A 72,089-nucleotide genomic window follows, 5' to 3' on the forward strand; every position below is an offset into this window, starting at 1 on the left:
CCACACATCACTCCACATCAATCCACACATTCCATATCCTTCCACACATCACTCACATCAATCCATATCATTCCACATCAATCCACATCACTCCACATCTTTCCATACATCAATCCACATCAACCACATCAATCCACACATCATCAGATTTCTACAAATAAGATGGTCTCTTTTTGCTTTGAGCGATTATCAAATTTCCTTGATCTAGTCATCAGAATCTTTGTTCCATAATCAACCAGGTTAAAAGTATAGTTAATCTACTTTTCATATACTGACAGAAATTTCTAAGTCTCGGCCATTACTTAGCTCAATTAAAGGTAACTTTTTCTCGACTCAATTCGATTAAGTCTGAATTTTCGTTCTCTTTTGGATCCTCAATCCTTTCAAGAATTCCAGATTCCTTTTCCAAGGAATCTAGGAATAAGTCAGTCTCACAAGTATTTACATTCATCCAACTAAGCGTGTTTCTGGTCTTTTTCTGGGAAATCCCTTTTCTCATTCAGAGTGTACTTAAGATTCTATTTTTCGAGAATCTAGACATATACTTCATATTCTTATGAATATTTTAACATTCTTTTCTCAATTTACCCAAAATAAAATATGCTCAATATTCCTCTTTTTGAATAAAAGATATGCATACGATCTCTTGGGATGTACAAAATCAACTATACCCATAATTCCTCTTTTTGATTAAGAATTTATCTATGTTTTCTCTATGCACCCATATGAATATTTTCACATTCTTTTCTCTATTTTTTCAAAATAAAATATCATGGAAATCCCTCTTTTAGCATAAAATATTTATGCACACTTACTAATCCATTTTTATCTAAATGAACTATATTTATAATCATTTCCAGAATTCTCATAAATTGAATGAATCTAGAAAATTTGTGCATGACCTTCTTTATTTTTCTAGAAAATGAATAATGCTCAAAACTCTACTTTTAGCATAAAATTTACTATGCGTAAATTCATTTCCTAATGATAAAAATTCTGCCATAGCTTTCCCGCATTTTCTATGAAATGATAATGATCAAAATTACACTTTTAATATAAAAATCATTTATGCATAAATTTCATTCTCTAATGATAAAGATTTTACCATAACTTCCCCATATTTTCTATGAAATGTAACGCTTAAAATTCCACTTTTAGCATAAAAATTAATTATGCATAAAATTCATTTTCTAATGTTTAAAATTCTGCTATAGTTTCCTCGCATTTTCTATAAAATGATAATGCTCAAAATTACACTTTTAGAATAAAATTTCTTATGCATAAACCTTCATTTTCTAATGATAAAATTTTGCCATAGTTGTTCCGCATTTTCTATGAATTGAGAATGTTCAAAATTACACTTTTAACATAAAAATTAGTTTACGTGCATAAACCTAAACTTAAACACAAACATTAATTCATTATAAGAAAAGCATGGTTTTAAGAGGAAACCCATAAAATAAAATGCTTCCCAAGCATGAGGGAGGTTAGGAAGAAGATTAACATAAAAAAGAGAGCATAAACTTCATAGTTTAGGCTTACCCTTAGTTTGCTTGATTCTTTATCTTGCAAAAGTTATGTAGCCCTCAAGGAAGAGGCTTGGCCACCAAGGGAAGAGGTAATCTCCAAGAGAAGAAGAGGTTTAGTGAAGCTCCAAAGTTTCACAATGGAGGGCCAATGAAGAGAAATAAAGGAAATACACTAAAATGAGAAATTACATTAGCATGTTAATACACTAAGATGAAAATACAAAGGAATGGGAGTCTATTTATAGGTGAGGGAGGCCACTAACCAAGTCCAACTGGGATCTAGAGGCTTCCAGTTTGATCCGATTTGGACAAGTTTTAAACCAATTAGGCTCACTTTTCCGATCTAGTTTGAAGGAGGAGAGAGGAGAGATGAAATATCTCATTTTTTTGAATTAAAAATGTGGGGTAATGATGAGATTTTAGGCGCCTTCTTCATGAGCCCCACTCACCCTCCTGAGGTGTCAAAATTCCTATTTTTTTACTAATAAGTCTCATTTTTTAACTAATAAATCTCAGTACTAGTCAACTCTTCATCTTATGTGAGAATTTACTCATTTTTGGTGGATTTTCCTTTATTCTTGCATTTTTGTTATTCCAACACTTGGATTAATCCTATTGGCCCTTTAGAACACTCTTTGGACCTTGATCAAAAATTTCTAAAATTATGTACCCCTAGGCTAAGGTGTCCAATACACACAATCAATTAATTTCTAATGCACATTGGAAAAGTCTTTTTGAACTTCTGTTTTAGGGGAATTCATCTTAAGATAAAAGGGTAACTTTGTATCCAAAAATATCTCAAAATTGTATTACCTCTCTCTATAACATTTTCTCTCTATAGGCCAAAAACAAGGAAAAATAATATCTTTTTCCATTCTGAAGGGGGGATGATTACAAGAGACTGAAGGGGAGGTTCTTACATCTTTTCATCATCAAAAGTGGGAAGGAGGAATCTTACAACATAGGTGCAAGTCACAACTTGCTCTCACATAAAACAAGAGAGCCTTTGGGTAGACTAGATATTGAACATACCGATGCCAAGGTACAAGGAATTCATGTGGGCTCAATCAAAACTAGGGGCATTTTAAAGGTTAGCATTTCCATAAGAAATAAGAGAAGGTATATGTGATGCCTCTATGTGGGAATAAGAAACTACAAGGAATTCATGTGGGCTCAATCAAAACTAGGGGCATTTTAAAGGTTAACATTTCCATCAGAAATGGGAGAAGGTATATGTGATGCCTCTATAGGTACACACTACAAGTACACATTTTAAAGGTTAACATTTTCATTAGAAACAACCACATGGCCAAGAAGGTATATGTGATGCCTTTACAGGTGCACCCTACAATGGAAAAGAAGATATTGTTGATATGTGCAACAAATTGCACAATAAATTGGGCTAACACGATTGCCCAATTGAAGTCCCAATTAAAGGTGACACCATCATAGTACCAGTATGGAGTTAAACCAGCGTATGCTTCACAAGACAATTACTCCTCCTTAAATGAAGTCCCAATTGGGCTAACATGATTGCCCAATTGAAGTCCCAATTAAAGGTGACACCATCATAGTACCAGTATGGAGTTAAACTAGCGTATGCCTCACAAGACAATTACTCCTCCTTAATACTCGAGACTACCCAATTGAAGTAAAGAAAACTACATTTCCAATCCAGCCAAATGAGGAAACTACATTACTAATCCAACCAAATGAGGAACACATAGAGGCCATCCCTAGTTCAAAGCCCCTACTAAGCCCTACCAAACAACAATGGGTTATTGCAATGGAGAGCAAAGGTATGGGTACCAAATACCAAAGTATCCGATGAGAATTGCCAAGAGAAGCAAAGTCCCAACCTCAACATTGACAACTGAAATCCCAACCACCAAAGAAGCATTCAACATGTGAAATGTCATACTCATCTAAAGCCTTGGCAAGTGTAAGAAAATGCCGGCTTTCCATTAGGATACTGGGGGGGCTCAAGGGTATAATGAAGGAGTCACCACTACATGGAAACCGAAACAAATAAAGGGCCAAAACCTTGACCCGTCTAAATAGCCAGTAAACAAGACTACTAGGATGGAATAGTGGCCTCACCACCGACATATAGTGCAAGCAGAAAGCCACAAGAACCCTGACTATTCTAAATGGCTAGTATAGAAGCCTTCTAGGATGGAGGAATGGTGGCTTTGTTGGGTATTTTGGGGTTAGTCTAGAGTCTAGTCAAGTGTCCTTAGTGGTGTGAACACACTACATGTAAACGACCTCTTATTTAGGGTCAAAAGATAAGGCCTTGGTGCTTATAAAAGCATGTATTTGGGGTGGATTCATTATCGCAGTGAATATCATTTGGATTGTGCAAACTTTCTCTCTTGGCTTGGGTATCTCATCTCTCTCCCTCTTACTTTCTCTTTCTCTTCTACACACTCCACTGTGATGATGATATTTCATCCTCCATAGCTGTATGTGTGATCCATTGATATCTAATTGGCTTAAGGTGGCATGACCACCAACATAGTGTGCAAGAGCAGGACCTAAACAAGTATGAAGGCCAAAGCCACAAGAACCTTCATGCACCTAAAACTCTACTGAGATGAACAAGATATAACAAGTATTGGAGTAAAACATGTAGCATCCTTGAAGGCTTGCAACAAAGGAAAGAAAAAGTATAGAACCATAAGAACCCACTTCCAAAAAGGAGATGGGTACACAAGACCTAGCCATAGGGTCAATGAACATACCGATACATTCTCAAATGCTCTAATGTAGAACTCCAGAGCCTCCAACAACATCTTCCCTCAAGCTCAAGGGAGAAAATGCCCGGGCCTGAAGGAGGCGAGTCGAAAGCAGGAACCATTGTGTTATTCTAATTCACACATGTTAAATAAGTTCATGTTTTGAGTTTACCATAGGAACCACTGCATTCTAATTCACACATATTAAGTAAGTTCACGTTTTAAAGAAAAAGATCATCACTAAAAGTTGTCAGAGGAATACACAAACAAGGAATATCAACATTATATGCCAAGGATGGCAAAACCCAACAACATGTAATTTTCACGATTTGAGAATCTTTAGGATTTTCATACACATGAAAATATTAGAAACCATGTCAATATTAGAACTAACATGAAGCAACATAGTAATCAAGCTAACTAGTTAACTCTCCTAATCTTGACATAAGGTTAATTCTCATTATGTGAGAAGCACTTGATTTTCACACACGTGAAAATCAAACTAACACTCTAACTCGGTGGGGGGAACTAATGTGGGAACTGACTAACATTCACTAACTCTTCTAACCATGCAAAACCGTAGATGTAGATTATTGGATTTTCACACAGTATGTGAAAATATCTTGTATTTTCATGCTGTGAAAATTAAAATCTACATTTTTACGTATCAGCCATAGGTATCCTAATGTTGCCCCATGCATAAGGCCCAACCTTGTCATCTGGTGGTCAACTTTTGTGGTCATCTCTTATTGTCATGCACATGAAAATCCTAAGTATTTTTATGCACTGAAAATCTTGTGTTTTTACACACGATGTGAAAATCTCATTTTAAGCCAACCAGTTATAGATTGACATGTGGCTAGGGTTCCTTATTTCTAAAATTGTGACCACTTTAAGTCATTATCATTGTTCTTGTATTTCAAAATAGTGCATGCACCTTGCATTTAAGAACTTGCTTATCATCTCCATTGTGTGCTTGCCATCACCACTACTGTTGAGATCTTCATCCATCTCACTACTAGTAAGATTACCTTCCATCATGTGTAGATTTACACAAGATGAGGAGCGATTTGTGGCCATCATCCCAACATTGATTTTCTTGTTTACATCACATTTGGCCACACAATTGAGGGTAGGAGCTAGTCATTGCCTTTTCAACTTCTTGGTCTTCTCTTATTTGTTTTAAGAAGCCTTCGCTAGAAGTTTGGAAGGGCTTTGATGCCCTATGAAGGCTTCAAAGTTCGCATTGACTCACACACATGCTTTACCAACTCTTATGTTAGGGAGGGCTCTATCTATAATAAAAATAGCCGTGTTACTATTAACATGTATATAAGGTTCTGGTGCTCTATATGTAGCCATGTTACTATTAACTCTACTTTAACATGTATACAAGATTCTGGTGCTGTATATGTTTGGTCTTGATGTAATCTCAATGAATAAAACCACCAAAAAGAGGTCTCGTACCACTCACAACAGTTGTAGGAAAAAGTGCATTTTAGAAGCACATATAAGGACTTTTTTTTTTGGGGGGGAGGGGGGGGGGGTGTGTGTGTGTTTTTTTTTGGGGGGCGTGCTATGCCAACTTGTGTTCGTAGAATCAACGTAGGTAGTATAAAATTTCGGAGAAGATGCCGAGGGGCTACATGACGCAGGACTGTGCTCTGCTAAACCTTCCCGCAGACGCTCTGCTGGCCCTGCTTTCCTACCTGGGCCCGCAGGACCTCCTGCAATGCAGCACTTCGTGCCGTCTGCTTCGCGAGATCGCCTGCTCCGACTGCCTGTGGATGTCCCTTTGCAAACCCTGGGAGAAAGATGTGGACCTGCAGGCTTGGCGCGCCAAAGTCGAGTCTGCGCCTGCCCTCTTCCGCCTCCTCTTAGCCTTCGACCGCCTCGTTGGCCCTTGGACTGCAAAGGGTCAAGAGCCCCGCGGCAGCCTGCTCTACATCACATGGGTACGTTTCTTCACTTCAGCCAAGCAAAAATGGAAAGGACTCCCACACTTGAACTCGAATCTGCGCACATTTATGCACCAAAATTTCAATTGCAAAGTGTCCCTGTACAAATTTCATACTTTAGATTCACGCATCAATGGAAATCTCTAGCACTGCCCTTCAATCAAGGCTTCTATCCATACAGTTCTCTATTGGGGGTCGGCCTCAAGACCCATGTGCCCAAGGTGGAGATCGACTGTTCGCGTTAAAGCTTAGTATGAAGTGCATCCAAGGTTCACTTCATATCTGTCTTCATCTTGGTCTATCAATGTGAAGCCCGGGGAATGGTGGCAATGCTACTAACTGCTTCATCTGTTTAGTAGGGTGTTTGGGTGTTTTCGTGACATTCAAGAATAAGTCAAATGCTTCTTACATATCTAATGCCTGCAATCACATTGCCCTTCTTGGATGTAGCGACTCTGTTTCCATCCATGTTTTTCTTCGCCCACAATTTGGGCCTTCCATGGAGCCTTGTTGACGATCTCACAATCTTTCACTGCCCCTCTTGTAGGCCTATACAAGTGGGCATTAGTCTACGCAACAAAATTAAGGAATTTTAAATCCATTGTTAGATTTTTTAGATCTCTTCTCCACTAGGGCCTTAGAGACAATGACCTAGTGCAGTGAAATGCGGGCAAGTGTATTTGGGCACGTGAAAGAGGTGTCCTGGGTATAAATTGTGCTTTTATGGCTTGCTACTCAAGCACCAAGCATGTTTACAAAGTTTTTCCAAGAATGAAGAGAAGGCCATAGGTTCTCAATTCTGAATGTGTCTGTGCAGAGAAGCATTGTACTTTGTTGGAGTTTTGCATATAACAAGTGTTGAAACTTGAAGCAAGATTGGGCCATGGCATACTCACATGGGAAACATAAAAGCTCAAACAATGATTAAATCTAAGCTAAACAGGGATGTACGAGAGGGCTACATCTTTGCAATTATTGTAATTTACATTATAATGATGGTCCTTTAAATAGGAGAGACCCCCCTTACAAGGTGTGGGCATATGCTGCCACCACACATGCCACATTTCGAGATGAGGTGCCAAGTGTCCACTGAGGTGGCACCTTTGCTTACATAAGTCTTAAGGGGTTGTTTCCATGTACAAAGAACCCTTACACACTTAGCGGTTGTTCACACACAAGAACCGCTTTATTTAAGGCCTAGTTCACACATAGTTATACAAAACTCCTTTTACATTAATTTTCCCAACAAACCCTCCCTCAATAAGAAGGAGGTATAAGCCGAAGATAACCTATACAGGCCCAATGTGGAGCTCATGGAATGATGGCAACTACTGGATGTCAAGCCACTCGAGCAATCTCCTAGAGTAGTCTCGAACCGGATCCTCCTTTAGCACCAACCTTCGAATGTGCTGCAGGCTAGGATGAGACCATGAACAGAGCCCTCCCCGCATCGGAACTGCATAGAAGAGTGGCGAGGGATGGAGAGGTTGAAGTGAATGACTGACTTGCTCCATCAGAAGCGAGGGAAACATACGGAGTGATACGGGAATGTGTGTATAGGCATAAACATACTAGAGTGTAAGACCCAAACTACCAGAAAGCCGAGATGCCTAAGATTTCCCTAGAAGCACTACAAGATACAAGAGCAGTAATGGGACAGTGCAGCAAATGAAAAAGACTGCAACTTAACCGGATAGAAGAGAACAAGACTCTACTATAATTTGTGCTTCACAGGTCTATCTGCAACAAGAACACACACACACACACACACACACACACACACACACACACACACACACATAATTGCCAAATCAACAAGAAACCCCATGATTACTAGGAACTGCTTGATAACTGAATGCGGTAGACGAGATCTGACCAAAGTCAGATGGGCACAAGCAGGCCAACAAGATTGTCAAGGTAGGGGTTTGTAAAGGCATTGCCGAGAGTGCGTGTGTGTAGAGTCCAAGAATAGTGCCTAAAACAAGATGCCAAGGATATTGAGATTGCCGAACTGAACAGGTGTGCATGGTAGAGAGGTTGAGCCGCCTGAACAAAATATTTTGAGGACTTCATGAACAACCACTGCAAAATGGAGCATGGGACACTGTGGGTAGCTAGCTAAGGGACTGAACAGAGCAGTGATTTGATGCAGAAGGCAAACGGTGCTCTAGAGGGAAGAGATCCAGGCCAGCACGTGAAGGTGGCTTGAGCACTGGAGAGCAGGCCGGCAGGTGGAGGGCGAAGGCTCAAGACAGGAGCCCAGAGAGCAGGCAAAGGACCGCGGCACAGTGAGCTGCGCCACAGGAGGGTCGCGAGCAGGAGCAGAGACTGGCAGTCGTGTGAAGTGGTGGTGGGCAGGAGTTGACGCGCAGGGGAGGAAGCCCTGAATCTGGGAGCGGGAGGAGCACAGTGAGCTGCGCCACAGGAGGGTCGCGAGCAGGAGCAGAGACTGGCAGTCCTGCGAAGTGGTGGCGGGCAGGAGTTGGCGCGTTTGGGAGGAAGCCCTGAATCTGGGCTTCCGCAGGCAAGGGCCAAACAGCCAGGCACGGGTGGGGCACCACCAACCTGCTGCCCAACTCATTGCCCCCGTACAGAAAACACTGTTTTAGCAACGTCTCCCTCTCTTCTCTCTGTTCATCTTTGTGATTTGCACAATTCTTAAGACAGGCAGTTCTTCCACATGTTACATTGGTTTCAGAGCCTGGCAAAATTCCTAGAGGTGCTGAATCGGTGCAGATTTGGAAAGCACACAAAAAAAGGTGGCTGTTTTTGGTCCAGACAGAAAAACGCAGCCGAGTGGTTCTTCACATCAAGTATCCCGGTGGAGCTAGTGAGGGCAGCCATGGAATATAGAGCCTCTAGGTGGGTATCATGGGGCATGAAGCCCCCGGATTCTCAGCTTGGCCACCATGATAAAGGATGAGCGGAGGAACAAGGGGTTGCAGGTTTTCAAGAAGGGATCTAGCTCCCAGCCCGAGAAAGGAACATGTGCATGTTTCAACGCAAAACAAAGTATTAGAGATTGGAGCAATCCAAGGTTACAGCAGAAGGTTTTCAAGACAAGATCCAAGTGGCCGCAAGTTTTGGAAGCAGGATGTCAGAATGGAGTCCACATGTAGAAAAGGGGTGATGTCAATCATCCAAGATCAGTTGGATTCCCATCATCAAGCTTAGCAGGAGGGGATGTCACATGCATGGCATGTGGACATGCTTAATTCCCAATTTTGGCTAGGGCAGTTTCATGAGCCTATAAACAGTTCATCCGTTAATCATCCCGGTAATCATGTGTTCCAGGTTGTGGGATAGGTCATAGGCTTAGAGGCCATGTTGGCTAGGATCTATGTACATCTTGATGCATATATACAGAAAACACTGTTTTAGCAACATCTCTTTCTCTTCTCTCTGCTCATTTTTGCGCTTTGCACAATTCTTAAGACAAATAGTTCTTCTTCATGTTACAGTGCTCTAAAAAGAGCGTTAGCACTCTGCATCATCCATCTTCTAGAGTTTGTAGTCTTTGATTCAATTTTAGAAGCAGACGATGCCTTAGGAGGATTGGACTCTGCCACTGCATCACTTGTCCTTGCTTCTGCACTTGTGCTAGCACTTGCTGTCGATGCTTGTGATCATCACACGAGTTGGTGCCATCATCTCCTCATAGAGCATGGCATAAATGCCACGCTTATCTCAAGGAATTTTTGGTATTTCCTTGACTTTCTCGATGTTGATTTGGTGTGCATTCACTTGGCATAGCTATGGGGGATTGTCTCTATGCTCAATGAAACAGAGGTTGCAGGGCAATAAACCGACGGTTCAAATCGAGCAATAGAGAACAACTTCTTCTTCTTCGTAAGAAAGAGGACCCATGTGCGCTTGTTCTTGTCACATGGACTAGAGCTGCAATCTTGTGAGAGGACCCTAAGTGAGACATTTCTGTCATTTTGAAGACACGAAACTTTGTAAGTAATAACTACTAAGAAATTAGATTGATGATTTATGAATCGAGATTCAATAATTTATTTCCAATAGTGGTGGTCCAAAAGTTGACACTAATTTGATGATGGGTATGAATGCCACATTTCTCTCATCAAGACATAGCTAAAGCAAAATGTCTCTCATGAGAGCTATAGGCCTCCAAACGTGTTGCTTCCATTGCAATACACTTGTAGCTCATCCTCTAGCTTTCTCGAGTGGTCAAGTTCCCCTCTTGTCCACATGCTTATGTATTCTTGCCATCCCTTTATTTTTATATTGCTCCATTAATGTTGATTTATACCTCTTTGATATTTTGGACCCTAAACAATGAAATCAGAGACTTTATCTCATAATTATCGAACCTAAAAGAGTCACAACATACTTGAGAATCGTGAAATAAGCAATCAACACTAAACTCTATTCAATGTTGAAACTTGACGTGTGTACCTCTTAGTAGGCAAGGTGATGCATTAATTCAATACCTTTCCAATTCTATCGTTGAACTCATACAAGGGTTTGAGTGTGTTGCTATCATTGTGACACACCTACGAGTATGTAGGGTGGAGTGAGACATTGGATAGCAGCCGACGGGCAGAGTCAAATAGCGTAGGTAACTCGTCGCATTGCCACATGGCAGTGATGATTTGGTGGTGTTGATGTGGCAGTCGGGTACAGCTAGTCGACAGCACTACTAACCGACTAGGAGCATTGGTGCATATATATATGTGTAGCCAAATCATTATATTCATCTGCTTTCCTCAATGTTGGACTTCATAGAGAAGTGCTAGCTAGGAGTGTACAAGAGGTCACAGGGTTGTGATTTGAAGTCTTTATTCTCAGCCACATCTTGTACTTGAATTTCAGTTGTATTACTTCTTTCTTGTACATAATAAAGAGCAGTAGTTTAGGACTCTTTGTGTGTGCTGTATATGTGTTTCCGCCCCACTCTACTTTCTATCTCTCAAAAACGTAGAACTACAATTTCAAGTTCTAATATTCAAGGGAAACTTTGAAGGATTAAGCCAGGGTTTGGTGCCAGATCCAATCCAGGCTAAGGAGGATGAAACTCCCTCTGAGAGAGAGAGAGAGAGAGAGAGAGAGAGAGAGAGAGAGAGAGAGAGCAATCCAGCTCGTCTCAATCACTCCTTCTCCCTCTCGTTGTATAATTGCATAGAGGACTCTAGTGCTAGTCGTGGGAGGCGATCTCTTTCATATGTTTTCATTTTACTTTTTCTTTCAGTTTTCCATGGCTCAGTATATCCATGGTACCATTGTATTACTTTTGGTCTCATAGGCCCTTGGGGTCTTCCGTAGATGTTAATATAACTTTCTTTCTTTCTCAGAGGGAGTTTCAGACGGATCCAGCCCTAGGGTTTGGTGCCGTGTCACTGAGGAGGAGGGTAGTCCAGCTCGTCTCAATCACTCCCTCTCCCTCTCGCTATATAATTGCATAGAGGACTCTAGTGCTAGTTGTGGGAGGCGATCTCTGTCAAGCGTGTATACATGCTGAATATAAGTGAGTCTGAAAAAGGGCATCTGTAATCAGTGGGGCCACCCCGAACTCTGCATGTAGAATGTCATGTGGTACAGATGGCTTACTCCTGATCATGCATGACAACATCATCACCTGTAGCCTCTCTATGCTCCTCCAATGATCATTCCCTAGTCCTGGCTCCCAAAAGGCCGCACCATACATAGCTGCTGGTCGTACTAGAGTATCAAAGAGGCAGCACTTAGTGCGAGGTTCTTGGAAATGTGCCTGGAAACACTGTCTCTCCATATGGGCTAGGGAGGCATGCCCCCTCATGTGAGTCGGTCAGTGGCAGCTGTGGTCATGCAAAACAAAGGGCCTATAAAAGTGACTCCTAGATATACATACTTCTGCACAATCTCGGCCAATGGCAAACCTCTACCTCCGAAACTATCCACAAATATTGCGATCTCATCAATATATGGGCCAAAGAGTGTAGATGAGAGTGGGGAGCCCTGCCTAACCCCAATAGTGCTACATATATCTCCAGAGGGCTCACTGGGTGCACGTACTCGGCCGAGTACTGCCTCATAGTGTGCCATCACAGCCCATATCATCTCATGTGAGAACTGGAGCTCCTACAAGCGTCCTATGAGATGGGATCGAGGGAAGGAGTTGAAGGCTTTGTGGAAATCCACAAAGCAACAATAAACATGTCTCTTCGAGGACCTCGCCTCCTCTATGATAGCCCGTAAAGTAAAGTTATGGTCCAGCATGGAGAAGTTTCTCTCGAAGCCTGCCTGGCCTGATGCTCCGTTTCCCATCCTCTCTGCCATAGAGCTCATCATGTCCTCTAGTATTGCCCCATAGATTTTGGCCATTGTGTGACCAATCATGATAGTCCTGTAGTTACCTAGGTCCGTGGGGTCTCCTGCTTTGTGGATGGGGACAATGGTGTTGGTAGTCCAGGAGGGTGGGAAGCCTTCACAGAGTGCTCTATTAAAAAGATTGGCAAGAATGGGAGCCAATATGTGGTGCCCATTGTTAGACATCATCCCCTACTTGCTGGCTTCCTATTTGGTGTCCTATTTTAGTCTCTAGGGCTGACCATGTTAGTCAGAGGGGCTGGTCACCCCTCACTCATATTTTACCCATATTTATTCCCCATTTATTGTCCTGGGTATTTTTCCCAGTCGTAGAGGTCTTTTGCTCGAGTCGGCTGCCTACATGTAGTAGTATATATAGCCGGCATGCCTCCCTCACATATTCATTGCTTGCCCAGCTTGTCTAGCTGCAGTCCCTTACTTACGAGGTTCTCCCCTCTTGCTCGGGACATGTATTCCTTTTGGTGATGATATTGAGAGCAGGTTCTCACCTGTGTTTCCTCTCCATCTCTCTCTCTCACTCTCTCCTATGTCTCACCCATGGGCAAAATGTTCCGCGCATATTTGCTCTCCTATTATGCAGCTTTTTAAGAGCCCTGGTGACATTGGGGGAATCAATGAGATAAGATGTAGGTCGAGGGATGTGACATTTGTGGTATAGGTTGGTTTGGCACATCATACAGCTGTCGTGCATAGGCTTCCCAAAGGCTAGGATCTGTGATAGGTGTAGATGCTTTTTTTTTTTTTTTTAAAGAGAGAGAGAGAGAGAGAGAGAGAGAGAGAGAGAGAGAGAGAGAGAGAGAGAGAGAGAGAGGTGAACTGATGGTCGAGTCTTTGGCATAATTGGCTCATGTGAAATGCTTTCATCTTTGATTCACAATCAGGGGTGAAAGGTCATGTCCAGCTTGTTCGTGGTCTTTTCTTCTTTGATTGATGCACATCTTATCACCAAGGCGCAAGCTGACCCTTGGTAACATGCTTTTCGTACGGTGGGCATGCCTCACATGGCCTTTTAGTGTGTGTGGTATGACGGACTCTATATACATGCTTATATAGCTGGTCATGCGACCTTTGCTTTGTATTACATTTTCGTAATCTAATCAACCAACCATTACGAAAAAGAAGAAGAAGAGAGGCGAATTGTGGAGAGAGAGAAGATGTAATAATGCTCAAGAGAGGGACAAATTGCACGACTCAATTGATGTGATATAGTACTTCAAATCAAGTACATGCTTTAGAACCTTATCTTTTCACTCTCATATATCACACTCACATATAAGCACATGACACATGTCATACACTTATCTTATCCAGTTGTAAGGGGTGTTCACACCTTAGCACTTGTTAACATGCACATATACATGAATAAGGTTACACACACACAGGATGGTCACACATATACTTAGCCCAATTTGGGGCCAGTTCTCACACGGACACAAGTGGGTACATAGGTGAATACATACGTGAAGGATACATGCATACAAGGCTTTGAATACCCAACAAACCCCCATTCGGAGCAAAGGTGGTGAGACTCTAACACAAAAGAAAGATTCTATCTTCTAAAGGTGGTGAGACTCAAACACAAAAGAAAGATTCTACCTTCTATGCCACTAAAGTAGCAAGGCCAGCACTTTAGTCACCCCTTTGGCTCCTAACTAGGATAATGGAAACATGAAGCCTTTTATAAAACAAGGCATAGAGAACGAACATTTTGAAAGAGTGCATAGAGCGGAAGCAAAGTGGCACTAGAATGTGCTGAGCAGAGAGTGCAAGAGAGAGAGAGATATGGAGCAAACTATGCTGAATATACTGAAGCAAAACAGTCCCAAGCAAGAGACACAGATAGTCTCATAAGTGAGGGAGCAAAATATGTACAAGACTGAATGAGAAAAGAGAGGCCAGCACCCACTATTTATAGTAAGGGAATGCTGGCCGACTGGAGCTGATAAACAGGCCGACTGGAGCTAATGGACATGGCCGACTGGTGAATGCTAGAAAGGCTGGGAAAAATCCCAAAAAAATAGTAAAACGGGGTGGCCAGCCCAAAAGCAAGGGCCATGCAAAAGGGACCAAATGGGCACCATAAAAGAGTAGAATCTGGGGATGAATATGCTAACACCCCCTCTCAGCACTAGATGCTGAACAAACTCCAAGAATCCGAAGATGAGGAGCCAAAGAAGCCTGAGAAACTGGCTTGGTGAACAAATCTGCAGCATTCTCCATGGAAGGACAATACTCCAAACGCAAATCTCCAGCAAGAACGTGTTCACGAACATAGTGATACTGAATCTCAATGTGTTTCGTACGAGCATGAAACACAGGGTTCTTGGCGATGGTGATGCAACTCTGATTGTCACACCAAAGAAGAGTAGATCCGGTAGGAGGATAGCCGAGCTCCTCCAATAATCTCCGCAACCATATCGCCTCACATGCAGCATAACAAACTGCACGGTACTTCGCCTCGGTAGAAGAAAGCGCCACAGTAGGTTGCTTTTTATTGCTCCAAGAAATGGCTCTAGACCCAAGTGAAAAAACACAACCAGTGGTCGAACGCCGTGTATCTGGATCTCCAGCCCAGTCTGAGTCGGACCATCCAACAAGAGTGCGTCCTTGGCCATAAAAGATGCCAAAATCCAGAGTGCCACGCAAGCACCGAAGAACTCTGAGAGCACACCGCCAATGCTGCTGACGGGGTTTGGATGAGAAGGAACTCAATAAACTGACTGCGAAGCATATGTCCAATCGGGAGTAGGTCTACCATACCAAACAATCGACGAGAACCCGATACTGTCCCTGATCAGTCCGTGGAGAAGCATCAAGTGAAGAAAGCTTCTCACCAATATCCATAGGAGAAGATACTGGTTTGCACCTAGTCATCTGAAATCTATCGAGAATCTCCCAAGTGTACTTCTGCTGAGAGAAGAAAATGCCCTTTGAGGTTTGCCAAATCTCAAAACGGGTAAAAGACTTGTTCTTCTTCACCGCCGGGCTTCGATAATACCCTTCTCTTGTGGTTTCGTGCCAGAAAGAGGCACAAATCAGGTTCAGCAGCAGTTTGGCAGCGATAGAGAGCTCCCAGGCATAGTAAATGTGTAGAGAAATGGCTGGAATTGCTGTTTGTACAGCTCTAATGCTGCCACACAGCTTTGGGCTGCTTGAGAAGGGCTGAAAACAGGTCGCACAGCAGTAGCTATGCCTGCTGGGGCCGCGGGGCGGGGGGGGGGTGTTGGGGGCTGAAAACAGGTTGTACAGCAGTAGCTATGCTAGGAGGGCGCTGAAAACAGGTCACCTAGCTCAGAGAAGTGCCAGGAGAGGGTGAAGTGGGGCGCCCAGCTCCAGGTATCAAGTAGGCGTGAGGAAAGATGGAATGAAAGAGTTTTTGTCGGCTGGTAGGTGCTCTTTTATAGACTTGGGTGGGGTAGATAGCTTTACATGCTAGTGGATGAGATTATATGCAAAAAGGTGAGGTTGCATGAGCTTGCATTGCTTGTATGGTTGCATGGGCTTGCATGTAGCATGCATGCAGGTAGGTAGGCTTGCATGTGACATGCATGCATGAAGGTAGCTTTGCATATTGCATGCATGCATGTAGGTGGGCTTGCATGTGACATGCATGCATGTAAGTAGCTTTGCATGTGGCATGCATGCATGTGGATAACTTTGCATGTAACATGCATGCATGTAGATGACTTTGCACGTTGCATGCATGTAGATGACTTTGCATGTAGCATGCATGCATATAGGTAGCTTTGCATGTTTCATGCATGCATGTAGATAGGCATGCACATGCTTGAGCAAAAAGTGGACAGCCTTGAAAGTAGAGAGCGGATAGCCTCTTCTCCTAAGTTCTTGTGATGGCTCATATGCTTCATAGAAGAGGGTGACCAGCTCCATGAAGGGCCCCACACTACAACAAAGGTGCTTGGCTTCATTTTAATGAGTGTGAATCCGTAGCCTCATTATTAATGAATGTGAACACCTTTGGTTATAACTCTTCATTGGCCTTCGAATACTCGTTTCATCTGCACAAATCCACACACTACAGGTGAACTGAAGACAGTTTGTGCAGCACACTGGCCCACAGGTGCAATCCATGCGTCCCTAGATCCATGGGTCCCACATGCGATGAAATCCAAGCATTGTCTAGGATAGAAAACAGTACACACAAATTAAAATAAACTATGTACACAATGTATGCATCTTCATACATATTTTGGAAGAAACCCCATCTATTCATGTGTACTTGAAATCCTTACAGACTATGGCATTTGGCTCTCCAAGATCCATCAAATGCCCATAGCCGCTTTCACATGCACCTTTGTGGCCAAGGGTCTCCAAGATGCAACTGGCACTCATTCAGGTGGCCATGTTCACATGCTCCTTCATGCCCAGGGTCTCCAAGATGCAATTGGCACTCTCTAGGGAAGCATGGCCAAGACATATCTGTTGGGGTAAAGGCGTTATGCCCACCCTTATAGTGTGTACAAGCCCATAAGTTATAGTACATAGTACACTTAGTACTTTTAATGTACTAAGTGCACACTGTGTGCTAGTGCAATATACATGTGTGATAGGGGAGTCACACACTCATGATTGATGAGTTGACTTATCCCCACAACTCTCTCTCTCTCTCTCTCCCTTGCTTCTCTGTGTATGTCTCCCATGAATGAACTCTAACCTAACCCTAATTGCTGATTCTCCCCATCAACTGGTATCAGAGCTAGTTATTTTTCTAGGGTTTTGTCGCTGCAGAGAACAGGCGCGTGCTGCATCAGAACTTGTCGCTGGTCGCCCTTGTGCAGCGCTGGTTACTGGTCGACTGTGTGACCAGTCGGCAGGCAGGTGGGTTGAGAGAGCAGCCAGCAGCGTGGACTGCCCCAGCTGCCCAGCAGCCAAGCGAGGGCTGCCCAGCAGCCAGGCGGGCTGCCCACTGGCGCTAAGCGCGTAGCTCTACACGGCAAAGGCAACGCTGGCCCTTCAGCGTGGAGCGAAGTGAGCGTTGAACCACCAAGCGATGGCGTAGAAGGCGAACCCAAGCGGGCAACCATTTTCTGCGCTTTTTTCATACGCAGGCGTGTTAGTCACCGGCGCCACACAACTGGTACCTTCGTCGAAGTTCATGGCGTAGCTCAGCGCATCGTAGGCGGAGCAGGCTTCCTCACGAATAGCTTCCAGCGTAAAAGCTTGCAGGTGCTGGAGCTTGGAGAGGAGGCTGCTGAGCAGGGCTTTCGTGGAGCATGTAAGCAAGTGCGGTGTTGTCTCTCAGCTGCTCAGAGGTGCAACAGAGTACTGGGACTGAGCTTGTTGAGGGTCGGGCTGAAGGGTGAACTGGAGCTGTTCTCTTAGCCGCTGCAGGACAAGGTGCATGTATGCTGCACGTCGTTTGTGTGTGTATGCCAAGTGCTGCGCTATCTCTACAGCATCTCTGATACAGGTCCAAGTGCTGCGCTATCTCTACAGCAAGCTAAGTGTGGTGCTCTCTCAGGTTCCTTCTTCTACAACCTGTCAATTGAGACTCTTGAGGCTCTGCAGAAGAGGGGAAACCAGGAGTTCGTCAGCCAACAGTAAACCCCCCTCTTTCCTGCAACAAAATTCAGCCTGCAAATTGAACAAAAAATCAGAAAATTACAAGGTATTTTCCTCAAATTTTTTTTGGGACTTGCAATTGAGCAGGTGCAATCATTAATTGAGCAGATACAGGCGCCGAATTGCTCAATTTTTGAGCAAAATTGGCAAAATTGGGTGACATTGGTCACAATCAGGATAAATTTGCAGGAAATTGGTCAAATCAGGATCAATTTGCAGGAAATTGGATGTCGAAATTTGGGGCTTTTGATGTAATTGTGCAATTAAGCACTCATACATGCTGTATGATGTGAAAAATCGCACATTTGGGCAAAATTGCAGCAAATTGCAGCAAATTGCAGTGCAAATCAAGGGGCTTTTGTGCCGATTTGGTTGATTTGCATGCAGGCAATCGCATTTGATGCTGTGAATAATGTGTTGATGCCTTACAAGCACTCAATGTGCCTGTAAATCAAGGGGCTTTCATTATTTAAATGTATATGTGGCCAGGGGGAAGCATCGTGAACACTCTGGATGCCTTCATGTGTGTCAATGTACCATGTATGATCAGAAATTGATCTTAAATCAAGGGGCTTTTCAAGTTTGTATGCTTGTTGAGCTTGGCAAAGCAGCAGGCAAGACATTTATGCCTTGAATCTTCAAAAATTAGCTTGCAGTCAAGGGGCTTTTGCCCAATTTCTGTTCGGAACTGTTGTATGCAGTGTACAGGACTGTAAAAGTCTGATTTTCACTCATTTGGACAGCCAGGAGAGCATTTATTGCTATTGTACCTGCTGGTACAGATTTGGCACAGCTTTGTGCATGTTTTGGCATGGCTGTACACTGTTTTGAGTGACCAAAAAGTTCAATTTCAGCTGTTGTACTTGCCGGGACAGGTTTGGTACATCATTGGTGAGCACTTGGTACTGCTGTACAGTACTTTGGAAGGGCAAAAGAGCACATTTAAGGTGCTGTCCAAAATCTGAATCTGCAGCAACCAGATTTTGGTGTTTTCATCACATAAAGTGGGAGAAAAGTTGCATTCTTGCTTCCGCAGTGGGAGATAAAGCTTGGGAGAACATTTGTGAGCACTTTGTGTGCTTAGGGTGCAGTGTTTGCACATCTTTTGGTGCAGTGTTTGCACATTTGCAGGGAGTCAGGCATTGACAGGTTGCATTTTGCTATGGCAACCCCACAGGTGAGAGCTCTTCATTGCTTCACATCAAGAAGCTTGAAGGCTCACATAACTATGATATTTGGCAAACCCAGTGCTACAATGTGTTGCTCCAGAAAAAGCAGCACAAGCCTATCAAAGAAAGGGGTGTGATGCCCGCTTCTCTTACTGCTGAAGAGTGGGAAGATATGGATGAGCTGGCAAGATCTACTATCATGTTGTCTGTGTCAGACTCATTACTTTTCAGCATTCGTGAAGAGAAGACAGCTTGGGGAATGTGGTAGAGATTGCAGGACTTGTATGCCCAACAAAGTGCCTTAAGCAAAGTGTATTGGTTGAAGAAACTCATAGGTCTTCAGATGAAGGAAGGGGCGTCTATGACAGCCCATTTAAATGAGTTTAATGGTATTGTCAGCCAAGTCATTAATCAAAAGTTGGCAATGGACGATGAGTTCAAAGCCACTTTTCTGTTATGCACTTTGCCAGAGAGTTGGGATACATTCAGGACAGCCACTAGCAATTCGCATGCTATGCTGTCATATGCAGATGTTGAGGGTGCTCTTCTTCAAGAAGAGATGAACAGGAAAAACAACTCTGTTGGAAAGTCCAATGCAATGAATGCACGTGGGAGATCCCAGCAAAGGGGAAAAAGCCAAGAAAGGGGAAGGAGCAAGTCTCGCTCCAAAAAGGATTTGGAATGCCATTATTGTGGCAAAAAGGGACACATTAAAAAGCAATGCTACAAATGGAAAAATGATCAAAAAGAAAAGGGAAAAGGCAAAGACAAAGAGAAGGATGAAGCCAAAGATGTAAAGCCAAAGGGCAAAAGTGGAGTCAAGATTGAAGAAATCAATGTGTCACATGCAGGTGGCAGTGAGGATGAGGTCCTCTTTACGTCTTCACTTGATGCCCATTCACTTCTTACAGGTGGTCATGGTATGCACTCATGGATCATTGATTCAGGTGCCTCCTTTCATGTCACAGGTTGTAGAGACTTGTTTGTCAGGTATACTGCTGGCAATGAAGGAGTGGTTTATTTGGGTGATAACCATGCATGCAAAATTCTTGGCAGAGGTGATGCGAGGCTTGTATTTTCAGATGGCTCACAGCTTATGCTCCATGATGTCAGGCATGTGCCTGAGATCAAGAAGAATCTGCTTTCTACTGGACAGCTTGATGATGCTGATTATGTTACCACATTTGGTAGTGGAAAGTGGAAGATTAGTAAGGGCTCACTGGTTGTTGCCAGAGGCTCTAAGGTGGACACTCTTTATTTCATGCATGCAGGTGTTTGTCACCATGCTAATGTAAATGCAACCGAGCTGCCGGAAATTTCTATGTGGCATAGCCGGTTGGGACACATGAGTGTCAAGGGAATGGAGCAATTGTCTCGTTTGGGTTACTTGCCTTCTCTAAAGTTTTCAAGTTTTCAGTTTTGTGAGCATTGTATATATGGTAGGCAACTACAGTGCCCCCACAAGAAAGCTCTTGGACAGAAAGATGCTCAGTTAGAGCTTGTGCATACAGATGTATGTGAGATGCCTCAGCTTTCTTTGGGAGGGGCAAAATATTTTGTGTCTTTTATAGATGATGCCACACGCAAGGTGTGGGTTTATCCTCTTCGTTTGAAGAGTGACACATTCTCAGTGTTTCAAAAGTTTGTTGCTCATGTTGAGAATCAAACTGGCAAAACACTGAAGGCTTTGCGTTCCGACAACGGTGGAGAGTATATGTCCAAACAGTTTCAGGACTTTTGTGATGCTAAAGGCATCAAGAGGGAGCTCTCCACTCCTTATGATCCTCCACAAAACGGGACAGCAGAGAGGATGAACAGGACCATACAGGAGAAGGTCCGTTCTATGTTGTCACATGCTGCATTACCTCATGGTTTTTGGGCTGAAGCTGTTATGACAGCCGTTCACCTTATAAATAGGTCACCTAACACGAGGCTTGGTGGGAAAGTGCCAGAGGAAGTATGGACAGGGAAGCCTCCGTTATACAAGCACTTGAGAGTGTTTGGTTGCGTTGTGTACGTGCACATACGCAGGGAAATGGGCACCAAACTTGATCCTAAGTCTCACAAATGCATATTCCTAGGATATGGTGACAGAGGTGAAATGGGGTATAGACTTTGGGATCCCATGAATAGAAAGATCATACGCAGCAATGATGTCATTTTTGATGAAACATGCATGTATAAGGAGCCTGCAAGGCAACAGGAGCCTGGCAGAGTCATCTTTGATGATGATGGACATCATGGACAACAACAAAGGGCTGTAAATCAGCCATTACAGCAGGAAAACCAGCCCTTAAATGGTGCTGAAAATGGTCCAAATGGACAGCCAGATATGGCAGAAGATATCCCTATGGATATACCACAGTTGGAGGAGATACCGGGCATGATATTTCAGCCTTATGGCATGGAACAGGAGCCACCAATGGGTGATATGCAGGCTGGACAGCAACCTGCAAATGATGGTCATTGGGTACGGAGGTCCACTAGACCCTCCAGAGCCCCTGACAGGTTTGTTCCAGGGGTTGACTATTTGATGCTTACTGACTGTGGAGAGCCCTCATGTTATAAAGAGGCTTTACAGAGGGCAGACAAGGCTCTATGGGAGCGTGCCATGAAGTCAGAGATGGATTCTCTGCATAAAAATGAAACATGGAAGTTGGTGCATTTGCCTGCAGGCAAGAAGGTTTTGCCATGCAAGTGGGTTTACAGGCTCAAAGTTGCACCAGATGCAAAGCCAAGATACAAAGCCAGGTTAGTGGCTAAGGGCTTTAAGCAGGAATATGGTGTGGACTTTGAGGAGATCTTCTCTCCAGTGGTCAAAATGACCACACTTAGAGCTGTGTTGGCTTTGGTTGCGCATGATGATCTGGACTTGATTCAGATGGATGTGAAGACTGCTTTTCTTCATGGTGATCTCCATGAGGAGATATATATGCAGCAGCCAGAGGGTTATGCAGTGAGTGGAAAGGAGAAGCTTGTATGCAAGCTGAAAAAGAGTCTTTATGGACTCAAACAGGCACCAAGGGAATGGTATCATAAATTTGATACATTCATGAAATCTCAGAAATTCAGGAGAAGTGACATAGATCACTGCTTGTACACCAAGAAAGCTTTGGATGGCAGTCTATTGATTCTCATTTTGTATGTTGATGATATGTTGATTGCCGGGAAATCTCGTAAAGAGATGGATGCATTGAAAAAGAGGCTGCATGAAACCTTTGATATGAAGGATTTGGGTGATGCAAATCACATCTTGGGTATGCGGATACTTCGGGACAGAAATCAGCATGTGTTGTATTTGTCTCAGAAGGAATACATTGGCAAAGTTTTGCAGAGGTTCAATATGGACGGGGGGAAGAAGACTAGTACTCCTTTGCCTCCATATGTGAAACTCAGTGCTATGGACAGCCCACAGTCAGATAGAGACAGGGCTGATATGGCCAAGATTCCGTATGCTTCAGCTTGTGGCAGTCTCATGTATGCCATGGTTGCTACTAGGCCGGACATTGCATTTGCAGTGGGAGTGGTTTCTAGATACATGGCCAACCCTGGCAAGAAGCATTGGGAAGCAGTGAAAGGTGTCATGAGATACCTGAAGGGCACACAAGATTTGTGCATTTGCTTTGGCAAACAGGATGCATTAGTGCATGGTTACACGGATTCGGATTATGCCGGTCATCCAGATAACCGGAAGTCTACTACCGGTTATGTATTTACATTCACAGGAGGTGCTGTGTCATGGATATCCAGGATGCAGAAGTGCACAGCCTTATCTACTACAGAGGCCGAGTATATTGCAGCCACACAGGCTTGCAAGGAGGCATTATGGCTATCTCGGTTAGTAATTGATTTGGGCTATACAGGGGATATTCCATTGTTGCATCGTGACAGTCAGAGTGCCATTCAGTTGGCAAAGAACCCTGTTTTTCATGCAAAGACAAAGCATGTGGATGTGAAGTATCACTTCATCAGAGAGGTGATAGAGAACAAGCAAATTCAGCTTGTTAAGATTCACACGGATGACAACCCGGCTGATCTGTTGACAAAGAGTTTGCCTACGGAGCGGTTTGCTCATTGAAGACACTTGATGGGCATTGGATGAGGCCAGTTTCAGCCTTGATATGGCCTTGTATATTATCATGTACATGCTGATTTTTCTTTTCCTTTACTTAAGGGCACTTTGCCTTTAAGTGGGAGGTTGTTGGGGTAAAGGCGTTATGCCCACCCTTATAGTGTGTACAAGCCCATAAGTTATAGTACATAGTACACTTAGTACTTTTAATGTACTAAGTGCACTATGTGTACTAGTGCAATATACATGTGTGATAGGGGAGTCACACACTCATGATTGATGAGTTGACTTATCCCCACAACTCTCTCTCTCTCTCTCTCCCTTGCTTCTCTGTGTATGTCTCCCATGAATGAACTCTAACCTAACCCTAATTGCTGATTCTCCCCATCAATATCATGGTTGCATGCGGTGTTGTACACCCATGTCCATGCATGTAAAAAGATTAGCGATATAATCCTGAAAAATTAGGAGGCAGCTACAGCGAGATTTTCTCCAATTGAGGCAGCCAGCAGTTTGTGTGTTGGGCTTTAGCTGGCATTGGCTGGATTGTACAACATACAAAATTCTTCTTAGATGGAAATACACCAGTAGTTTAGGTATCTTTGTGTACATCTTGATTCTTTCATTCATGTTATTTACTTGCACTATAGTTCCGCCTGCTCATAAGCCTTTTACTTATTTTTTTCTGGAAACACTGCCTTCTTGGGACACTTTCCTCTGACTAGGCTGAAAGGTAGGAGGTTTGGAGGATTGCTGTGGAATGGTGCATGGTCCCTATTTGGATCTTGGATTTGGTTCTTATGGGGAATGCTAGAAGAGTGCCAAAATGTAAGATCTTTAGCTTGAGTCGATTTGTTTTAGTTATCGAGACTTTTTCTTGTGAAGACCCCATTCAAAGGCACTCTACAGGTTGAGTTGTCCCAAGCACGTAGAGCTCAAGCACATGGAGGACATGGACAAAGGTATGATTAGGGAATCTTATCTTAATTTTTTTTTTGGGAGTAAAACATGGCTGATTATATTACCACAAAATTGCATACAAACACGTGCTAAAGCGCCAAAAGGTACAAGTGCGACCAACCACACTCAAAGAATGTACTTCCACCATGGGGTACCACCCTGCAAGAAAATCTGTGGATGACTCCAAATCTCCAAGAAATGTTCTCTTTGCAAATCACCAATGTGAGAGGATAGAGTCATCCAATAGTCCCATTCACCATGAAGCATGTGAATGGTGTCGGACCAAATATCTGCCAAAATCCGATGAGTGGAAGAAGATTCTTCTCCCAGAGTGTGGCAACATTTGTCCCTCCAAGTGCACCAGTAGTAATAGCGCCTATGATACTAAAGGTCTCTGAGCTATTCGATGCTTCCTGAGAATGCAGAACATGACGAGGGATATGAGAAAAACACATGCGAGCAGAGATCCCGTGCGTGATGTGGATCAGCCTTGTATCCAAGATGCTGGCCTACCAAATTTGGCAGCAACCAACAAAACGCACCCCAAGTAATGTACCCGAGGTCCAGAGAAATCCGTTGGAGAAGCGGAGAAATACCTGTCCACACCATTTGAGCAAACTGGGCATGTGCCAGGAATGCCTATTTGCACTAGCCAACTGCCCACTGATAGACTAGCATGTTGTCATGTGCACCTTGCACTGGGGTACACAGTGACATACTAGCATCATCATCAGTGCAAACATTTGTATAGAATAGTACCTTTTATAGAAATATTTGTCGTACGCCGTGACCCCATTGTGAGCCCTCAGTCCAAGCATAGTCAGGCACGAGCTATGTATGTCAATCATCGAGCCATAGAAGTCAGTCTGGAGTTAGTCCTCTTAATCCACTTGGAGAATTCATCGGATAAAGCATGTAGAACTTGAAGTCAACTTCAGCAGTAGGTCTTGCATTAGAAAGCATATAGTTGCATTATGTGCTAATGGGACAGCCAAACTTCTTCCCCTACCCTCAATTGGCCAGCCATGAGAGCTCCTGTCGGCCAGCATAAATGAAGGTAGCAGCAGTTGGCCAGTGGCAAGGAGTCGGCCAGGACAACATCAGCAAAAGACTGTTAAGTGCAGCATTTAATGCTGTAAAAAACAGCATTTTTGTCTAATCAAAACAGCCCGACAGCTTGCTTGGACCGACCAGCAGCCATAGAGCATATATAAACAGGCACATCAGTCTCTCATTGATCGTTCAGTAATTCAGCAAAGACATCAACAGTTCAAGCAGTAGTTAAGCATCCTACTCCTTCTAGGCAATCATTGAAGTATCTCTTCAACATTCAGCCAGCATATGCGCAGTCCTACAACTATCTAGACTTGCTCTTAAGTGGCCTGAAGAGTTTTCTGCAATGCTTCGGATTGGTGGATACTCAGCTGACACATGGTCTTCCTCGTCCTTGCGTTGGGCAGTCATATCGCTTGTTCTCAAGCATTGTACAACAGTTCTCCGAAGAAATAATATAACCAAATACTCCTGCTGCGCGCTGCGCGGTAGGGTTGGGGGGGGGGGGTCGGGGGGGGGGGGGGGGGGGGGGGGGGGGGGCTTTAGTGGGTATTTGGGACCCAATATGGTGTCGTCTACTTCACTCTTATTCTCTTCTCTCTCTCTACTCTGTGAACTGGACGCTAAGGATTCACCACATAAAGGTATAAAGAAGCCCATGTTGTGTGTTACCACGATCAACCTTAGTGCATGTAAAACATGTGCTAGTAGCCGACGTACGACCTTCCTCGTCCTTGTGTTGGGCAGTCATATCGCGTGTTCTCAAGCACTGCACAACAGTTCTCCAAAGAAATAATATAAGCAAATACTCTTGCTTGCGCGGGGTGGGGGGGTGGGGCTGGGGCTGGGGCTGGGTATTTGGGACCCAATATGGTGTCGTCTACTTCACTCTTATTCTCAGTTGACGTACGCGGATTGGTGGATACTCAGCCGACATACGGTCTTCCTCGTCCTTGCGTTGGGTAGTCATATTGCTTGTTCTCAAGCATCGTACAACAGTTCCCCAAAGAAATAATATAAGCAAATACTCCTGCTGCGCGCCCGCCGGCGCGGGGGGGGGGGGGGGGGGGTTGGGTGGGCTTTAGTGGGTATTTGGGACCCAATATGGTGTCGTCTACTTCACTCTTATTCTCTTCTCTCTACTCTATGAATTGGACGCTAAGGATCTTACCACATAAAGGTATAAAGAATCCCTTGTTGTGCGTTACCACGATCAACCTCAGTGCATGTAACACGTGCTAGCATCCACATATAGTAAGTTGTCGTGGTCTCCATGAATCCCAAAGCTGCCTCCAAAATCTTTCCAAGAAAGACGTAGAAATCCCCTCTGCATGTCAATGAGGGGCTCTAGAAGGGGGGTGTGTGGGCTGTTTGAGCAATGTGCGACGCACAATCTGGGCAGTCTACTGAAAGAAAGGAACCAGCTCTTGGCCTTGCTGTAATGGAGGCCAAAACCACTCACTTGGATCCGGCAACCACAATCTATACTCACATAAACTAGAATCAATCAACATAGGGTCAATAAACCACCCCTTGCCGTGAGAGGCAACGATCCTAATCCGCTACCATCTAAGAGTATCAATCTCTAGGATTGAAGGAGGTGTAACTGGCCTCTCTCACCCACTTGGAAGTAAGAGGTGCCATAACCAACAACTCCTTTGGTAACCATGAGAGGAACTTTTGTCGGTGAGAACTGGGCTTGCCAAAAGGGCTCGGAATCCCCCTCAAAGTGATGATCCAATGTGAACAGCCATTGTAAACGAATTGCCTCATCAATCTCAGTCCGTCGAGCATGCACGGAAGTGAGACCTCCTCCAACGCGTTGGGCAAGATCAGGGTCGGATATGTCACTGAATGCAGACCTCAAGTCCGCACAGAGCGAGCAGGACATGCATCCCAACGAGCCCAAGAGATGTAAGAGCGCTCACCAATCATGTGCCCAAAACCGTCTCTGATGTGGGGATTCCATAGGATAGGCTGTCGCTTAACCTCCTCTGTAAGAGTGGGCTCTGGGTGACTGAGGCATGGTCTGAGCGAATTCCAAACACACAGTAAACTATGAAGAAAGGCCGAATGAGGCGGCTGATAACTGACAGCAGTGAAAATCCATCTGATAGAAGGCCTCTGATCTCCACCAAGGCGAGGGTGCCAATGATACACACCATCCCAAAGTAAGATCTTTCGGGTGTGATCTCCTGGAGTGAGCCCTTGAACCATGAATTTCGCCAATAAAGCCTTGCTCTATGTCAAAGGGTCTATGATGCCCAAACCCCCATCATGTGTTGGTAGAATAACTGTATCCTAAGCTAGCTCTCGTATCCAAAATGCCATTTGAGCCAGCCCACAAATAATTCTGGATAATTTCGCCAGTAAAGCCTTGCTCTATGTCAAAGGGTCTATGATGCCCAAACCCCCATCATGTGTTGGTAGAATAACTGTATCCTAAGCTAGCTCTCGTATCCAAAGTGCCATTTGAGCCAGCCCACAAATAATTCTGGATCAACCGTTGGCTAATCTTATCTTTATTTGGTGTGCCTGTGCATTGTGTTGAAAATAAGGTTGGGAGTTTGGGTTGTATGGCATTGTGTTAATTACAGAACCCTCAAAGGCTCATCAAGGACAAATTATTGAGTTTGAGGATTCCAATTCTTGTTCTCACTTTGTTAATGTTTCTAAAATATTCTAAAACCCCTATTTCAGCAATGGCGGGCTAGATAATCTAGCGGTTACCAAGATGCTGACTGAACTTGAGCTTTTGTATCAGATTATCCTGCAGACCTTAGAAAGTTTTTGTGTGGCTGTTGTACCAGTTAACATTAACATTCTCCCTAAACGACACTCTTATTGTAACTTTTGTGGTCTCATAGACATCGGACTCTCATGCACATTTTTATTTAAATAATCTTACATTGCCCTATTGTTGCCTCCATCCCTGTTGGTAATTTACTTCTTTTGTGCTTTGGACTTTTTAAAGGAATATTTCTTTGCAGGCTTTTTGATGGGTTAAAAATTTAGGATATTTCTTGTTAAAAACAATTGATGTGGCGTCTTATTTTCTAAGACTGAGAGTAGGCTTTTTTGGTTGCAGGGAAGTTTATCTTTGGTTGCGTGCAAAGTTTTTCCATGTATGACAGGTAGTGCTGTATAAATTTGGCATAGTGGTTTTGTAAGGTATGCATGCCTTGTAGTGTTTTAAAAGCATGAATTAACTTGCTCTTTGCTTTCAGGAGAGCTGAAGCTAAGACGGCTGTTTGAGATCGTTGGTCTGCGGAATGGCTCTTTCAAGGTCGAGCTTTTCAGCAAAGATCTAAAGAATATTGGTCTGGCTGGTGTCAGGCTCCCTGGAAAGCTTGTATGGGCTTTGAAAAGTGCATCGGAATTCACTTTAGAAGCTAACAAACTTTATGAGGGCATTGCACAAAGGGTAGGTGCTTACCTAATTTTGAGGATCACGTGAATGTTCACTCTTATTTGCTCCTATTGAAAGGATTGTGATATTAGTTTGGAAGTTTTTAGTAGTTTTTTTTTTTCAGCATAGCCTTGTTTTTCTAGCATTTCTTCTCAATCTCTTGCTCATTTAGTCATGTGTGTTTGGATGGTGAATCCAGGGCTGTCTCATTTTTCCCCACTCTCCATATTTTTCCCCATTTTTTCCTATTTTTCCATGGTATGGGTGGCTGCCCTATGATGGCAGGATGACCCTGTAGCTGGCCGACTGCACTAGTATGCACGTGTTCATTTCTGGGAGCTGTCCGACTAGATTGCATAGGTCGTGGACCTCTCTTGTGCTGGCCGACTGGATGACACCAGTCGTGAGGCTGTTGGCAGCTTTTGCACTGGCCGACTGGGTACTTGGGGCCATATAAAATGGCCCCATGGCCCCCATTCCATTGTATCATTATTCGGGATTCTTTTGTGTATATAGAGCAGAGTCACACTGGCACTGATGTATGGAGCAGCGGTATGGGTGCCAGGACTTGCTACCCATTGGTGGACACAGATAGAGAGACCACAGGCCCTCATGATGGCACGCATGATACGCAGCAAACCGTCAGTACCTCATGACATTATCCGAGCAGAGTTTGCTGCGCCTCCTATGATGGTAGAGGCCATATTCCAGACTATATGCCTGCTAGACAGATTCAGAGAGATGCCACAGGACAGATTGTCATACAGAACTTTTGAGGCATCTAGACAGGAGACAGAGGATCATGGTATGCACAGGTCACACATTGGTTCTCACAGCATGGCCTAGACATGGATCATCTACCACCATTCCAGTATGACAGGGATGCACCACATATCTGTCTCTCTCATAGTGAGAGGAACAGAGTATTGAGACAGGACCTATGGCAGCTCTATACACGAGAGACATGGATATTACCTACACAGCCTCTTCCACCGAAGATGCTATACTACACATGAGTATCACTGATGATGGATTTATAGAGAGGCCTAGATACATGGAGGGCTTTTAACCACATGGCTCCCGAGTAGCTATTGGTCAGCTTAGAGTCTCATCACATCGATTGGAGATCGAGATTGGCAGAGCAGCACGGATCCCCCGAGAGGAGAGGGTATGCAGATTGTGCAGAGAGGAGGTGGAGAGTGAGGAGCATTATGTATGCAGATGCAGAGCATATACAGCCATCAGAGAGAGATATCCCATTTTATTCAGAGAGCCACATTCCCTACGCCAGATCTTTGAGGCAGCAGACTAGCGCATACTGGGGAGATTCATTCTAGACATACAGCGTCATAGAGAGACATCATTACAGGCTCAGACAGCTCCAGAGGGGGGACGACAGACACATATTACTACATTTTTTCAGAGATCCACCCCACTCCTAGTCTCTACACAGTAGGGAATTACTCTCCAGAGAGCAGAGACACTCAGAGCCCACAGAGGACAGAGGACACATGGCTTTCGGACACCACGCCTATACCAGAGAGAGATGACAGAGATCAGAGCTCAGTTTCACAGAGAGGGTGCGGAGCGACTGGCTCGCTTCAAAGCAGATCCAGGCATGTTCTTCAGGGAGCTGTGGACACCCCCTTCATTGATGTATACCATTCTATACCCCCAGTATGGTACAGGATGGAGCTAGCTAGGTTGCATATCATGATTGTATACTCCATGCATATAGCTTTGCATTCTCCTAGTAGTAGAGCTCCATCACCTCCCCCACTCATTGTACTTATTGCACACCCAGACTCAGCTTTTTAGTTCAGTACTTTTTCATTTTGTTGGGATGACAGAGGATACCCCACACAGGTACACTGATTTGTCTCATAGGCCGAGTTCGGTCTTTTGGAAGACGTTAATAAAATCTTTCTTTCTTTCTTTCTTTCTTTCTCTCTCTCCACTGCTGTATTTTTCTGCACTTGCTCGTATTCTCAGATTTTGTCTTCATCTCCGCTGCATATTTTGACATGGTATCAAGCCTAAAAAACAGCATTTGCTTCTCCTAGAGACCGTGAATGCCATATAATGACACTTTTGACAGCATAATGTCTAGGAATGCTTGTGCAACTGCAAGAGTCATTTGGCCTAAGGGCCCTTGGTTACAAGCATAATTGCATGGGATAGAAACTGTAAATGCCATATAACAACACTTTTGACAGAAATTGTTATGATCCGAACAAATACACGCTGGTAAAGCATGAAACACGTGGGTAAAGCATGGGACCTAATGGCAACATACAACTGCGCATCACTGCTTATGTGATTAATTGTGAACATGCAATTTTCGTGGGTGATGATAGTAGGCCAAAAACCCAGTGATTTGTAGCACAAGGGTACTAGTAAGGACATGGGGGGGACGCGAGTATGGTGTGTGGCTGGTAAGGTACACAGAGGATGCATGGGGTCAGTGGTATATATGTGGTTGGGTGGATCAACATAGTATGCCATGCTAGCATTCTTCTTGCTATCTTTGGGGGTTCATCTTCTCCTCCCTCACCTTTTTGCATGTAGGGAGGATTTCCTAGGTTTTCATGGCTCGGACCTAGGGCATGTTGTTTCTAGGTTTAGGGTGGTGATATGTGACACACTGGCTCAACATTTCATTTAACATTATACAGCATTAATACCCTTTTTAGGATTATTTGTCGTATGTTGTGGACCCATTGTGAACCTCAGTCTCCAAGACATGTCAGGCACGAGCTATGTAGGTTAGTCTCCCAAGCCGTAGAGAGTCTGCATGCGTCAGTCCTCTTACCCACTTGGAGAATTCATCATATAGTGCATGTCGATGTCAGCCTTAGCCTTATGTATTGCATTAGGAAACATTATTAGAGGCATGTGCACATAGGCCAGCCCATAAGGCACCCCCTGATGGGGGTTGCCTTGTATATGGTGTTAGACACCATATACCTCCCCTAGGCACGTTGTGAGCAGCCTAATATGGCTCAAATCCAAGTATGGCAGCTCATATGCCGGTCAGCCAGGATACCAGCAGTTGGATAGCAGCCCTGACCCCACACGTGCGAAGAGCATAACATTTAATGCTATTTTTTACTCAGTCGTGGGCTGGAAAACAGGCCGACTGTGTCATATTTGCACCGACTAGCAGCAAGAATATCTATATAAGGTGCCTGTTGGTCCCTTGCATAAGTCACATTCATTCACAAGTATTCAAGAAGCAGATAAAGATAACATGTGTGCTTGAGATCTCCCAGGGTTCTTGGAGCAATCAGCCTCAAGCACTCTGTGTTTCAGTCTATAAGGCAGCACAGAAGATCCTCTCATCTTCAGCCAGCATATGTGCTTATCCTCAGCAGTTATGGATTTGCATAAGTGGCTGCATAGAGTCTTCTACTGTGCTACTGGTTTAGCATATGGTCCAGCCTAACGTTCCTCATGTTTCCCATGTTCCCAACCTAGTAGTCTGACCTTACTTGCTAGATAATAGATAACCGGTTTACCTACTAGATAATAAATAAGATGAATGATTTGGACTAGCCACTACTTGCAAGCCACATGTATGGTCTTTCTCGTCCTTGCATTTGGCGGTCCACGTCATCATTCACATCATTGTACAAAGTTCTCCAAAGTAATACAAGAAAATACTCCTGCTTGCAGGGGGACCCTTGAGTGGGTAATTGGGACCCAATCTGGTGTTGACTCTCATCTTCTCTCTCTACTCTTCTCTCTTATAGTAAAGTGGATTGCATAATCTCATAGGTTTAAAGAAGGCTTTGTTGCACGTTATGATGGTCAATCTATTGCATGCTACATTAGTATCATACCTACAGGTTACCCAACTTAGCTACCCAAAAGTGAGATGCCACATGCACTTTGCACTGTAGTGCATGGTAACAAGATGGCTCATCATCATCAGTGCAACATTGTACAGTATTAGTACCCTTTAGGATAATAATTGTCGTACGCCATGACCCCATTGTAATCCTCAGTCTAGGACATGCCAGGCACGAGCTACGTAGGTCATTCCTTAGCCATAGTTAGTTAGTCAGTCAGTCAAGTCCCTTAACCTACTTGAAGAGATTCATTCATGCATGTAGAGTCAATAGAAACCTTAGGGTTTGCATTAGAAAACACTTTGCATATTGCATATCATTCATCCATTGCAGAAGCCTTCAAATAGCATCTAGTATTTTTAGGATATTTATTAGCATTTATTTGGCATTTTTCCCTTAATTTTCAGCATTTAATACCATTTATCATCTTGGACAAGTCATGTAGCAAATTAGCTATAACCGACCAGCCCTAGCACTCATATAAATAGGCTTGCTTTGCACCCTTCACTCATTCATATCATAATTCAGCAATCAAGCATCAAGCGTTCGAGCCTTCAGCCTGAGGAGCATCAACGATTGAATATTCAGCATCTAGAGCACTTTAGCCCTCAGCGTTTTCAGCCAGCGTTTCATCCTTCAGCAACTAGGAGCATCAACGCATGTGCAATCAACATCCATCATCAAAACGCATCAGCATACAACACTTAGCCTTCAGAATACATTGTGTTTTCTGCATAGGAGCAGTTTTCAGCATACATATCTTCATCGTTTTTGCTATAGCACTTTGGTGAAGGTAAAACTCAGCATTCATATTCATTTCAGCATTCATTCACAGCCTAGAAACAGTCCCAATCAGCCCATACCTCAGTTGTACAGTTCAGTCCTGGACTCTTGGTCCTCCGAGATCTTGTGTTTGGCTTATCGTCAGTCCAGAGTCAGTCTCTTCAAAGTAATAAAGCAAATACTATTCCGGTAATGGGATAGGGGGCCCTTCAGTGGGTAATTCGTGACCCCATACGGTGTACAGATTCTATCTCTCTCCCTCTAAATCTCTTAAAGTTTGAAGTCATAAAAGTGGATTGCTAAACTCGCGAAACTCAGGATATAGAAGGCGGTGTGAGACTTGTGTGACAGGATCCTTAATTACGAATACTTTCGCAGCATGTTACATGAGAGCATCCTGTGGATGATAAAATTGCATAGGAAAAACCAACCAGGCCTCCACAATGTCAGGAGAGACTTCTTTAGAAAGCTACAAAGAAGACATAGAAGGAGAGAACAATAAAGAAGATACCACCAGAGAAACACTTCCGTAATTTAGTGAAGATTTCATCAAAGCAATTTTGGAACAAAACAGATTGCTCAAGCGACAAATTGAGGCTAAAGAAGAAGAAGAAAAAAAAGCCAAAGAAAAAAAAGCTAAAGAGGAGGCTAAAAAAGCCAAGGAAGTAGTCAAAGAAGATGGAAAGTCAAATGAACTTTCAGAGCTTGAAAGATTGTTCCTCATCATGGAGCAACAAAGACAAAAAGAAGAAGCAAAAAGGACTGAAGAACGAAGTGCCAAAGAAGCCCGATGTGATAATGAACGAAGGGTCGAGGATGCCAAATGCAGGGCTGATGAAGACCAACGACGGGTAGACCAAGTAGACCAAGTAGCCCGAGAACACCAACAAAGGCTTAAACGAGACGCTATGGCAACTCGAGCACCAGCAGTTGATAGCATCTATGTAGGCGAACATGCTGTCAATTCTCCCTACGATGGCACAACAAGGTCCGAGTTCCTCCACCGTCCTAGTCACTATCGTCATACGAGCTCAATCAAAGTTTAATAAGTATGATGGTAAGTGTGATCATGCCGCAATTATGCAATTTATTCATCAATTTGTGGCATATTTTCCTTTGGCTGAGATTTCAGATCCTCAAGACAAAGTCCACCTGGGAGCACCTCACCTCTCAGGGGAAGTAGTTACCCGGTGGCAACATTGGTCGAGTCTACATGTAGACCCGACCACAGGAGCTCGGATACTAGCAATCGGGTAGCAGCCGCAACCCCAAACGTGTGAAGAGCATAACAGTTAATGCTATTTTTTACTCAGTCATGGGCTGGAAAACAGGCTGACAGCATCATATTTGCACCGACCAGCAGCAAGAATATCTATGTAAGGCCCCTCTTGGTCCCTTGCATAAATTACATTCATTCAGCAGAGAACATGCATGCTTGAGACCCCCCAGGGTTCTTGGAGCATACAATTAGCCTCAAGGACTTCGTGCTTCGGTCCAAGGTAGCATATAATATCCTCTCATCTTCAGCTAGCATATGTGTATATTGTCAATAGTTCTGGATTTGCATAAGTGGCTTTATAGAGTCTTCTACAGTACTATTGATTCAGCATATGGTTCATCCTGCGTACGGTCTTCCTTGTGCTTGCGTTTGGTAGTCCATAGGCATCATTCACATCATTGTATGAAGTTCTCCAAAGTAATACAAGCAAATACTTGTGCTTGTGCACGGTGTGCCGACCATGGAGAAGGTATAGCTTGATGGCGATCAGTCGTTCGCATTGTAGACCTGCATGGGGAAAAGGGATTTCAAGTTTCTAGTCTAGAGCAATTGGGTAGTCAAATGTGCACAATAAATAATTGTTGTTTTGGCTAGCGTTGCAACCAAGTGGGTAACCGTGCATCTTTGTTCCGGGTGCCTCATGGGAGATTCAAGGGAAGGTGACCTTAAGCCATGCTGTCACGTTGCTAGAAGTCTAGCCACAACAGTGTGCTGCAGCTGATGGTAACTCTCATATTTGGCCTGTTTTGTTCTTAAAGGGAATTTCTGAATGCTCTCTTCACCATCGTCATTTCCCATTCATCTTTGTCCCTATAGACCAGTGACCGCACACAGCTATTGCAGAGCTTCTCATGGTGGAAGTTCAGTGGCGGGTACACACAGGGCTGCCCATTCACCACTTGACATCAACACAGAGATAAAACTAAAAGTTTTGGTCTTTAGCAAAACCATTTAAACCTTATGGCCTAAGGTTTATGTAGGGGCTGTTTTTATATATAAATATACATGACCAGGCAAACACATAAATCTCCAAAGAGGTCCATCTTTGATGACGCACTACACCTTGCCGAATTGGATGAAGCTAATCCCTGATTTGCAGCAGATAAACAGTAGGTTTAGGGCACTAGCCAGGCTCAAGAAAGGCTTAGTGTGGACACAAATAAAGTCCGCTAGGCTTTTGCAGAGAGTTTACCTCAGATCGGTGGTGATTATGTGGTTTTTGTGTCCACTGAAGCTGGCCGACAGCAGTCGGGAAGCTGGTCCAGCTGCCAAGGGCCTATAAAAGGCAATGTTAGAGTTCATTGTTAATCATCTCTCCCATATGGAGATTGGTCAGTTAGTAGGACTTTTTGGGGTTGCTAAGGCAGCCAGAATACATGTACCTTTTTGTACTATATGAATTTACTGAATACACAACCATCTCTCTCTCTCCCAGTTACATAGATGTACACTTGTCTCATGCAGAACGATGTGCTATTGGTCAGATTTGCACATCCTCACACCAGCTTGAGATTGAGATTGGCCGATATAGAGGTATACCAGCTGAGGCCAGGATATGTCGAGTATGCTATGGGGAGCCAGAGACAGAGCTGCATTATATATGCCATTGTACTGCATATTATGAGATACGTGGTCGTTTCCATTGTTTATTCAGAGAGGGTTTTGGACCACTTTCCAGAGTCATGGGGTACCAGGACCAGAGGTGTTTGGGATTGTTCTTGCTTGAGCTGCGGAGATATAGAGATAGCCTGCTTAGGCGCACAGAGAGCCAGACTCAGAGGCACATTACAGACTTCTTTAGTCCAGCCATCATTGCGCCAGATGGACCACAGCAGCAGCAGGACATGGATACCGCCCACACCAGCGGTACACTGATTGATCGTGCGATTGAGCTTGGGTGGTCCAGACGCCCACGACTACGGAGGAGGGCATTCCAGCATAGACGGAGGTTGCAGCGGTGGATTCGGATTATTCTTGCGAGACATGCGGGACACCCAGTCAAGGTGCTGACCACAGAGGATATTGAGGAGATCCACCAGCGTCCGATGCGGCACATATTATGAGATGGAGGCACCTCCATAGTGTACCCCCCTGTCCCACATTATATTGTATCCCCTCACTGTACTCCACTCACCTCCATAGCGTACCCCCCCCCCCCCCCTCACTATATTCACACCCTATAAGGGTTTATGTTTACCTTCCAGTTCCAGTTTCATTTTCTAGGTGGCAGTAGTATCATCTTTATTTTTCATTTTCTGGTTTTTTATCTAGACATTGTATCAGATCCACCATGATGTAACTTTTTGGTCTCATAGGTCATTATGGCCTTTTGAAGACGTTAATATAACATTTCATTTCATTTCATTTCATTTCTCTCTATTCTCTGTCTATATGATTGTTCTTGCATCAAGAGTTCCTATGTAGTGCGTAGTGCTGAAAGAAGAATACCAAAGCTTCCGCATGTCATATTGGTATGAGAGCATCTGGCTCAGCCATGCTAAGTGCTGCTGGTGCCCCAAAAGAATTGCATAGGTCTCCAAGGAGAGAAATGCAGCATGTGTCAAGACCCCCAAAAGCTGGTTGATGTCAGGCAAACCCAAGGGGAGGGTTTCATGAGAGTTGGTAGCCAGTTGGGCCTGCCCAAGAAGCTTTCAAGCACTCCAACATGAAGTTCATCCAAGGGGTGGAGCCAAGGGTACCATGATCAGTTTTAAGAAGTAGGATTAGTATTTGTGTTTAGGGACAGGACAAGAAGGCAAGAGGACAAAGTGGAACAGATGCCTAGAACTCTACATCAGATTTGGAGTGGATTTGGAGACCTAAGGCAAGGCTTTTAGCAAAAAGGTTGCCAGGAAGGGAAGGATGATAGGTATGGGAGACCATATGTGGAGACAGGGGATGATGGCAATCATCCAGGGTCAAAGGTTGGAATCCTATCAACAAGTTTTCGACTACTCATATGATCCATTTAGACCCCAATTAACACATTTTCTAAATTTTTGGCCTCTCTTGAATAAGATTAATCACCCTTAATGACAAAAACCAGTCCATTAAGAGAAATTAGTCAAATTCAAACATTTTTTGATAGAGAAAGGGATGTCATGTGCATGCACATGGACATGCTTAGTCCCAGGCTAATCCTTGATTTGTAGCAAATAATCATTAGGTTTAGGGCTCAAGCCAGGCTTAGATAGGCTTAGGAAAAGGCTTAGTGTGGACACACATAAAGTTGACCAAGCTTTTGCAGAGGTTTACCTCAGGTCGGTGTGGTGATTATGTGGTTTTTGTGTCCACTGAAGTTGGCTGACAACAAGCGGCCAGTTGGTTTGGCTGGCCCCATGGCGGAGATATTTGATTTGAGGAGAGGGCAACACTTCAACTGATCAGCATACATGGATCTATTTGATATACATTTTCCAGTATTTTCTACTTAGTATCATCTAGGAGTCTTACCTACAATTCTTATAACTGTAAGATAGTCAGTTTATTGTACTTTTCAGTTTCATTTGGTTGTTCTCTTTGATGAGACACCAACTTCAGATGTACTCTCAGTTTTGGTCTCATAGGCCATCATGGCCTCTTAGAGATGTTAATATATCATTTCATTTCATCTCTCTCTCTCTCTCTCTCTCTCTCTCTCTCTCTCTCTCTCTTATGTCGTGCTCGTCGGCCACGCCCACCAGGATCCCGACCACGGCATCCTCACCATCGCCAGATCAGAGCCATTATTGCTCGGCATCGGAGGTGCCTACCTCGCTTCTACGACCTCTCCATTCTAGACAGCCCCATGGCGGAGATACTTGATCTAAGGAGAGGGCAACACTTCAACAGATCAGCATACATGGATCTACCTGATATACATTTTTCAGTATTTTCCAATATTTTCTACTCAGTATCATCTCGGAGTCTTACAGTTCTGTTCTTATAACTGTAGGACAATCAGTTTATTGTACTTTTTAGTCTCATTTAGTTGTTCTCTTTGATGAGACACCAACTTCAGATGTACTCTCAGTTTTGGTCTCATAGGCCACTATGGCCTCTTAGAGACGTTTATATATCATTTCATTTCATTTCATTTCTCTCTCTCTCTCTATCTCTCTCTCTCTCTCTCTCTATGTTGACTCTTCTTGCATCAAGAATTCCTATGCAATGCTTAGGGCTGAAAGAAGACTACCAAAGCTTTCGCATGTCACATGGAGAGACACACATCGTGTGGATACTGCAGATGACTCCCCGTTTTCCACAAGGAGGTATAATGAAGCAATCAACTTTGACTATATTATCAACGGCTCTCTTTGCTTTATTCGGTAGTGTCATGGGCCTTTTTTTTTCCCGGGGAAAAGATCCTTCTATTAGTTACTGAAAGAACAACTATGAAGGGCTAAAAACAGCCACGAAGGGCTAGATACAAACTTGCCTCATGTATAGGGTAGGAATCAAGTAATCAAAGGAGGGGAAAGAGACAGATCTCCTCCGGCTGGCCGCTCTCTGAGGAGAAGGCTATCTCATACAGGCGGAGAGGGGGGGGGGTGTGAACAACCACATAGGTGGTCTGCAGTGCCAAGTGGGGTCACCACCTCTATCAGTGAGAAAAGGGCCCAGCCACCAGAGCCTCAAGAAAGCTTCCCGCCGCTTCCGCATGCAGTCAGATCCACCTTGCGACTTCCCCCACTGGTCTCGGAGGGTATGTATGATATCTAGCCAAATGCTCTTGATAGACTGGTGGTGTCATGAGTCTTCACTGCATCAGCTGTTAAGGACAAAGTGACTTTGCAACTGTGCAGCAAAAGTATTCCTTACAATTGTAAATGGACCATTAAGACTAATGGATTCGTATATTGTTACTCTCATTCGACATGCAAATGTGAATCAAACGTATGAAGTCTTTACCAAGTATGCTTGTCAGGCAAGTGAGAACTAATTTTGAGAGTCTGAAATGACTAGGATGTAAATAAAGACAAGTGGAACTCTGGATTCTGTAGCACGGATCTTTGTTGAAAGGGGTATAGAATGCAATCATTTGCAGCTATTTGGTAATGCAGTTTTGCAGCTGTTTGGTAGTGCAGTTTTGCAGCCATTGGTGCATTTATTTAAGATATGCCAAGATGCCAAGGATCACAGGATTTAGGTATATGATCGTTAAGGAGAAAGTGGCTCAGAATCTTAAGTTGTAGTTTTCCTGAAACCGGCCTCTGATAGAAACCAGAGTGCGGTAGACTAGCAGTCACCCGTCCACTTGTAGTCTAGATATGAAAACAGAAAAGATTGGGGCTAGAGTGCCCAAATCTGAAAACAAAGCGACACCTGTTGGCCCCAAAGCTTGGCGCCCCTTGCGGTATTTCTTTATTCAATTCCAAAAGTATGACAGGCTGAGTACAATCAAAATCAGCCAAGAGATTACACCTGTATGTCCAATCTGACGGCCCACAATACCTCTTAGCACAGAGGATCCACGCACACAGATCTGTGTCTCAAAGCAACACATTGTGCCTCCCTCTGATCAGCCAAGACCACTAAGCAGGGCAGCCATGGGCATACATCTGGCATAACTCAAGCACATGATTCAACATCTCAGCTCATACATACATGTACTGTTCAACCTCTGTCTCCACTCTTGTCAATCTGCCATACCCCTCCTCTCACAAGGGGCCAGATAGCTCAAATCCGCAACAGACATAAAGCAGTAGAAAGAGAGATGGATGAACAGATGCGGAGCTTACCAAAATCAGCCCGTGGATCTGCACTGGAGGAAGTAACGGTACCAATCTGTACTTGCAGGCACTTGTTTCCACAACCCTGCTTCACACGTGTGTATGTACTTGTCTACCACCCTCCTTGTATCCACCTCAGTGCTGTACCGGTCTGTACAGTCCTGAAAAACAGCACTGTACCAGTACGTACTTGTTGGTACCTATCCGTACAAGACTGTACGGGCTGTACTTGCAGTAACGAGCAGTAACCCGCCTGTTGTCTGGATGCTAGTCGCCTGCGCCGCCTGCAACAGATGAGGCGCCTGCTCTCAGCTGTACCCGTCTGAACACAGTCCAGCGCTGCCTGCTCCAAAACTGTCCGTACACTGTACGGCAGTCGTACAGTGCTGTACGGCCTCTACCAGAACCAGCAGCCACATGTGATAGTCGCCTGGTACAGCAGATGTACACGCAGCCAACTGTGCGCAGCTAGTTCCAGAAGAGAGTACTTGCAGCAGCCTGTCCGTACAGGGCTGTACGGCTGGTTTGCACAGAGAAAACAGCAGCAGCACACCTTCTTTCAGTCGACGACTCCTCCTCTTGCTTTCCACGCAGCCCAACAGCACATAGGCTTCACGTTTTCCAAAAAGGAAGAGAGAGAGAGTGGAGAGAGAAGCTTACACTGCAAAAGTGGAGTTGCCCCCTCCCCATAATAATCCTAGGGCCCCCCCACTTTAATTGTTATTAAAGTTCCCTAGGGGCCACTAAGGCCTAGGGGCAACTTTAATAAAACATTAAAATTCTAATGTTCTAGTTCCCCCCTTCACACCTAGGGATGTCCACACATCAGTAACTCTGTCCGGGCACCCCCCATGTGAATCATTCAATATTTTGACTCCGCAACCACCATGCCCACACTCGTGCTGTTCCATTTTTCACAGGGCCATGACATACCCCCCTCTTGAAAAATGGCAAGCGTCCTCGATTGCATTCTGGTGATACAACAAAATATCCAAAGTGAAATATACAATATGGCAAGATCAGCATCCCAATCTCTCTAAGCCATGCACATGTATCAACATCATTCACTGCAAAACAATGGCGTAGTAATAGTCCAAGTTGTATACCACTGTGAACCATACATATCCACAAAATCCCATGTGACTAGTACACATATATCATAGAAGTCCCATAAACAGATGTATTGTCAGCCTCAGTACCTTCGGGTGAGATAAAAACTGCACCAAGCGACCTCTAGATGTCATTTGAGCCTGTCTGTATCAAGGGAGTGGAGGTGCTACCCCCCTCTTGAGCATCAGGTAATGCTCCAGACCCATGCTCTGCTGAACCTGAATGAGCCACAACAAGAGTCGGCTCTAACTCAAAGGCATCGAGATAAAGCTGCAAAACCTGAGGTGAATCTGTTAAGTCACCTTCCTCCATCCACTTCGCATCCATCGGTGAATAGTTCTTGAACTTCACAAGATAGCGACGGGAAACTTTACCTCGTACCTTCCTTTCTTATGTGCCAGTATCTGCTCTGGAATCAGAACCTCATCAAGTTCCTCAACTTCCGGCTGAGCCTCATCTGATACATCCTCAGGCACATCCCCACGGAAAGGTCTAAGGAGACTCACGTGAAAAGCATTGTGAATCCTCCAGTGATCTGGTAGCTTCACCCTGTAAATGCTTATCAGCATCTTGCAATATTCTACTCTCATAGGCTATCACATGTCCCTCTTGCATGAGAACTGCACCAATGCTACTTCCACATGCATCACACTGGACAACAAAAGCCTTTCGGAGGTCCGGTAACACCAATACTGGATCCGAAGTAAGCTTTTCTTTGAGCTTTTTGAATGTTGAAATTTCCCGATCAGCCCATCTAAACGAAGTTGCCTTCTTCGTCAAAGCATGAAGAGGCAAAGCAATTTCAGCAAAGTACCGTATGTAACGCCTGTAATAGGAACACAATCCTAGAAAGCTGCGTACATCATGCACAGTCCTCAAATCTGGCCAATTAAGAATTGCTTCCACTTTTGCTGGATCCATACGGACTCCATGCGGAGATACAATATGCCCCAAGAAATGTATCTCTTGCAAAAAGAACTCACTCTTCTTGCCATTAACAACCAGCCTATGGTTTCTGAGTTCTGCAAACACAATGGCCAAATGCCTTCTATGCTCTTCCTCAGTTTGTGAATGCACAATCATATCATCAAAGAATGTGCCCACAAACTCTCTATGAGGCCTGAAAATCCTGTCCATCATTCTGTTAAATGTGGCAGGCGCATTTGTCAAACCAAAGGGCATAACCAAGAACTCATACAACCCAAACGTGGTTCGGAATGCTGTCTTATGCACATCCTCGGGTCTAATGCGTATCTGATGATGCCCGCTTTTCAAGTCAATATGACTAAAGACTGTGGAGCCCTGTAAGCGGTCCAAAATGTCATCGATCCTCGGTATGGGGAATCGATTCTTGATGGTATTCTTGTTCAGCGCCCTGTAATCAATACACATGCGCCAAGAACCATCTTTCTTCTACACTAAGAGCACAGGTGAGCAAAAGGGTGATGAGCTAGGCTGTATCAACCCTTTATTCAAAAGCTCTTGCACCTGACTCAGAATCTCTTCCTGTTGGGCTGCACTAACACGGTACGGCGGTCTATTTGGTGGAGTACTACCAGGAATCAGATCAATGGCATGATCTTCTGGCCTCTCAGGAGGAAGTTCTCCTGGCAATGACTCGGAAAAACAATCTTGAAACCCACATAAGAAATCAGTCCTGTCCTTATCTAACATAGACAAATTAGACTTAGACTCATCATCCTGTGCATCCTTTGCATAAATCAAGTACGCGGAAAGATGCTTTTTCATTACTGATGAAATCGCCGAAGCGGATACAATAGGAACAGATTCCCCTTTGAGTTTTACATCCAATACATGTTCTTTCCCTCTATGAGTCAGAGTGATTTTCCTATTGTAAGTAATAGGCCTGTTTCCTTGGGGCAATGGTTATTATTCCATCCTTCGCATGCACCGAAGTACCCTGTGAGGGTTCACAATATCCACCACCGCATGTACTCTGTGGCACCATGGCATCCCCAACAAAACATCACAGCCATCAAGTGGCATGATAAAGAACTCTTCGCTGTCCACATAACCCTGCAAATGAAGCCGAAGCTTCCCAATGATAGGAGTAACGGGTTCTGCAAACCCTGGACAAGCCATATTAGCCTCATGTAACGGCCCCATCTCCTCTGCGCGAATCTCTACCTGCTCAGACAATGGCACTGCACGGTAAGAAGTCACTGGGAGTAAAGCTTCCCAAAACTTCTTGTTATAATCCTCCAAATTCTCATACTTTGAAGCATCCAATTTGTGCCATGCAGTCATAACATCCACCTTAAATGTAGATGTGAGCCATACGGAAGAGAAAACCTGTTTAAATTGGACCCAAGTGGTGGGTGCTATGCCCTGCAAAAGAAGAGTAGACCACCACTGCAAAGCATTGCCCTTGAGAAAAGTGGTAGCTTTCCTCACCTTAGAGGACTCTGTGTAATTCCCACCAGAAAAAGCAGCATCAAACTGCTGTAAAAAGGTAAGTGCTTTCAATTTATCTTTGGCCCCACTGAATGTATCAAACTTCACTTTAGCTCCCCCTTCCTTGTAATCCTTCGCCTTTCCCATAGGCGTTAGATTGTCATATGGAAGTGGTTTCGCAAGATTGCTGCCCCCAACATTCATACCCATCATTGGGTCAACATTTCCCACTCCCACACTAGGCATACCATACATTCCAGCCATGTTTCCAAACATTCCATTATGCATACCTGGCTACATACCACCAAACATATTGCCTTGCATCCCAGGTTGCATGCCCCCAAACATATTTCCTTGCATACCGGACTGCATACCACCATACATATTCCCCTGCATACCAGGCTGAAAATTAGCTCCAAAAGGCCCGTGCATATACCCATGCCTCCCTGAGGATAACCCCCAGTCATAGATTGGAACACCGAGCCACCACCAAAATAACTTGGATGCATATTCTGCTGAGGAATAGGTGGCTGTCCATAGAAGGAACTCTGAGAGTTTGCACCATAAGCATGCTGCATGTTCGGAAACTGGCCAAAAGATGGTTCCTGTGGGATGGCACCACTATGACCCTGTGGAAGATTCTTAGAACGAACCTCCTCCTTCTTTTTCTCGGGCTCTGTGCGGGATCTCATAAATTCAGCAAATCTCTCACTCTGTGTGAGCTGCATAAATACATCCATAACACTAGCCAAACGATCTTTGAACCGAGCATCATCATCCTCTTTACCATGTACATCCTCTGGCTGTGTTACATCCTCATAAGGCTCAACATCTGCAGCGTGTTCTCCTGCATGAATATCCTCAGATACATCTCTCTCAGGAGAAGTCTCTTGCTCTTCCTCTTCATGATAGAAATACTCATCCTCTGTATCAGACATGTTTGCTGAATTTTCAGCGATGGCTTTCTTCGAGGCAACCACGAGCTCACCCCCTTCAGAAAGTTGATGATTGGTCCCGGCAACGGAACCTTGAAACCGGCCTCTGATAGAAACCAGAGTGCGGTAGACTAGCAGTCACCCGTCCACTTGTAGTCTAGATATGAAAACAGAAAAGATTGGGGCTAGAGTGCCCAAATCTGAAAACAAAGCGACACCTGTTGGCCCCAAAGCTTGGCGCCCCTTGCGGTATTCCTTTATTCAATTCCAAAAGTATGAAAGGCTGAGTACAACCAAAATCAGCCAAGAGATTACACCTGTATGTCCAATCTGACGGCCCACAATACCTCTTAGCACAGAGGATCCACGCACACAGATCTGTGTCTCAAAGCAACACACTGTGCCTCCCTCTGATCAGCCAAGACCACTAAGCAGGGCAGCCATGGGCATACATCTGGCATAACTCAAGCACATGATTCAACATCTCAGCTCATACATACATGTACTGTTCAACCTCTGTCTCCACTCTTGTCAATCTGCCATACCCCTCCTCTCACAAGGGGCCAGATAACTCAAATCCGCAACAGACATAAAGCAGTAGAAAGAGAGATGGATGAACAGATGCGGAGCTTACCAAAATCAGCCCGTGGATCTGCACTGGAGGAAGTAACGGTACCAATCTGTACTTGCAGGCACTTGTTTCCACAACCCTGCTTCACACGTGTGTATGTACTTGTCTGTACCCTCCTCCTTGTATCCACCTCAGTGCTGTACCAGTCTGTACAGTCCTGAAAAACAGCACTGTACCAGTATGTACTTTTTGGTACCTGTCCGTACAAGACTGTACGGACTGTACCTGCGGTAACCAGCAGTAACCCGCCTGCTGTCTGGATGCTAGTCGCCTGCGCCGCCTGTAACAGATGAGGCGCCTGCACTCAGCTGTACCCGTTTGAACATAGTCCAGCGCTGCCTGCTCCAAAACTGTCTGTACACTGTACGGTAGTCGTACAGTGCTGTACGGCCTCTACCAGAACCAGCAGCCACATGTGATAAGTCGCCTGCTACAGTTGCCTGGTACAGCAGATGTACACGCAGCCAACTGTGCGCAGCTAGTTCCAGAAGAGAGTACTTGCAGCAGCCTGTCCGTACAGGGCTGTACGGCTGGTTTGCACAGAGAAAACAGCAGCAGCACACCTTCTTTCAGTCGACGACTCCTCCTCTTGCTTTCCACGCAGCCCAACAGCACATAGGCTTCACGTTTTCCAAAAAGGAAGAGAGAGAGAGAGTGGAGAGAGAAGCTTACACTGCAAAAGTGGAGTTGCCCCCTCCCCATAATAATCCTAGGGCCCCCCCACTTTAATTGTTATTAAAGTTCCCTAGGGGCCACTAAGGCCTAGGGGCAACTTTAATAAAACATTAAAATTCTAATGTTCTAGTTCCCCCCTTCACACCTAGGGATGTCCACACATCAGTAACTCTGTCCGGGCACCCCCCATGTGAATCATTCAATATTTTGACTCCGCAACCACCATGCCCACACTCGTGCTGTTCCATTTTCACAGGGCCATGACATTTCCACTTAATGTGATGGCCCAATCTGGCAAACCCTACACCTAGAAACAAGGTTGTAACCATGAAACCTTAGGAAATCTACCTACATGCAAAAACATGATGGAGGACACGATGAACTCCCAAAGATAGCAAGAAGAATCCTAGCATGGCATACTATGGTAATCCACCCAACCATATATATCCTAGGGGTCCTGGGCATCCAGTCTGTACCGTATTGGTCACGTATCAACTTCCCTTTGATTCATCATACCAAGAATGGGGATGTGTTCCCCATGCTCAAAAGAGCTGTGTTTCACGCTAAAGTGAGCCATGTTAGTCATGACAGTCCATGTGCCGGACAATAATGTGCGCTACGTGAAGTCAAGAAGACTTTGGGGGTCAAGGAGTCGTATAGTTGGGAAGGCTTTAGGGGTCAAGGAGACGGATGTGAAAGGACCTGGTATGGTTATGAGTTTCATCTTGGTAATAGCAAGATGACTACCCAAGCCGGGGCACACTTCATTCCTTTGTTGGAGAAGAGACGCAAGTATACTAGTGAAACTGGAATGTTTCTAAGATTTGTATTGATAACTTCATTCCTATCAAGGAGAAGTATGTTTGAAGAGATTTGACATGGTGTCAAGGATTGCATGTAGTAGTGACACATGTGAAAAAGTCTATTGAACATTTCTGCAGGGTTGGGAAGATATAGACCTACGTAGCATGGGATGTGTGTGCCAATTGTTATGTGTGTTGAAAGGAAACAAGGGACTCAAGAGGCTCAAGGAGAACCCTAGAGACATGGAATTGATTGCAAATGAGTTGATTGGCTTTGTAGCAGATTGAGTTAATTTTGAACTATGCTTGATTGCTACTGCAATGAAGAGGAGGACGATTGTGATATTGTACTCTTCGGGATTCTTCGTTTTTTGTGACATTAGGATCCTTGTGAGTTTGTCATCGAGGACTTTATGTACGCCAGTAAAGCATGAACATGTGGGTAAACCGTGGGGCCTAGTGGTGTTATAAGATTGCACATCATCACTTATGTGATTAAGTTTGAGTAGGCAACATTCATGGTGATGTGTAGCATGGGGGTACCAGTGGGGATAAGGGGCGCATGAGTATGGTGTGTGGCCGGGAAGGTACACATTGGATGCCCAAGTCATTGGTATATGGTTGGGTAAATTAATGTAGTATGCCATGCTAGGGTATCTCTGGGAGTTCATCTTCTCCTCCATCATATTTTTGCATGTAGGCAGGTTTCCTAGGGTTTCATGGTTAGGACCTTGCATGTTGTTTCTAGGTTTAGGTTTGCTGGATTGGGCCATTACAGCATCCAGGTGAATGTCTTGGAATGCTTGTGCAGCCTGGCTGCAAGCATCATTTGGGCCTAAGGGCCCTTGGTTTCAAGCATAATTGTGAAACAAGAAGTCTTTAATGTTATATAGTAAATATGAAAAGTAAAATTGTGAGATATATTAGAAATGAGGGAAAAAGTTGAGAGAAATAGAGGTTATGCCATCGTTTGTCTATTCATGTGTAGGCTGAACTTCAAGTTTCTTATCGTGTATTTGATCAGCCATTGATGTGCAGGATGAGCCTCATGGCTCCTTGTCATGTAACTGGGGAGACGTTCATGTGGGCTGAATCTCATGTATCCTGGCAATGTAGGAGTCAGCTAATCATGCAAAGGCTGAACCTTGTGTTCTCTTGTATCCAGTCAGTCAATCATGTGCAAGCTGATACCAATGTATCCTTGTCATGCAAGAAAACCATAATCTAAGCAAGATATCACATCAGGTGGTACCTAGATCAAGAAGCATCACTCAAGTCTTGTCTTGAGCCTAGTTTCTCTCCTTTCGGGACTATATGATATGTCATGCTTGGGACAATTGTTTTTTTCTTGCATGGTTTGTGCTTAGTTTTCTTGTCAAGCTATTATTTAGCTAAAGTGTGTGGCCTCCATCACATGGGTATTTAAGGTTACAAGAATGTGTGTCCTTTGCAAGCCAGCAAGCACAAAAGACCTTTTGAGGGAGGGATTAGAAGCCCCTGAAGGGAGGGTAATATCCTGGTTATAATGAGGACTGTAGGTGGGATAAACCTGGAGAGAGGATAATATCCTTGGCTATAGTGAAGACAGTAGGTGGGACCTCATTTCATGTCTTGTAATCTTCATGTCGTTCATGTCTTGTCTTGTCATGCATTCAGATCATCAGGTTGCTAAATATGTTTGCAGTCATACACAGTTGCATTCCGTACTTGTATTCAACCCTGCGATTTGTACAATACTTGGTCTACCACTTGCGTACTGTATGCCGTACAAAATGCACAAGCTTTTATGTTTCTTGTTAGTCCTAGACATTATTAGGCAGCCCCTATGCTTTATCTTCGCATCCCGTAGGCTTTCTGATGCAACTTGTAAGTATTATAGCCAATTGTCTAAAATATATCATATTCCTTATATATACTATTCAAAACTACTTGCATCATACCCATATTGTATGTACGGTACCTAACCTTTCTAACCACCTTGGTCATACCATGAGGTTAGCTATGGCTTTATGTGAAGAGCTTGTTCTACTGATGGTGATCATGTCATGTCTTGAGTTGTGCTTACAGTGTTCTTGTATTAGGCAGTATGGGAAGGTGTTGATGATATAACACCTAATCACTCTCAGTCGTGCTGTGTTACTGATGGTGATCATGCCATGTCTTGAGTTGTGCTTACAATGATCCAGTATTAAGCAGTATGGGACAGTGTTGAAAATAACACCTAACTACTCTCAGTGGTGCTATGAACTTGTCATTTAATTGTTGTCTTTGGGTCGATCTTGTCAAGAGCTTCAAATTGATACCCAATATGTCATGCCAAACTTGTTGAGTAGTCAGCACGCCAGTGAATGTGTCATGTCAGCTGTCAAATGTGGCATCATGTGATGCAAGGGATAAATAAGCAAGAGTTGCTAGTGCAGGGTTAAAAATCAAGTAATCGTTTGACAAATTAAAAGGGTAAGCATCTCTGATTTAGTGTCAAAAGTCAAATGGCCCCTTTGACTAATCAAGTGTTGAAGTATGTGTGATACAAGCCACCTCCTTAGAGGAGGTTACGGCTTGCTATGAAAAGGGCTCATAGTCCCTCATTTATATTCTTGTTCGAGTTTTCAGAATTCGTGTCTCTCATGTGCCTTGTACTACTGAAAGTTGTTCCACGATTGGCATCCCTTCATGTTATCACATTTTCTATTGTGATCTTGCGCGTAGTCTTGGCTTATAACCCTAAATTTGTAGCCTGTTTTTTTCTACAAATGAGATCCTTCAAGGGGTTGGTTGCAAGAAGCAAGGAAAGATCAGAGAGATGTTAAAGCACTTTCTAAATATGGCTTGGCCAAAAGGTCTACAACTCTTGCACATAGGCAATGAACTTTGCAAGTTTTTGTGAGGAATCTTCTCTAGGTGCTGTTTTTCTGTAAAATATGGATCCTACATTTTGAAATCAAGGTTTTGTTTGTGGATTGTTATTTCAGGTATTGCAGGATGGTGTGCTTGGATCAGATGATAATAGCTTTTTGATGCAGCTATTGCGTCCACACCAAGGTGAAATGATTCAGGATGGTGCAGAGCAATGGCAACCTCCAGGGATGACGTTTTCAGACCTTAGGATGAGTGCAGAACAAGATGGGATTTGTGACCAGGTTACCATGCGAAGAAGGGTCGACCTTCTACAACATCTTTTACACCGTAGATTTGTAGTTGAAGAAGATCAGCATCGACCACAAGAGGTGCAGTGCCAGCTTTTCTTTGCTTAGCTTCTTGTATGCCTCAAAAATGTGTGGATTTCCAGTCTTTTAACCGGACTAGTAAGTGAAAATGCAAACTTTAATCTTCTGTGAAAAGATAGAAATAGGCTCAAAGCACTCTTGTTTTTGTGGACTTTCTTTGAGGTGTGCACGGGACTCGTTAATTGCCAACAAGCAGCATGAAAAAGGGGGTCTTTACTTTCACCAATTATTTTATTTGTTACAATGTACAATGTATTGTAGCTATGGACAGAACAGAAGCTCACATAGAGCTTACGTGAAAGTTCATAAAACTGCACACCCATTTTTCAAGTTTGAGGTGCAGTCGTACAGGCTCTGGATCAAGGGTATGGACAGGGGTGCATATATATGCATGCACACGACAGGTGATATAACATGTCTCAGATTGTGGCACGTGGATGTGAGCAGGTTTGTGCACTTACACATATGCATGTGTGGGTATGCACATTTAGTTTGGTATTATCTGTTTAGGAATTGGGAAATGTGCCTTGGCTTGTCTTTTATTACTGGGAAGGTTTCTCTGTACTTTATGGCTGTTAAGAGGAAGTTGTGGTATACATAAGAATTATCAGTAAGATATTATTGAGAAGGAAAAGTTGTTGGATTTGGACTGCAGTCAGGTGGGTTCAGCTTTTTGCAACGAGCATTGCAATATCTTATACGTCTTTCATCACCTGCCAGAAGCAGTTTGGCTTTTGAAGGTATGTTTCCGAGTCATGAAGACATTGTGATGTGTTATTTTTAAAGACAAGGGGTTCTTTTTTTCTCTGAATTTTATTGTTATGGCTGCTGGTGGACTTTCATTTACGTCTTCCATGGGTTGCAGCCAGTGCTTTAGCCAAGTAGTATTGGCCCAGCCTATCTCTTTAAGAGGGGTACTTTTTAATGGTGTCTGGACTGAAACAAAACATATACATCTTGGGCTGTGGCCTTGTCGTCTTTGTGTGGACTCCTTAGCCTCCTGGATTTTAAGGCCTCCCTCTATCACATTTTCCTATCATACCTCTAGTGTGCCAAAGACTGACTATGTATATCCAAAGCTCCTGGTTTGCTGGTTGACTTCATTTTTCTGTTACAGGCTCAAGTTGTACGGCAAGAGTAATGTCATGACTGTGCAATGAAAACCGCCTTCTCACCATAAAGCTAGGAAGAATTGAGAAGGTTCTGAAAAGTTGAAAGATTACCATGTCTAATCTGCCATGGGGACCATTAGAAAAGTGAGCAAACCACATCCCTCATCCACGCCATGGACTGCCAAGAGAATATTTTGCCTAGTAAACACGCCTAGCTAGTGTGGGGGGGTCGAGTTTGGGATAGGGGTCATCCACTCTTGGGGAATAGCAGAGTCGATGTCGAGGTTGTGTCTGTCTCTACCCTGGATCCTAGCCATGCCTCTCTCCTTAGCCTTCGAGGGAAGCTGTCTGTGTGCAAGCCAATCTCCAAGGGACCTGGCAGGTCCTATGCTCAACGCTCCCCATGATACATGAGGTCGGGCCCCCAACATATGGCCATTGGGTAAACGGATCAGGGGGTTCCAGATCAGGGGCTGCCAAAGATGCTCCTCCGACGCTACCGAAGCTAATTGCCTAAGGGCTGTCCTGAGGTGATCCCAAGCTCGGAGTAGGTTGGCTGCAAATTTGTCCTCAAAAGTTGGGCTAAATCCGCCCTCCTCTCCTCGATGGATCTGATCTCCATACGGACGGCAGCAAGCTGTCTCAATCCACGGGCTATCGGGGGAACTCTCCTGAAGACGCTGGCAGGTCCTGTGCTCAACGCTTCCCATGATACAAACCACATCCCTCATCCATGCCATGGAGTGCCAAGAGAATATCATGCCTAGTAAACATGCCTAGCCAGTGTGGGGGGGTCAGTTTGGGATAGGGGTCAGCCACTCTTGGGGAATAACAGAGTGGATGTTGAGGTTGTGTCTATCTCTGCCTCTCTCCTGAGCCTCCGGGGGAACCTGTTTGGGGGCAAGCCAATCTCCAAAGGACTTGGCAGGTCCTATGCTCAACGCTCCCCATGATACATGAGGTCGGGCCCCCAACATATGGCCATTGTGTAAACGGATCAGGGGGTTCCAGATCAAGGGCTGCCAAAGACGCTCCTCCGACGCTACCGAAGCTAACTGCCTAAGGGCCGGCTTGAGGTGATCCCAAGCTCAGAGTAGGCTGGCTGCAAATTTGTCCCCAAAAGCTAGGCTAAATCCACCCTCCTCTCCTCGATGGATCTAATCTTCATACGGGCGGCAGCAAGCTGTCTCTCAATCCACGGGCTATCAGGGGAACTCTCCTGAAGATGTTGTAGAGAAGCAAGACGCAGCAGAGTTGTCCGCGGTCAGGTCTTGGTGCTCGGCTACCTGAGAGCGTGCCTCTCTCTCTCTGCCCCTTGGTGATGATCTGAGTTGGGACCGCCGGGGGGGGGGCACCTCCTTGTTTGGTGCCAAGGGCAAGCTTTGGTGAGGTGTCCCGTCTGGCTACAAATGAAGCACTGGCCGGGAAGGCCTGAGTACTCCACTCTTTGTAGGATGGGGTCTCCTCGAAGGCAAGGAAGGGATATGACGTGAGGCACTGTCTCCAGCGAGGCAATATAGATGCGAAGGGATGGAATCCTGGCCGCCCGTGCAAGGGACGAAGCGATAGTGTGTTGGGGGGGGGGGGATTCCATCACTCTCCCAATGGCTCTACCAATCACTGGGAGAAGAGGAGGGTATTCCTTCTTGAGGCATGGGAAGTGACTGTCTCACGGGAAAGCCTGAAACGCTAGCCAGTGGTGGGTTGGATGCGGAGTCAAAGCCGTGCTACCACCTCGCAAAGGCCTGGGCTGTATGCAATGCGGAGGGGCTTAGTTGCATGACTCGATCTGATGCCGCTTGCGTGTTGTCACGTGGACACCCATCAGGTGTACAAGTGGCATGGCATCATTAAGCATCCATAAACATTAAGCAAGACATTTAAGCATTATTCAGGCATTTTTCAGCATTTGCAAACATGTGTTTGGGGCTGTTTCAGCACCAACATCAGTACATTAGCCATCTTCAGCACACAAAGGCATTTAGAGCATTTATTAGCATCAGGTCGGGTCTTGTTGGAACCAGCTGACAGCTTGGTCAGCAGCTGACAGCAGTTAAAGAGCATTTATTGAATATTTGCCAGTCGTGGAGCATTAGACAGGCTGGCCGACAGCAGTAGACTGCCCGACCAACAGCAGCACACCATATATATAGAAGCGCAGCATATTCAGTCCATCATTGCAGCTTCTCTTCAGCGTTTCTTTCCTAGGAGACAAGGGAAGTCAGTGGGACAGCAGTTTACTCAGCATATAGTCATCTAATCAGCATATTCAGCAGTATTCAGTCATCCTCCTCCTCCTACATCGAGGGAAGCCGGCAGCCAATTGGTGGACCTCAGCATTGGAGCAAGGAACAATCCTCATCATCAGCATTAAGCCTATCCCTCTCATCCTGAGAAGGATCTTCATCTAGGATAGCATCATAGATCTATTTAGATCTCATTGTAACCCATTCATCTAATATAGCTGCATTGCCACTAATTGTCTATCTCTTAAGCATCATTTAGTAAAGTTTAGTTAGCCTAAGGTTGTGATTACTACGATCAATCCCTCGCATGTCACATTGGTATTAGAGCATTACAGGGTAACCAGCCTTAGATCATTTTCATTCCATCATTCATTTAGTCAGTCATCATGTTAATCGCTTCCGCACAGTTAAACTCAGTTCTCAAAATCTTGCAGGCCATCCTTAGGGATTTCCCCTTAGGCATGCATTAGTAACCCATCCACCTGCATTCTTGCACAGCATATAGGGTTGCACATGGCTTGCATAGCAGTCATCCTAGCAGTAAGTCTTGCATCTGCAAGGCTTTTAAGCATTATTCAGGCATTTTTCAGCATATGCAAACATGTGTTTGGGGCTGTTTCAGCACCAACATCAGTACATTAGCCATCTTCAGTACACAAAGGCATTTAGAGCATGTATTAGCATCAGGTCCGGTACTATTGGAACCAGGTGATAGCAGTTAAAGAGCATTTATTGAATATTTGCCAGTCGTGGAGCATTAGACAGGCTGGCCAACAGCAGTAGACTGCCCGACCAACAGCAGCACACCATATATATAGAAGCGCAGCATATTCAGTCCATCATCTCAGCTTTTCTTCAGCGTTTCTTTCCTAGGAGACAAGGGAAGTCAGTGGGACAACAGTTTACTATTCAGCAATATTCAGTCATCCTCCTCCTCCTACATCGAGGGAAGCCGACAGCCGATTGGTGGACCTCAGCATTGGAGCAAGGAACAGTCCTCATCATCAGCATTAAGCCTATCCCTCTCATCCCGAGAAGGATCTTCATCTAGGACAACATCATAGATCTATTTAGATATCATTGTAACCCAGTCATCTAATATAGCTGCATTGCATTGCATTGACACTAATTGTCTCTCTTAAGCATCATTAAGTAAAGTTTAGTTAGCCTAAGGTTGTGATTACTACGATCAATCCCTCTCATGTTACACATCTCAAATTCAACCTGGTAGTAGCTGCACCCCAAAGGATGAATGTCTGTGATCTTTGTAGGCACTCCAAGGAGGCTAGCTTGGAGAAGATCTCTGAGTTGTCAGTGCGTAGGGTGGCTACCGACAATCTTGCATACCAGAGTGGAGGCCTCTAAATATGCAAAGGTCGTAGTGAGGAGCTGGAGGTCCGCTTCAAAGAAAGATAGGCAAGGAATGGCGGCCTCGGTCGGCGGGGATGACGGAGCTGCTGCCATGGAGTCCTTCTAAGGGGTGAAGACCAGAAGGGGCCAAGGCTTGCCAAAAGAGAAATACCCAAGAACAAAGAATTCGCTTGAAGGAACGGAGGGAAAGGGAAGACGCAACTGAGAGGGAAATGGGGCGCGTGCGGGGGCGCGGGCGGGGGGGGGGGGGGGGGGGGGGGGGGTTTGTGGCATTGTTTGAGGGAGCAGCTTGCAGCTCAACGCGACTTACTTAGGTTTGTACTTGGATGAGTGCAATATTGTCTCGAACTTTTTTTTTTGTCTGATGGAGTGGCAGAAAACATTGACTTTTCTTACGGTACTTTTGCAGTTCAGCAGTTTCAGACAAGGTGCCCTTGTCTTGCCCTTCTTGTTCTTTTGGTCTAGTTTCAACTTTTGTCTAGTTTTTGTAGGCTTCAAGCTAGAAGCTTATGGTGCTTGCATGTAATTGCTCTTGTCAGGGTCGACCACAATCTCGTTACACTTAAACCATTAATACCATAAACAAGATAGTATATGACACAACACAAAGCAAAGATAGCACAACTGAATAAAGCAAATTCACTATGCTGAAAATGGTGACACCTGCACTGGGGCTGGAATGGGCCGACCCTCCCCTCGATAATATTTTATATTTAAAGAGTATTTGAATGTACAAGATTCATGGGCACATTGTATCAGATTTTCAATACAAATGACATGAAAAACAGGTACCAAACAGTGGCTCGGTGTCGATGTAGACTCGATATCCACCTCCAAGGAAGAGCTCCACGTTGACCAAGCTCCAGCATCACGCCCTTCCCATAGTACCCTCCACAGGCCTCCGAGAAAAGCATGTGAGCACCAGGACCAAGCGGTAGTAGACCAGAGCATGTGCACATGGTTGGCAACCGAAGTGCTCCACACAAGTCTTCGTCTTCACGTATGTGTGTCGAGGCCATGGCCATAGGTAAGAGCCCCCAATCAGAAGATCACCAGGGTTCTCTCTCTCTCTCTCTCTCTCTCTCTCTCTCTCTCTCTCTCTCCCCGACCAACATCAGCAAAGCGAGCGGAAACAGATGGTTGTAGTCTTCACCTGTGCACGCCCATTGGACGATGGGAGGTGCACAAGAGTGATAGAAGGCACCGGGCAGATCTTCATAGTTAGCGACTCCACAAGAACAGCCGGTACAGTCCACGTGTGACCACAGAAGTACAGCCTCTAGACAACGGCGATGTCAGTAGTCATATTCATACGTGTGGTTTTCAACAGCAGAATCTGCCATGCGTTGACCCTGTCATCATTATATTGCCTTATTGCAAACACATGGAAAAACACTTGCATACTTGCACTTGACCTTTATCTGGGCACTAAGAAGATGTTTTGTCTTTGCTACCACATTTGAAGCACTTCCCTTGATGCATATATTTTTCCCTTTGCTTTAGTTTCAGCCCACAGCTACCTTTTGTACCCACTCTTCTTCTTGGACTTAGCTTTAGCTTTAGACCCCTTATTGGCATCATTTACATCCCTTTTTAGTGGCTGTCCACCAGTTTGCTGGTTTTGGACAGCTTTGTCCTTCCCCTTTTTCATGTGTTCATCCTTGTCACTTTCTATCAACTTCTCTTGTAATTGCTCTGTGGCAATAGATGCTGAAATAAGCTCTTGTAAAATGCGTTTGGGCAAACCGAATCGATAGAAGGCCGGACTCGAACTTCCTTTTCTTCTCCTCATCATTAATGGTCATTAAAAAAGAGACTTCCAAAAGTAGTACCTTCCAGAATTTGGCCACATATGCATGTACCTTTTCCCCATCATTTTGCTTTAACCAATACCACTTCTTTCTAATGTTGTTCATGGCATTCGAAAGGCAAAAATTGAGCATAGAACTTGGTTTTAAATTCAGCCTAAGTGCTCACAGGAGTACCCGAGAGCTTTTCTGACAACCACCACCAATGGGCAGTTGATCCTTTTAGATATGCAGATTTTAGCCTTTGAGAGGCTGCTGTGGGCTCAAGAAAATCTACCACATGCATTTAGTGCTCGATCACAAACTCTGAGGAGAGGTGGACTCAAAAAAGAGAGAAAGAAGAAAGGAAGTAATATCAATGTCCACAGAAGGCCAAACATGAGACAAATACATAATTGAAAGACCATGTTGGTCTTGAGCTAAATCTATGGTCCAAAAAGGAAAACATACACGAAAGCATCCTACTAATCTACTAATGAATTTGCAATGTCAAGTAGTATCAAGTACAATCACCTTTGCTAAAAATCAACTAGTACTATTTTTTTGGGGGTTTCGTCTCCATTTTTTTTTTGGGTTTCCGGAAATCCTCAATGAGCGCTCTACGTTCATGATAGACTGCCCACTTGCCTTCTTTCTGCGCGTGCGCGTGTGTGTGTGTGTGTGAGAGAGAGAGAGAGAGAGAGAGAGAGAGAGAGAGAGAGTTTGTTTTTCTCACACGATGCAATCTTTTTAGGACATTGTAATGAGGAGAGCAGCATGGAACAGGGACACGTTGTGAGATGCTCGTATAGCAGGCTTACAGTGGCAGAGGCAACTCCGGAAAAAGAGCTTGTTGGCTTGTGGAGTGGAATTTATGGTCCACATGGTGTTGAAATTATCAATGTCACACAGACTTACGAAGGGATATCTGGAACCAAGGTTCTAGGTGTGTAAGCTAATCATGAACATCATTGCAATTTTTGAGTTGGTACAATCACCAAGAAGTTTAACCTTTGCAATCTATAGTCCATAGTGGCTTACATATGTATTGCAATAAACTATCATGATATAGGTGATCCAAATGTTCCTTGTGGTCAAGTATCTTTCAGAGTGAGCCTCTCTTTGGAGACATTGGAGGTTCCTGTGGAGTTGCAACAAATAGTTGATCTTCAATTGAGAACTGGTTTTCAACAGTTCAAAATTGTGAAACTGTAAGCAGATTAATCAAAACCGATCAACTTGTCATACAAGTTTATTTGCATTTTGCACAAGTCATTTGGGTGCATCTGTGCAGGTACAAGGGCCATGGGCGTATCGCCGGCCATAACTTTCGGAATCCGTTATGGGTGCCTGGTCATCTACTTGTAAGCGAAGGTGGGCAAATAGCTTTTCTATGGGAGGATGTCAATTTTGTGGTGCCTTTTGAGAAGCTGAATTTGGCAGCATTGTACCAATCTCAAGAGCGGCTGGCAAGATCTTGTAAATGAAGGTGATGACAGCTGTCAACTATTACATAGAATTTTAGATGATAGCCTCATTCACATGCATGCGTACCTTCATAGATTACATTGTAGTGATGCTAAAGCTGTGTATGTTTTATTTGTTTGCAAGGTGTATGTGGTTTGAAGTTTCTTGTAGAATCATGGCTTTATATGATGATTTTACCGGAATAATGGTTTTATGTGGAATAATTCTTCAATAAGAAACGTTATTGCACCTTGTGTTATGACTTTCATGTGCACAACTCTGCATTCATGCACAACGGTACTGAGCATGTGAACCTCGTTAGGAAAGCTTATTATTTAATGCTTTGTGAATGTTTGGAATATGGTCTGCAGTTGCAACAAGTTTCAATGTTAACAGATTGGTATCCAAAGAGTGGTGGTTCTACTATTTCTTGATTGATCTTGACATGAAAAGCTTGTGTTAGTGTTCCTTGTATGCTGGCTCATAGATATACATCCACTTGAATAGACATAAGAACAATTCCATGTTGCCTGAGAGGATTTGTGAACTTGTTTTGGAAAATTCTTATTTACAGCTAGAACTGAACAATCTGTATGTATAATGCCTAGGTACCAATTCTCAACATCAACTCACACATCAATGCAGCCATGCCATTTTTTTGCTTGAACTCTCAGTTCTTTTGAATAGCATCTTCCAAGGGTGGATTGAAAAGATCTTGGCCTCGCTTAATGTACATGTCTATTGATGAGAGCTTATCAAATTTAAGTATTTGAAGCTGTTTCCAAATTGTGGAAAGGGTGATAAATTATGTGGTAGTCCAGCTTTCCAGTGAATTGGAAATTGCAAGTAGAGCCCCAAACATGCAATGCATCTTAGTAGGGTCCAAAAACATGCATGCACTGACAGGGGGTCCAAGCCAGTTATTTATTCTCTCTCTCTCTCTCTCTCTTTCTAGGCTTCACCTATGCAGATTGCTCAAGTGGGCAGGTGGGATGAGGTCTTCCTCATGTGGATGCGTTCAGTCTGGCCAGGTTCCCACATATTATCCTGCGGTAAGTTTTTCCACAAGAGAAACCTGCTTATGCACTAGACTTGTTGCAGGATGGACAGCCGTCATCAGTTGCCATATGCCCCTTTGTTAGCAGATATTGTGGAGTTTGCTCAACTGGGAGATATCCTCTTGTTGGGTGACTTTCAATGCATGGACGTGTGATGCAGGTGCATATGCACAACTTTCATGCAGGCCTAATCATGCTTGCATACATAGACCTTATGGAGCTAGGGCTACAACGATCATCAAAGGACACTAAGGACATCACTATCTGTGATAGGAGTTTCTTGAACATGGGAGTCAAGCATGAGCTGTTGATCACACATACCTGGCCTTCACCATATCTTGCCTCCCCTTGCCACACACACCTTGCTCTCACACATGAATGCTACATGCCGTAGTATTGGCCGGGTTTGAGCCATATCCTTGTTATAGATGGCATGTTGTCCCAAGCCATCATACACAACACATCTACACACCATTAGAGATTGCCTCCCAGGCCTCTAGATAGATGGCACAAGAGGGTCATAGGAGTTGTTGGTACGCACACATCACTAGTTGGTTTGAGTCACATGGCTTTGGAATGGATCATCTCCCCCCTTTGTGTATAGCTTGTCTCACGCAAGTGCATCATTCGCCTAGATTTGACCATACAGACTACACATGGATATTCTCGACTAAGCTTTCCTCGAAGCTTCAGTCCTATATAGAGCATTTCTTGAGGGTCATTGGGGATGGTTTCATTGAGAGGCTCAATTATCTCCACATGTCCCATGCCATGAGGATTGCCATTGGTCAACTTAGGGCACCGCCTTTGGATTGAGATGAGGAGGTAGATGTCATCCCATGAGACATACGGAGGTGCAAGCGATGTAGTATTGGGGAGGTTGAGTCTGAGGAGCATTATCTACCTCGATGCCCAGTTTACTATGAGATACATACACTAACACCGTCTCTTCAGGGAGGCAGTTTGATCCTTTTGTTGCGAGTGATGTATTACATAGATCAGAGATGCTTGGGACTATACCTACTGGAATTGAGGCACCATAGAGATAGTAGTCCGAGATACGAATATCACTTAAATATCTACTATTGACTTCTTTGGCCACTGTTAATGACCACACTTTTGGTTAACATGGTTTCACCTGCAAAAACATGAGCATTGCATTAGGTTGAATTAGAGTGGGATAGTCAATTTTTTGCATACATTATATTTTTATAAAAAATTTTAATGCATTGTATGAATTTGTAGCTTAGAAGCATGTAGATCCATCAAAACAATAGAAAAAAAAATTACTTATATAACAACCATTTGTTAGGATTAGGATTCTTAATTATCTCCTCATCAAGTTTAAAAAAACTCAAAAACCTCCAAAAACTAAGCCAAACGAGCTCTCGTGTTGGAAGACACGAGTTCACAACTCCGCGAAAAAAGGTGAGTCACACATGCGAGTCAACACATGAGTCTGAAGATGTAAGCTGTGTGAGTTTGGACATGTGAGCTGTGAGTTTGGAGACATAAGTCAACAGACGTGAGTTTGTTTTCCAATGATGGGCATGTGTATTAAAAGACAAACGTGTTGAATCAGGCCATGAAATGCACCTACCTAGCAATGTGAAGAGTCAAAGTGCATCATTAAAATTCTTCATTAAAATAAAATGTGTTTTAAAAGACGTATGAAATCAAGCCATGAAATACGCCTACTTAACCATGTATTCAAGTCAAAGTGCATCATTAGAATTCAACATTAGAACAAAAGTACATTTTGAGATTTAAGCAAGGTTATAAAGGTCCTATAGTATAAATAAGGGCTTTAAAAAAACTCACTAAAAAAGACAAAATACTAGCTAAATGGATAATTGCACCCCTTTGAGGTGATATTCACTATAACACCACAACATGTGGGAGTACCAAAGGATGTTTCCATCACCAATGATAAGGACAATGCATCTAAGGTGCACACCAACAAACGACCTCACATAGATGTGTAAGTTTGGAGATTCACAGCTTGCTCGTGAACTGAACACTCTTATTGTAAAGGCCAAGGAGCATATGTTGCATAGGTAAAAACACATGCTTTTTCTCATGCCGCCCTTTACTTTATTTTTTTATAGTCAAATAACCTTAGTGTGTATTTTGTAGTACTCATTAGATCATTTTACCTTCTTTAGAAATTATGTTTTTATATATGATGTGCATAATAGATTCATTATCAATCTAACACATTCACATAAGCCCTTGTGGTCTTTTGCAAGATGTCATTACAAATAGGGGTGTGTGTGCATGCATGCATACATGCGTGCATGTGTGTGTGTGTGTGTGTGTGTGAGAGAGAGAGAGAGAGAGAGAGAGATGTTATTAACATCTACAAAAGATCCAAAGGGTCTATGACTCCAAAAAGCTATTACATGTGATCCATAAGTAAACTACATGATGTCACATGGCAAGACAACATAAAAAATTAAAAAGATTCTTTACTACATAGACCTTGTGTGTATAATAAAGTAGGCAATAGAAAAACCTCATAAGCCCATGCTCATAATATAGTGTCTTCCTCATGGACCGTGACTAGCTATCAAAAAGATAAACAAGGTTAATGTGCTACATGGACCTTGTGTGTATAATAAAGTAGGCAATAGAAAAACCTCATCTCATAATATAGTGTTTGCCTCACTCATGGACCGTGTACCTAGCCTCAATATACCACCTACAAGGTTGTGTGCACAATAAAGTAGTCATTAGAAAAACTACATAAGTGTAGGTTCATAATGTGCCGTCCTCCTCATGGATTGTGTACGTGGCCTCAATGCCCGCCACCTACTATGAGGTTGTTTCTCTATATCGATGAGGCAAGTCTCAGATCTCAGCTAGTGAGTGAAGGGTCTGGGTTGAAGGCAAGGGTGTCTGGCTCTTTAAAGGGATTGTATCCACACTTGAAGGACTCCCTAGGTGCGCGATGCTAGCCTCCTGCACGTTTGGAGGGTGCTCACTTGATGGGGATGTCTAGCTCTATCTTGGTCAATGTGTCTTGGTGAATCTCGTGCAAGCTGAGTGTTAGGTGGAGCTCTTTGTTGGTGGTTGTTCAAGTCAAGATCTTACCTTAGCCTTGTTGAAGTATGTGTCATTGGGTCTTGCCTTAGAGCTACAAATGAAACTTCCCAATGTGGGTGCACTAGCTCATCCAATTGTGTCCTCACTCCATTGTCCAATGTGGCAGATGGGTTTACCCAGTTTCTGCTACACTTTGTACACGTTCACATCATTCACTTCAAGGGGGTTTGTCACCCTACACATGGGCACTTTTTACCTTGTGCTGGCAAGGGCTTTTTTTCCATGTTTACACACTCGTGTGTTAGTCATTTCAGCCCTAGGGCTAGAACTATTTGTACTCTTGTACTCCATTCATTCCTTATTATTATCATCGAGTACTTTCTAGCTTTGCTTTTGGTCTCTCATTCTTTGCAAGCTTGATTCGATTGTGTGTGCGTGTGTGTTTGTGTGAGTGTGAAAAGCATCTTCTCCCTCATCCAACAAGTGCCACATCATCATGTAGGCTCACGTGTGGCCATGGTATCACGTAGGCTCATGTCTCCATGCAATCACGTAAGCGTTACCACATCATCACCAAAAAAAAGTTTTAATTAAGAAAAAAAAAGGTATGTCATCATGTAGACTCACCTATGCCATGTAATTAGAAAAAAATAAATAAATAAATTCTAAAGATAAAAAACCTTTAAAATAAAAAATCAAATATATATATATACATATTTTTATTACTTATTATTTATTTTTAAAATAATAATAATATGAGAAAGATAGCAAGGAAAAAGAAGAGAAGAAGAGAGAAAGAGCACAAGAAAACATAAGGTATGCACTATTCTTTCAGAAACCTTGCCTTGAGCCTCATCACACAATAGCCGTCCAGGTACATTTCTCGATGGGGGGATCATGGCAGGCGGAAACCTAGCCCATGGTATGACCCATTGCCCTCCTGGACCTTCCTTAAATCACTGGGAACCTTTCGTGGCCTTTTCTTTAACTACACCACCCATTGATCTACATTGCCTCTATCCCATATGCTCGACAATGCCAATTCCATCGAGCCAGAAAGGCCGTGCCCATCTCTATTATAACCATGCGCAAATTCCACGACCATGCCACCCGAAACCAATGTAATAATCTTGACTCTCCAAGAAAAGGGATGTCAAATAAATGTCAAAGAAAGTAGCAAAGAGAGTCAAAAAAAGAAATTGAGTTGGAGGTCTTCATGTTAAAGAAGTTCACACACACGGGCTCACCTTCCGCCCATTGCCCATGCATGTCACCTCCATAGACACTACGGGCATCACACTTTTTTTCACTTCTCGAATCTCATGGCACACCTACACACATACATATGCAACTAACCTCTTCAATGCCAACCCTCCGGGTACATCTTTGGATTGGGGATACCATGCCTAGTGTAAGCCTGTCCCAGGGTACGACTATCCATCACCTGCTGAGAGAACCCTCGACCTTACAAGTATCTTCAATGAGATTCCATGCATGTAACCTATGCTTTGACTTTAATTCATCACCAACACAATCTCGCCTTGGTCGATGTTTTCACTACAAAGAAGCCTCATCTCTCCGCATCACGATTCCTCCTTAGTAGTAGCAACTTTGCCACCAACTTGGGTGATGTGAAGATACAATCATCATTAAGAAGAGGGGTATGTTAAACACTCTGTTGGTTAACATGGTTTCACCTCCCGATAAGGTGCTTTTCCATCTTACCCGCTTGAACATGCACTAATCTTTGTAAGACAGCATCGGAACATATAAAGAAGCCTTACCATGCACTTAATGTCAAATAGGGAAAGTCTACGGACTCTGTGCAAATAGTTTCTTAACACTAGTAATAGAGGTCATACTATTTTCTTTCGAAAGGCTCTCAACTAACTATTCTCATCCCTGTGGAAGCTCAATGCTCCTCTCGAATTGGGTCTAATACAAAGGGAAGCCTTACCTCAACTTCTAGTTTGCAATTTCCCACAGAGTAATATGAAAATCCTCCCCTCATTACTACCACTACACTTCCTAGTCTTGAAGTGATTTCGTCAAGAGAGGTCCTCACTTTGCTTGGTTTCATAGTCGTGTTCTAGATCCTTGTATGGGAGAACTCCCCCCTACTGAGACTTTTTTGTGAGCACTCTTAGCCCGTCTTGATGATTCACCGAGATAATTTCTTAGCCATCATGAAGGATGTTGGAAATCTACTGTGGTTATGAATATATTGAATTTTTAGCTCTTTTCATAGTAAGGTAATTTTGAGATCTTTTTGCCCATATCAACGAGGTGTATAAAATATTGATATTATTAATATACATGTTTTTCTTTTTTTATGATCCTCTATTTTTGTTTTCCAATGATGGGCATGTGTTTTAAAAGACAAATACGTTGAATGAGGCCATGAAATGTGACAAGCCTCAACCAAGAAGAGTAATGAAGATTCGAGCTACAATGTTTACATTTCCATGGAACAAACTCCAAAGCTTATTAGTAGGAATGGAGAGCAATGGCTTCTACCTCATTTCATGCATGACACCACCTTTAGAAAAATTGAAAGAGCCCATAGAATCCGAGTAGTAAGAGGTAACACCTTGCCCATGTCCAATAGTCCTACCCATCCCAGTTCCCATCGTAGACTTGGTACCGAACCCCAAAGAGATCCATGCACACACTTTCATGGCACCATTGAGCAAGCCCAAGGCTCAAAATCATCATGACCCCACAACACCTATGTGTACTATGCCATAACACCAACTTGCCAACTGGAACTTGAAAGACAAAGCTCAATCAAGTGTGTCACCAACAAAGCTACTAGTAGTGATGTCAAGGCTTTCGTCGTGGATGGCAAAAGCAACTCTCTACCTTTGCTCACAGTAAGGCCACATGGTAAGCCAAAAACTTAAAACCCCATTGTGTACATATGTAACGTAGCACACACTTCCTATTAATTGTGTATACACATATAATCAGGAACGAAAAAAAACTTGAAACCCAAAATAAAACTAAAAACAACCAAAACTATTAATTATACATACACATACAACCACAAATTATAAAAAAACTTGAAACCCAAAACAAAACAAAAAATGACCAAAAATTTAAAACACGCACATGCACCTACTAGTATATAGCATATACACATGCCCACACTCACCCACATGTGCACCCACACATACACGCAAGACCAAACACCCCTCCCCCTCCCTCCCTAAAAACTACCCCTCCTTAGGCCCCTTTTATTTAAGACCCTTTAAAATTCTTCCTCTAAATTTTTGAAACACCCCCTCCTTGGGAGAACGTCATAGGCTCTCATTGCCATGTCATCACAAAAAGAAAACTTGAAAAAAATACCACATCATCACATAGGCTCAAGTGTGCCATGTCATCAGGTAGGCTCGTGTCACCACATCATCATGTAGGCTCACCACATCATGTCCTTAGGCTCATGTTGCCATGTCATCACAAAAAAGCCACATCATCATGTAGGCTCACGTCACCATCATGTAGGCTCACGTTGCCACACCATCACCCTAAAAAACCTTGGAAAAAAGAAGAAATTGCCACATATCACGTAGTCTCAAGTGTTCCACATCATCACACGTAGGCTCACATCATCACATGTAGACTCACGACACCACATCATCACGGAGGCTCACATTACCACATCATCACAAAAAAACTTGAAGAAAATACCACATCATTATGTAGGCTCTCATGTGCCACATCATCACATGGTTCACGTGCGCCAACGTCATCACATAGCTCACATCATCACGTTTATCACCAAAAACAAAAACTTGGAAAAAGGTGATGTTAGCCTAGAAGTCCCTAGTGTGAACAACCCTACACACGAGCACTTTTTACCTTGTGCTGGCAAGGGTTTTTTCCCCATGTGAACACACTTATGTTAGCCACATCAGCCCTAGGGTTAGGGCTATTTGTACTCCATTCATTCATTATCATTATCATTGAGTACTTTCCAGCTTTGCTTCTAGTCTCTGTCGTTCTTCGAGCTCGATTCGAATGTGTGTGTGTGTGTGTGTGCAAAGCATCTTCTCCCGCATCCAACATTGGTATCAGAGCAGTGTTGTCAAAGTCTTGTTTTCTAAGAGTGTGTTTGCATTTGACTGTTACCGGTGTTCGTGTCTTCTTTCGACTCGACTTCTTACAGTTGGCCTTGACACCTTTCCTTTCATTGGTGTTGGCTCCAGTTGCACTTTTTAGAGTTGGTTCCACAACTGGTTTCAGAGCTTGGGCTGCAAAGCCAATAGCTCGTTGCCACCATCACTCTCTAAAAAGCAGTGAATCAGGTGTATATTGGTGGCCTCCTTCTTTAGTTTTTCCGTCGTACATCCCTCATCTTCGTTGTCGCATAGTGCTTGGGTAATCTCTTACACTTCTCACTTTTCACAGATCTAGGGTTTTTGCCTCCTCTATACATTCGTCAGCTTGCTTTCTGCTGCCGTACATTTTGGGCAACCCCACAGACTAGCACTACACTTAGCTCAAGCTTTCAGAAGCTTTCAGCATTGGATCTCAGTATCCGACGAGTTCTGTTGTTTCTACTGTTGTTGTTGTCTGAGTACTGGCTTTCAAGTTTTGACATTGGACTTCTGTGTCCATCAATTTAGTTTAGTCAGTCATTCAGCTTTCCATTTGGCATTGCCGTCAATTCAGTCTAGTCAGCCATTCATCTTTCCATTTGGCATTAGACTTCTGTGTCTATCAATTTTGCTTGATCAGCCATTCAGTTGCATTAGTCAGCTTGGCCTAGTTAGCAGGTCAGCCTTTGGCTTTTCTCATTCAGCACTTGCACATTTAGCATTCAGCTTCAGCTTTAGCTTCAATTATACTTGATCTCATCATTGATCAGCCACTCAGCTGCTTCCATCAGGTTTTGCTGTGTCAGATTGAATCTTCGGCTTTAGGCTTTCGGCAGCATCGGACTTTCTTGTCCATGAGCTATTTCAGTTGGCTTTTCCCGGTTAGCCCTTTAACGTTTGGCTTTCCTCTTTCAGCCATTTAGCTTCGTGCATTCCGCATTAAAGCATTTGACTTTAACATTTAGCTATTTAGCCATTTCGGCTTCAACTTTGAGCATTTGGTGCTTGGCTTACGGCATTCGGCATTTGGCGTTCGGCTCTTTGACTTTCGCATTCAGTCATTCGGCTTCAGCACACAGCCATTCAACCATTCGGCTTCAAGCTTTCCGCATTTCAACCATTTGGCTTGAGCATTCAACAATCAACTTTCAACATTCAACATTCAACATTCAGCTTTCAGCCCATCAGCGTTCAGCATTTGATTGTAGCCTGTGCTTTCCACATCTCAGTTTTCAATCTTCAACTGTCTGCATTTAGTAGAGTTAGCTGGGTTTACTTAGTTTAGCCTTCCGCTTTAGCACTCTATATTTGGCATTTGACTATGTCTTCTACCTTCAACAGTCAGCCTCCTTCAACAATCAGCTTACAGGAAATTGGTCGAGTTTACTCCATTGGCCGGGTTTACTCATCATTAGTAGTCGAACTTTCAGTTTCGGCTCTCGGTATTCGACATTTAGATTTCGGACTTCCACCTTCGACATTTGACGTTTGGCTTTTATCTTCCATCAGCATCGGGCTGATTTAGTTAGCTGATTCAACGTCTTTCCACCATCAATCAATTTAGATTCCGTTCGACAGCTACAATAGCATCTATTCGTTAGCTGGTTCTGCGTCTATCTGTCAGTTGATTTTGACTCGATGATTCCACCTTTAGCTTTCGACTTGCTATTGATTCCATGTCAACCTCTGTCCTACTGCCATGTCAGCTTTCGACCTACTGACTTGCTGATTCCACATCAACTTTCGACCTGCTACCCTGCTGACGCCACATCAGCTTCCAACTTGTTGATTCCACATTAGCTTCCGACGATTCTGGGTCAGATTCCAGCCTACAAATTTTGTGTCCATTGATTCCGCCTGTAGCTTCTGACCTACAGATTGTTGATTTGGTAAGTTTGCACATGTATTAAGTAGATATTTGAGGTACTCTGAGTCACTTGAAGCTACTTCTTGTGTCAGATATACTTTAGTTTTCCCATTTCTTTACTGTGTAAAATGTCCAAAAACATCCGTGACGCCTTAATATAGTCAGATGTAGTGCTTTATCTGCTTCTTATATATCATTGTTGAATGTTGTTTGGTAGTTTGATTTGGATGCTACAAAGCACGTTACTTCTTGCAAGAAGCTGTTTGTCACCTTGAGAGATGCTCCATCAAGTGGTGCAGTTCTGTGTACTGATAATGCATCCTAATACCATTACATGCATTGAAAATGTGGAATTGACATCATGTTGTGAGGACACATGTACTCCTGCTTTGACACTTGGTGTGTACCTAGCATCGATGAGAATATAATTTCTGTCTTAGCACTTGCAAAAGCTGACCTCAAAATCCAGCTTTCTGATTACTACTGCTCCATTTGCCGTGACATAACTAATTCCAATGTGCTTCTACTTTCTGGTGCATTGTGCAATGGCCTTTACAGGCTTGACATGTTTAATAGGAGTAGTGATTATCATGCTTATGCAATGATTGCTTCCACGTCACAGGTTATGCGTGATATTGAGTTCTAGCACGCTCGTTTTGGTCACCTTAACTTCACTTCTCTTATGCAGTTACAACGTTAGTTTATGGTTCAGAAGTTGCCACCTTTGTTGGTCCCACACAAGCTTCTAATATTAATAAGGACCGATCAAAGGGAAAAATACCTGTCATATGCAGGATTATTACTTACTATAGGTTCATCTAATGTAGAATTGCATGATGCTACTGGTGATGATCAGTCCCTCAGCTGACTATGCTTTATAGTAATAGCATTTGAGGGGGGACACAAGCTGTGTATTGCTGATGGTGATGAATGTGGTCACTTATGTATTTAACCCCTCAGCAGTTGTGCTATGTCTTGGAGACATATGTTATGTAGTGATATTTTACTTGTTGCTGAGATATATTACTTATGCTGAACTAGCTTCTTGTTTGAGTTACCTCACCTTTGCAGCTCATTGACATGAATGCTAATGGAACACATTGTCTCTTAGGTTGGTTACCTTGTCACTATTCATAATTCAAGATTCCTCTACCTCAATTTATGTGGGATTACACATCTTCTTTATTTTGCCATACTCAAAGGTTGCTTTATACTCTCATGGTCTAGCTGGATGTATGCCCTACTACCCCCAATTGACAGATTGTTATATTACCATTTTTGGCTGCATTTACTAAATCAGCCCATTTCTGTTACTGATTTAAACTTGTCAGCTTGTCCATTGACACATGTTATTTTTCAGATGTACTAGCATTCAATGAACTTGGGTAGTTTATACATTGTTTTTTACAATGCTCACATTCTCTATTTATTGGTTGACTCAACTAAGCATGTTTTGGCTCTGAATCAATCCTCTCTGCTGTTGAGATAGTCAGTCAGATTCAACAACCTCAATTTTCCATATTTCTCTACTACCATGGGTCATGCATTACTTAAAAAGCATGCAAACATTGTGGTTTCCTACTGACAGCAGTCAAACACGCACTGCCTCTGGACATGCATCTCGTTTGGCTAATATAACCCTTGTTGCTTTCGCAAGAGTAATTTTCTCCTTTTGTTGCTTTGGGAGTTGATAATTAGGTTTCAGTCTTCTGCGTTCATTTTTTAGCCTGCCTGTTGACCACCGGTAGATTCAACAATTAATTTGCTTGTGATGTCACACAGACATTGGGCTTTTGCACTATTTGGGTATCCAGTTCATACCAATTGAGGGGGGCCTCTTGCTATATCAGATTTTGATGTTGCCCCTTATGAGAGCACTATCGGATGCCTTCTTCTCTATGCCATACCCGTCTTGTGTTTAGTATGTAGTGTCAATTGAGAAAATTTTAGCATTTCCCTAATACTTTGCATTGGCAATAAATGAAGAATTCAACCTTCTTTATGCTTGTCTACCTCTCACAGTCATTGGGCGGCGATGATTTGACACTAAGGTGTCCCATAGTGGTAACTGTTTTCGACAGAAGCCACTTTAGGTTGTGAATCTGAGTACAGTAGCATTCACGACTATTCAAACATGTGTTGACTCCATCGTCTATTGGACACTTATCTGATAGTCAAAATGGATATACAATCGCACGAATTCTGAGTTTTTTTTTTTAATGCACGGATACAACACATTAAGGTGTATTTCAATATGTCAAGAGAGGCTATGCAAGAGAGCATACCTTGACTAATGTGCCTACTCCTTTGTCCATGGGGTGAGAGCTCTCAATGCCTAGATGGAGGCAAGAAAGATGGTCCTTCACAATGGTTCTCTCTCACAAAAGGCAAGGAATGAAGAAGCTAATGGAAGAGGGAAATCTACAATCACACCTATTTAAACAAGCATGTAATATCCAATAGCATACAAGCAAGCAAGAAGATCAAAGAAGAGGAGCTCACAAGAAAAATATTGCAAGGGAATGATTGTATATTGCTTATTGTAAAAAATGACTTCTATACAAATGACTAGTTTTAACACTAGAAGTCGGGTAACCTTAGTGTAACCAGTAGTGCCAACACACTTAGGATGAGGAAAACCATGAGAGTTGAGAGCCTAGACAATAGGGCCTCAAGCATATCAATAGGTAAGGGAGCACTAATGCCATTCTAGCATTAATGAGACTTACCAGGGGATTGAGGGAGGAAGCAGAATATGTAGTCATATAGCTAATTAAGGAAAAAGGGGTTTTGTGGAACCAATCTCAAACTGGGAATTTTACTTGCATAGAACCTCTGTTTTTCATTTAAAGGACTGTTTTAAGCCAGACTGCAGGAGGAAGCATTTGGCATGTGTTTTACTAAGAGGAGGTTCATTGTTGCAACAGTTAGCGGGGAGTCGTCGAGGGACATCGCTCACAGCAAAGCCTGCCGAGATCTTGACCAGCCTCGGTATGGTTAAAATGGTGTGCTTCCAGTATGATGGGCGAGGACCAACGAAGTGGTCCCCGAGTGAAGTGCTCGAGTGAAGTGCTAGGACACTTGAGTAGGATCCTAGAGAGTTCTGACCAGGTGATGCACGGGCTCGCGGTTGCTAGGACACCCATGCGTGCGTCGAGGAAGATTCGGATGGACTAAAAAGAATGACTTTTGTGAATCAAATTTTGATATTAGATCTCGTTGGTTGGCCAGCTGGTCTTCAACGGAGAGTCTAGAGGACACATTTTGTAATATAATAGACTCAGAATTTTGGAGGATGATGATCAGTAATATTATGATTTTCATTGAAGGATTGTTTTTAAAGACAGTCGAATCTATTAAAAATGGCAATTTCATATCGGGTGTGTACGTGGTATGCCTACTTTAAATTTTGCTTGAAAGTCAGCTAGGGGGCGTAGGAACTCTTTTCCTCGGTACCCGGGCAAAACATAACCAAATATTTATAAAGGAATCCCATCAACACAGTGGTCGGGTGGTTGGCTAACCCATGGGCCTAACCCATGGGCCGGTTGGGGTAGGCTGGATCAGGGGATTCCTACGAAACAATTAAGATACGATTAGTTACATTAGTTAGATTAAGTCATCCTGAGAAGACCCTTGTTCTGTGGGAGGGAATCAGCGGCTCTGCCTCGTTAAAGGAGGAAAAAACCGGTGATTCTATGGACCAAGTGCAAGTCTCTTCTTTGATCTGACCATGTGACTTCAGGTTTGGTCGGATCAGTTTAACTAGTTAAGACTTTGACTCATTATATTAATTCCCCCGTTTTAAA

The 72,089-nt window shown here is 43.7% G+C and overlaps 1 protein-coding gene across 3 annotated transcripts; it reads left to right on the plus strand.

Annotated features, from left to right (window-relative positions):
- The first annotated feature begins 5,820 nt into the window (after window positions 1–5,820).
- LOC147642364 (putative F-box protein At5g39460) lies at window positions 5,821–59,116 on the plus strand. Of its 3 annotated transcripts, none has more exons than XM_086805682.1 (9): window positions 5,821–6,222; window positions 28,484–28,529; window positions 28,623–28,819; window positions 49,970–50,224; window positions 50,880–50,964; window positions 57,495–57,686; window positions 57,813–57,951; window positions 58,035–58,229; window positions 58,816–59,116. In XM_086805682.1, exons 1-8 carry the CDS (start codon window positions 5,899–5,901, stop codon window positions 58,225–58,227), a joined length of 1,431 nt encoding a protein of 476 aa, XP_086661808.1. In that variant the 5' UTR covers window positions 5,821–5,898; the 3' UTR covers window positions 58,228–58,229; window positions 58,816–59,116. The 3 variants fall into 3 exon arrangements, with proteins under 3 accessions (XP_086661808.1, XP_086661804.1, XP_086661801.1); XM_086805678.1 differs by lacking the exon at window positions 58,816–59,116 and adding an exon at window positions 58,351–58,461; XM_086805675.1 differs by lacking the exon at window positions 58,816–59,116 and having other exon boundaries at window positions 58,035–58,461.
- Window positions 59,117–72,089: the final 12,973 nt, after the last annotated feature.

The sequence above is a fragment of the Cibotium barometz genome, chromosome 1, assembly GCF_041138505.1.
Source record: "Cibotium barometz isolate CiBa-2024 chromosome 1, ASM4113850v1, whole genome shotgun sequence".
Taxonomy (NCBI): Eukaryota; Viridiplantae; Streptophyta; class Polypodiopsida; order Cyatheales; family Cibotiaceae; genus Cibotium; species Cibotium barometz.

Coding starts and splice junctions, on each gene's coding strand:
- LOC147642364 (XM_086805682.1), top strand. CDS start 5,899: ATGCCGAGGGGCTACATGACGCAGGACTGTGCTCTGCTAAACCTTCCC. Junction 50,225..50,879: donor ATCAGCATCGACCACAAGAG/GTGCAGTGCCAG, acceptor TTTGGACTGCAG/TCAGGTGGGTTCAGCTTTTT. Junction 57,952..58,034: donor CAGTTCAAAATTGTGAAACT/GTAAGCAGATTA, acceptor GCATCTGTGCAG/GTACAAGGGCCATGGGCGTA.